This window comes from Manis pentadactyla, chromosome 14, assembly GCF_030020395.1.
Source record: "Manis pentadactyla isolate mManPen7 chromosome 14, mManPen7.hap1, whole genome shotgun sequence".
NCBI classification, from domain to species: domain Eukaryota; kingdom Metazoa; phylum Chordata; class Mammalia; order Pholidota; family Manidae; genus Manis; species Manis pentadactyla.
The window spans coordinates 38,555,093-38,627,181 of NC_080032.1; positions in this window are offsets into that span (position 1 = coordinate 38,555,093).

Sequence of the window (72,089 nt, forward strand, 5' to 3'; positions counted from 1 at the left end):
AGTTCTAGAGGCCTCAAGTCCAAAATCAAGGTGTCGACAGTGCTGGGCTCCCTCTGAGCCCCAGGAGGGAGTCCCTTCTGGCCTCCTCTAGCTTCTGGTGAGTCCGGGCGTTCCTCCGCTTATGGCTGCATGACTCCAGACTCTGCCTCTGTCTTCACATTCCTTTTCTCTCTCTGTCTGTTTCTTCTCTACTTCTTGCTCTTCTTAGGACACTTTAAAGTGGATTGGGGACCTACATGGTAATCTAGGATAACTTCATCTCAAAATCATTAATTATACCTGCAAAAAAAAGATTATTTTCCCAAATAAGGTCACATTCATAGGTTCCAGGGGTTAGAACGGGGGCATATCTTTTGGGGGGCTACCATGCAACCCTTTACATTAGGTAAAGAACCTAAAAGTGGATTTGACTTCCTCAAAAACAAAATAAACTGGCTAACTCTTTCATTGCATCAAATAGATAAGATGCTCTGAACAGAAAACTCCTAATTTTCTCATAACAAATATAGATAATCTTTTACCTTACCCCTCTGATGATCTTTTTTAGGGGATATTATCAAAATCCAGACTATATCTTAAATATTTTCTGGGGCAATTCATAAGGGAGAACCTCAAGTCTCCATAAGCCCTGTCAGCAATAATAAGCTATTTAAAGAATACAGAGGATTCATTCACTAAAATGAATGCGATTACAGTGCAAGAAACAGGACTGTTTTTCTCTTTTCCAAACTCCATTAGGCGGGCAGCATATTTTGAGCCGTAGGAAGGGGGGAAAATCTTTACACTGCAGTGAACCACAGCTCGTATTCTTGCTCTGCCATTTACTCAATGTGGACCTGCAAAGCAAGTTATTTAACCTCCTTGAATCTCAATTTCCTTGACAAGTCAAGTAATACTATTAATAGATAATATTTATAGAGTGCACACTATGTGCCAGACACTATTTTAAGTGATTTCACACGTGTTTGCTCTAAATCTCCATAACAGCATTATGTAGTGGGACTGACTTCTAGCTGCCCACCCAATATCTCTCCTCCCTTCTTCCCCAATAATAAAGTTTTAAATGGGCTTGTGGTCACCCAAACAGAGGCTACATTTAGCATCTTTTGCAGAAATAGGTGGCCACATGACTAAATTCCTTCCAAAGGAATGAGAGTAGATGTAACATGGGTAAAGTCCACGTCATTTCCCGAAGTTAATTTCTTGCTTTGGACTTTTGGCCAACGTATCAGTGATCCAACTTCCACCACGTGGATACGGACAATACTCAGCAAGGTGGCAGAATAACAAGGTGAGAGGAACTTGTGCCACGGATGCATAGGCGGGGCATGATTAGTGGACTGCCCGCGTCAAGAGGCTATGAGTGGTATATGATTGCCTATCTTGTTTAAGTCATAATTTAGAATTCAAACCATAGATGACTAAGAGACAGATCCATTCTCAAGGAAGTTTGCACTAGGGGTTCTGGACATGTGACAATTAAATGGCAATATAACATGTCATAGGCAACACGTATCAGGCACTTCTACAGAGCAAGGGATGAACTTTAATAGTTGGGAAAGAATGATTAAAACAAATTTTCCAGGTAGATATGAACAAGAAAGGGGCATTTTAGGTAGAAATGAACAACTCATGCAAAATACGGAAGCATGAAGCAGCCTGGGGAGATGAAATACGGAAGTAACTTAGGGTGTGATGCATAAAGTGTGTATGTGTAAATTTGTGAGAGTGTGTACTAGAGAGAGTTAGGGGATGAAGCTGGAGATGTAGGACTGTGAAGGGCTTTGTCTGCCACACTAAGTGATTTGGGCCATGTGTGTGATAAAGGCCCACTGAGAGTTCAGGTGAAGGAGACAGCTTGTCAGACTTTTGCTGCACAGTCCTTGTGCAGCTCAGAAGATGGCTTGGAGAAAGATGCACCCAGAGGCAAAGAGCTTCTTAAGAAAACTCCAAGTTAGTCCAGAATGATGAGAAGCTATTCAAAGGCAGTACTGGCAAGAGAAAAAGGTGAGGTGTTGAAATTGATTGGACCAGGAATTGGGAAAATTTGTAGCTTACTTGGCTTGAGAGGATATAAGTGAGAACAGAGTACAACTTTGAGATTCCTGACTTGAGTGACTGGGTGGATAATGGCGCTACCAATTAAGATCAGGAAAACAAAAGAAAAAGCAGGTTTGGACTTCTGAGATGGAAGAAAGATTCAAGAATCAAGAGATTGTAGGTGGTAGGTAAAGCCACAGCAGTGAATAGGGGAGCGTGTCTGGTTGAAAGAGAAAGGCCTAAAGGAAGAAAACTAGAAAGAATGTTTTAGGAAGGAAGGGCCTCCATGGACAAGAGAGAGAAAGAATGGTAAGAGTTACTGAAAAAAATCCACAGACAATATATGCCATGAAATCAATAGTCAGAGTTTCCAAGTAGTTCATGGAAGTTGTCGATAGCACTAAAGGTCACAGAGAGTTCAAATAAGATAAAAAATGAGAAATATTTTTAATCAGAAGAATTCAATACAAATCAGATTTGGCAAGCAACACTGTTTTGGTGAGTCTTGAGGAGCAAGTGAACCTTATTTAACCTGGGAAAAGCCAGGTTGCTTTATATCCTGTGATCCCATTAGTGGAAAAACATGTTTGCTCATAGAGTTTGTGTCCTCAGGCATGTGACAGAAAATAATCTTGGTATGTGGCTACAACATCAACTCCTAAACTAGATCACACGATTGCATTCTTACTTTTCAATTCATCAGATTCAGAGCACTGTCCCATCCATCCGGATAATGCTTCCAAATTCTTTTCTGTCTTCTTAGTGACAAACCTGGAAAAGTTACAAGCTCAACATTGACTATTTATCTTAAACCTACTCAGATTTTTTTCCCCAGTATCCAGAGAAATAAAAATATGTATGTATAACTGCCCAGGTATTCATGAAATAAATATCTGCTTGGGAAGAGAAAATAGATCATCTCAATTTTATTTTATATACATAACGTCCATTATTTTATCTCTCTACCATTCAAGTGGATGAATATATTTAACAGTGTTTGCTATAAGTATTTCCTTTTGTATGATCTGATTGTACTTCATAATAACTGCTGCCAGTGGGATACTTAATCTGTAATATAATAACAAAGTCATGAAGTGAGGATTCAGTTTGAAAATGGCTACTCTCACCTAAGCAAATGGAATACACCCTTGCCTTTCAGCTGGTAGTAAAGAATTGACCAAGACAAACTGTACAGAGATCAAATGAGATAGAGAAGAGTTATTCTCTGAATAATAAGTGATAGTGATGGACATTTGCCAGAATATGTAGGAAAGGAAAAGAAAACCTGTGAAGATATCAATTTAGAGCAGTCCTATTACAGTGAACTTTCAGCAATATATGTCAATTCAAATAATTTAGGTATAATTCCTTTATTTAATAAATATTTGTTGAACACTTACTATGGGCAAGTTGTCTATTGGTGAAATATATAAAGCCCTCTATCTCATGAAACTTAAATTGGTTACCTATCACATTGCAAAGATATTTAATACCCTGGTGAGTGGGAATGAAAACGATCATATGCATCGAAGGCTGGTAGAAGGGATACATGACAGAAAATTTCTGGGGGCAAGTTTGGCAAGAGCATTTCTATGCATAGGTTGTAAAATGCCTGCAAGTGACTTGACTATTCCACATCTTTAATGTTACCTTAAGGAAACAGATGAAATCAAGATTTACATGAGTGTAGTTTATTGTAGTTATTTTATAAAATGAAGAGAGAAACAGTGTTTCAAATGTCTAAAATTGAGTGCTTGTACACATAAAGTAGGCCACAAAAGATGGCAGCCCATTTTTTGAAATTCATTCTTAAAAGCTTATTTAATTGTGTCGGAAAATAATCATTAATTGTTAAGTAAAAAAATTAAGAAGCAGATTATCCTGTGCATTATAAGTTTTTTTAAGTTTGTTGTGAAATATCAACCACCTACTAAAAAGTAAACAAAGCACAAATGAACAGTTCAACAAATTTTTTAATTGAATGCCCATGTCACCGTGCAACAGAATATTCTCTGCATGACTATACAACAAACCTCCGTCCCCTTCTCCTTGAAGTAACACCATCTCCAAGTGCACATTAATTACTTCCTTGCTTTTCACTATAATTTGCAACTTGAACTGTATCCCCAAATGACACAGTTTAATTTTGTCTATTTTTCACTTTATATGAATCTAATCATACTGTAAGTGTTCTTTTGTGCCTTGGTTCTTTTGCTCCACATTATGTTTGTAAGACTCATCCATGTTTGTTCATATCCAAGACTATAAACACAATACTATAGTACATTGTGTAAAAAGACCACAGTTACTGTGCCTCTTTTACTGTTGATGGGTATTTGGCTTGTTTCTTGATCGGGGCTATTGCAAACGATATTGTCATGAACATGCTTGTGCATAGATTCTATTGCATATGTGCATGATCATCAAATTTGCTAAGTCTTGGAAATCCTTTTTTCCGAAGTGGTTCAACCAATTTTCACTCTCACTAGCAGTGTATGAAGGTACCTATTAAATGATATATAGTATGACCACACACACATAAATCACTAGGGATTTTGATTGGATTGCATCAAATTTATATATTAATTTGTGGATATTATGTTGTGGAGAACTTTGTCTTGTGTTATATTAGCATTTATATATTTATATAGTATATATGTGTATAGTACGGGTACTTTTATTTCTGTTGTTGAAATGAATTTGAAGGAAGAAAGGAAAATAAGAAGTACAGTACTTGACCAGGAAGAAAGCAGCAAGTTTTGATGAAGGCAGTGGAGAGGTTGAGCCCCATGAAGCATACAAATGCTGCTAAGGCAGGAGAATAAAGGGAAGAGATGAAAGAACCCCCAGAAAATCTGAAGATGAAAGTTTAAAGGGAGCAGGGAGAAGAGGGAAGGATCCAAACTGCTCCCCAAGCAAAGGGACCATGGGAGAATGAAAATGGACTAAAGTGGATACAGAAGTCCTAAGGTGCAGGGCCAGTGTCTGCAGTCTCAAATGGAACAGACATGAGTCTTTCCCTGAAAGCTAGTCAAAGACAAGCACATGTAGCATGTGGGAGAGAGCCACAGACCATGAAAGCACGAGGGGGCCTCAGAGAACCTTCGCTATTGGTTCCACCGTACATGGACCTTTGCACAACACCCCAAACCTTCTGCCTGACTTCCTAGTTCTTTGCAATGTAAAAGCAACATGAAATCCAATCCCTTGTGTGTTTACCCTTGCTGTAGGAGGAAGTCTTTGGGTTGCTCAAAGTTTAATGTGCCCAAACCGTAAGTTCCAATTGACAACCAAAGCCTTAGTTTTGGCATAAAGCAGAAACTTTATGATTGTAATTGTGCCAAAGGACAGTAACTTGTTTCATGATTCTTACAAAGTATTAACATTTTGGACCCTTCAAAAAAAAAGTTTAACAGTTTTGTGGCGATATACTTGATGCAATAAACTGCACAAATGTAAAGTGTGCAACTTGACAAGTTCTACCATACAGACACGTCAAGGAAACCATCAACACAACTGAAACACAGTGTGATTTTCCTCATGCCCTTAATCCATCCCTCTGGCCCTCTTTGTCCCTTTGCCATCCCTGGGCAACCAGTGGTTACTTATAGCAACCATTTCTGTTAACAGAGATTAGTTGGCATTTCTTAGAATTTTTTATCAGTGGGACCCTGCAGTATGTACTCTTATTTGCCTATTTTCACTCGATATAATTAAAGATTAATCCTTGTTATTGAGTATCAATACTTCCTTTTTGCTGATTAATTCTAATCTATAGTGCAGATAGGCCACAATTTGTTTCTTTACTCACCTATTGATGGATAATTATGCAGTTTCCAAATTGGGGCTATCATAAATAAAGCTACTGATGAACATTTGTGTACAAGTGTAGGCTTTCATTTTTCATGAAGAAATACCTGTAAGTGAAATGGCTGAATTATATATAGGTTTATGTTTTACTTTTTAAGTTCCAAACTATTTACCAAAACCATTCTATCATTTTACATTCCTTCTGTGTATGAGAGTTCCAGTTGTCTTACATCCTTACTAACACTTGTTATTTTTGAGGGATATTATATTCTGGATACAAGTCCATTGTTAAATATGTGATTTGTGAATATACTCTCTTCATATGTGATTTCTCTTTCATTACCATAATGGTGTCTTTGAAGAGTACAAATTTTAATTTTGATGAAGTCAAATTTAACTTAAAATTTTTTTAATGGATCATGCTTTGGTTGTTATTATGCCTAAGAAATCTTTGCCTAACTTAAGGTCACAAAGTCTTTCTCCTGTATTTTCTTCTGGAACTTTTACTGTTTAAGTTTTACATCTGTCACTATGATCCATGTTGAGTTAATTCTGTATATGGTCCAAGGTATCAATCAAGGGTTTATTTGTTTTCATATGGATATCCAATTATTCCAGTGCCATTTGTTGAAAGCACTACTCCTTCTCCACTGAAATTCCTTTGTAACTTTGATGAAAATCAATAGATAAGACACATATAATTTTATTTCTGGACTCCATAGTCTGTTCCATTCATTTATTTGTCCTTGTTGACTAAATATGACATTGGGCTGATTACTATATCTGTACATATGAAATAAGTCTTAGAGAATCTTGATACGTAAGCTGTCCAAATTTGTTTTTCTTTTTCAAGGTTATTATTATTATTTTGCTATTCTAGATTCTTTACATTTTCATGTGATTTTTAGAACCAGTTTGTCAATTTCTACAAAAGATGATTTTATGATTTTTATTGGGAATGTATTGGATATATAAATTTGGAAGACTGACATCTTAAAAATAGTCTTCTGATCCATGAACATAGTGTATCTATTTATTGCAATCTTCCTTAATTTCTCTCAGTAATTTTTCTTAGTTTTCATTGTATACATGTTACACACTTTTGTCAAACTTATTCTCAATTTAATATTTTGATATTATAGTGGTAATTTTTAAAATTTCAGTATCCAATTGTTTGTTGTTAAGGAAATGCAGTTGATTATTTATCCTGATATTGTACCTGCAACCTTGCTGAACCCATTTACTAGTTTTCACAGCAAGTTTGTGAATTCCACTAAATTTACTATGTAGATGGTCATGCTAGCTTACAAATAAGAGTTTATTTCTTTCTTTCCAGTCTGGGTGCCTTTACTTTCTCCTTTTCCTTCTCCTTCTCCTGTTCCTCTTCCTCCTTCTCTTTCTTCCCTTATTCCCTTGGCTAGAGCTGCCAGTATAATGTTGAAGAGAAGTGATGAGTACATGAATCCTTTCCTTGTTTCTGATTTTAAAAGGAAAACATTCTGTTTTACTATTAAAAATGATGTTACCTAGTAGATTTTTGTTTGATAGATTTTATCAGGCTGAGGAAGGTCACTTTTATAACTTGTTTGCTCTGCTTTTTTAACTTTCAATAATGGAATTTGGATTTTGTTAAATACTTTTTCTGCATCCACTGAGGTAATCATATACTTTTCTTCTGTAGTCTGATAATACGGGAATTACATTCAAGTGTTAAATCAACTTTGCATTCCTAGCATTAACCACATTTAGTGATTGTAAAGTCACCAAACTGTCCACAAGACATCAATTGTAAGTTTGGAGGTCCCCAAGTCCATCTTCAGTTTTAATAACTGGCTAGAAGCACTGATGAAACTCACTAAAAGCTGTTACACTCGTGGTTATGGTTCACTACAAAGAAAGGATGTGGATTAGAAGCAGCCAAGGTAAGAGACTCATAGGGCAGAGTCGAGAAAATTTTCAAGTATGGAGCTTCCAGCTGTCCACCAGTAGAGTCATGGAAAGCAGTAGCCCCCAGCAACAATACGTGGCAGTATGCGTGGAGTGTTGCTGAACAGGGAAACTCAACCTGACCTTCATGTCCAGAGTCTTTACTGGGGCTCTGTCACATAGATATGGTCAGCTGCCCACACGACTGACCTTAGCCTCCTGCCTCTCCACAGGGTGAACTAATACCACATAACCAAAAGCTTCCAACCAAAATTTTATTGTCAGATTGCCTGGCATGGCCCAGGGTCCTCAGGTAAACAAAGACGCTTTAATCTGGCAGCACATTCCAAGGGTTTAGAGGTCACCTCCAAGGAATCAAGGGTAAAGGCCAGCCCCCTCTCTTTGGGCAAGGCTAAATTCTTCCCTACACAATCATGATATGCTACACTTTTTATATTGCTAAATTTGATTTGCTAAATTGTTGTTATGATCTTTGCATTTATGATAAGAAGTATTACATCTTTCTCTTTTTTCATAATATTTTTGTCTAGTTTGGATCTCAGAGTCATATTGCTAGCCTCACAAAATTAGTTGGAAAGAATTCTCAACTCCTCTATCTTTTTGAGACATTTGTGTACAATTTATATTATTTCTTCCTTAAATATTTGGAAGAATTCTCCAGTAAAGCTATCTGGGCCTAAGTTTTCTTGGTGGGAAGATTTTTAAATACAAATTGAATTCTTTAATAGATAAAGGGCTATTCATGTAACTCATTTCTTCTTATATGAGCTTTGTGGTGTGTGTCTTTCAAGGAATTCATCCATTTCATCTGTGCTGTTGAGTGTATTGGGATAAGTTTGCTCATAATACTCCTTATATTACCTTTTTAAAAAATAGTTGTAGAATCTATATAGTAATTTTACTTTGCTCATTCCTGACACGGTGCCCCTTTTCACTTTGGTGCAGCTCAGCAACAAAGAAGCATTGTGCTGGGTCCTGGGGATTTAAAGGTACTTAAGTGATTGTTGCTGCCTTTTGCAAGCTCCATGTTCCAGTGGTCTGATGTATTATCAAGTCTGAACTTTGAAATTTACCACCACAAGGGAACATTCACAATTAGGTTACTGTTCTAGTTCCCTAATTATCAGACCAAGGATGTAGTCCAGCCTTTCTATAGACAATGTCAATACTCAAAGCCTGATAACTCTTTAGAGGTTGAAGGGCTAAAAAATCAGAAAATAAACAGATAATGGGAACCAATCATTTTAAGATAAAGAAAGATAGATTAAAATTTTTTTTCCAAGTAAGAACTCTCACAGAGGAGAATTAGCTACTTTATAAAACAAAGAGCTTTCCATGTCTGAAAGTATTTAAACCAGAGTTGAGTGGGTATAAGCATATATTACTATAAACATTCTTGAATGTTCAGTAGGACTAAGTAACCATTTTATTTTAATTTTCCAACAAAGAGTTTGCACCACTCAGGATTCATCCTAAGTGTTTTGGATACGAAGAGATTTACTACAGGGAAAATGTACACAATTATTAGAAAGCTGGATGAACAAAGGTCAATACAGGAAATCCAGAAGTTCAGGAATTTCAGCAAAGTCACCACCAAGTACTCAGTTGCCTATGGCACTAATATGGATAATTCCTTGCAAGTTGTCTGAAAACACCGTGTTGGCTGTCTGCCAACACTCACTTAGACCTACCTATGGCTGCCACCAGAGAAAAATCTCTTCTCTTTCACTTTTGTTTTCAAATCTCATGTAAGTGGAATCTAATCAGACTTGCTGTCAAGGGGCTTGTGAGATAGGTAGTTTCCAGTCTTTATACCCATATACAACAGGGGACAGCTCAGAAAAACAATGATGGCTTTAAGTATCCACAAACAGTATCCACCTCCAAGTCCACAGATTTAAATGCCAAATGTAATGGATGCTCATGGGAGAAAGACTAGGATCTCAGATTTATCCATATGTCCATCATTCCAGTAGCTTATCCATTAGCCCATCCACCCATGTACCCAGCCATCCAATGTTTACTCATCCCAGAAACTTGTAATAAGAATTAGGTGGTTGTCCAATCCTGGTGTACAATACACAAGCAGTGAGTGCATGCAATAATGTATTCACACTTCCTTTAAAAAGCAACATACATGAAATCAATATGATGATGCAGATGATGTCATCTGTTATACTGGGTGACTAAAGCACTGGGAAGAGCTCAAAGAGCACATATTACATACAACATGTTTCACCACTGATTTTGGTGTACCAGACAATCTCTACATTACAGTGGACTTCAGTGTAGAGCACACAAAACTCTCCTCTGCTCTCCAGCTGTTTGTATACCTAGGATGCAGAAGAGACAGACAATGGGTGAGATTACTGTGGACACCATTCATGGCTAACCTCTGCATCTCTAGTGTTTAGGTCCATGGTAGAGTCATGCTTTATCTTCAGTAAACATTTGTGGAACAGTGCATGATAAGAATTTGAGTGGCTAAAAAGATTCTCTCAAGATCTTTGTATTAGGAAACTCATGGTCTATGTAAGGAAGACTAATATGCTAGTGGAGTCACAATACAATGAGCTTCATATTATAATACACGTAAGTAATAAGGAAACGGAGTACAAGCACACAGGGCAGAGCATCTCCCTGAGTGAAAACTTGAGAGGAGGCTCCTTTGGGGCAGTGATAATGGACAGGCGCCGCAAAGGAGGAAGAGGGATTTCCCAGTGATGCGAGCCAAGGACAAGATGGGATGCAGGAAACAACTATAAATGCAGACTGAGATGCTGAAGTCAGACAAGTGTGTGGCAAAAGGGAACTGAATTTTTAGGAAACTGGAGTCTATTGAGCCAGGAAAGATGGATGGACAGGAAATTTGAGCCAAATTGCAAAGTCCTCTCTGTCTTGTGAAGAAGCTTGGAGTATGTTCCTGCACAATGGTTTCAAGCAGGGAGATGACATGATTCAATTTTCATTTTAGATAGCTAAAGCTGGTGATAGGGGGGAAAATGGGTTTGAAGGGAAGGAGATTAGGTAGGAGGCAGTTGCTGTGTAATATGTTACTTGTGCTAAAGAGCAATAGTGGGAATGGTGAGGGAAGGGCAGATTCAGAGACATTTTGGAAGTGGTACCATCAAACTAGAAGGTACCAGTCTTCTAGTTTGGGGATCCACACATGTTTCCAATATCAGGCCCTTAAGACCACTCTTAGGCACCAAGGAAGCATTCAGCTGGTCCAATGTGAAATAGTATGCCTTCCTTTCCTTCCTAAAGCCTCCACTACTCATCACCAGGTACCCTCAAAACTGACTAGGAAGCAAGACTTAGTCTATTTCCTTGTTGCTCTCAGGAGGAGAGTATAAGCATTATTTTTCTTTAAGGGATGTGCTGTTAGTCAACAATATTCTAAAATAAAATGTAGAGATACATGTCCTTAATTTTGAAAAGCTGTGAAGTTCTGAAAGTTATTGTTCCTGGTAGATGTTTCCTGACTTCTGTCTAAGATGGTGCTTATGAGCTCTACTGGGCACTTGTGGTTTTCTGTGACAAGGGCACATTCACTCACTCACTCACCTTTTCCCACATTCACATACTTTGTGCTATGATGACTCACTTCTCAGTTTCCATCCCCTCTGGGTGAGCCTGACCGTCGATCAGGAGAGGAGTGCCGGCCAGGAGTTGTCTATTCATTAGCTCATGGTTGTCTTAAGTGCATAACTAACATTTCAGGGAACCATGACTTAGAAGTTAAACGTCTCAAGGGAACCACAGCCCCTTATTGGGTTCAATGAACTAGGTGGGGGGAAAAGTGAATCAATTGCTGAGAAGGATGAGGAAGGAGAAGAAAGGAAATCATTCTTTGGCAAGTTTTGATTCCATAAGCATCGTAACAGTTAGTGAATGTTTTTGATAGGCAGCTAGAATTAGGGCTTGTTACTAAAATTGCTTCCTGAAAACACAAATTTAAATAAGTATTATTAGGAGAAATGTCTCTGATTCCTAATAGCCTTCTATTAAAAATGGAGAATATAAAGATCTCTTAAAATAAATTTTCTTAAAGAAAGTAATCCAGAAAGAACCTTGGACTCAACATCTGAAGAAGCGAGTTCTAGCACTGCCCCCCACCTCCGGAGCTCTGTGGCTCTGGAATATTTAATATCCTAGGTCTTGATTTTTTCATCTCAAAATTAAAGAGGTTATGCTATTATTTAAAGATTTATCCAGTTCTGAAAGCCTATCATTCTAACCATTTCTCACTAGTGCTTCATTAAATATAAAGTGAATGAAAACCAACAGTTACCACGTGGCCATCCAGAATTAAGTTGTACTGTCCATTTCCTGGGGAGGCGTTTTTTCCTTTTCAACTCTAAGAGGCTTTAACTTGGATTTGACCTTCACATACCTGCTCCCTTGTTTTTTGTTTTGTTTTGAGGTAAACTGTTTCTCCTCTTTGAGTTTGACTTTGTGGTGATTATTAACAGTAGCCAACAGGTGGCGCTGCAGGTCTGCACAACTTTACAGTTGCTGACTTCTGGCTTTCTTAAGGTAATGAAATATCTGCACCAGTGCAGTTTTTCAATTCAAAACGTAAAGGGCCCAGTGAAATGGCCTAATAGGCTTCAACTCAGTATAAACCCCAAAGATCAACAGTATGTGTTAGCTGCTTGAATCTGACTGTGCTAGAGAAGACATTCCTCATTCTCCCAGACCCACAAGAACACATCACCAGCAAAGTTTGACTCATATGTTGCTCATGTGAACTGAAAGTGGGAAATCTGTGTACATGAAAAGGCAACACTCCAGCCCAGGAACATAGCGCATTTCATGATGGAGACCTGGAAGGGCGCTACAACTATTTAGGTATTACCATTCAAATTTACAAAACTACCATTTTTAACCAAAGAATTGTAGTATTCAGATCTGATAGTGTCCTTGGTGATAACTGAGTCCAAGTGAGCTCACATTACAAGTTGGGTAAGACATGTTATGTGACCTCCAGAAACCTTAACTATCTAACAGCAGATTCCAAATTTTAATTGTGATAGAGCCCAAGGTCACTTGGCCTCTGGAGAACAAGAGTTCATTCAGGGTAAATTTTGGACTCAGGCAATTTCCCCATTAATGAAACCTCTCTGTCTCTGTCTCTCTGTCTCTCTCTCAATCATCTATATCTCTACCTACCTACCTTTGTTATATACCTACCTTGCATTTCACAAGGACAGATTACAAGCATTGGAAACTCTTAATCTTTGGTTGTCGGAATAAGAAATCAACTTGGTTTATAATTCAGCAAAACAATCTGGCAGACACCTTTTTATGACACTTTATTCCTCTTGGACAAATTGTACCAAATAAAGAACTTGCCTAGAATTCCTTTGTTCAAGATCAGTAAACTTAACAGTGCAGCTGGTTAATCCTTAACCCTGCCCAAGAGCAGAGGAGCTAGCAGTGCAGCGGGGGCTGAGCACACATCTGCTTTTCCTCTCTGTGTCATTAAGAACAGAGCCTCTTCAGGGAACTCCCTGGCTCTTACCTGCTACCATGGGTCTTCAGCTCAACTTCCAAAAGGGAGTGGTTCTGACCTCCCCTCCACCTCTGACTTTAAGCCTTGTCAATCCCTTGAGCTCTGGAAAAGCGGGTAACAAAGATCATCTTCACTCGGATGAATCTGTTTTCTAAATCGTTCTTGTTCAAAATGGCTTAAGCAGCTGCTCAGGAATGTTGAGGCTTACCGACTGACGATCTGGAATAACAATGCAGTTGATCATCCTTCTGTTGTCTCATCCCAGAAAAAAAGTGACCCTGTGGGAAGTTCCTGCAAAATGTAATATAGAAAGAGGATATTTAACTGCCAAGTGCTAATTACTAATGATAAAAGCTGACATAATATATCAGGTGTATTTCTTCACTTCTTACCACAGCTTTGATGACAGGTATGAGTAATTTCTTTTCCAGCTGAGGACACTGAAATTCAGACAGAATAAATTTCTTGTCCAAAGTTATAATCTTAATAAGAAGCCATGTACTAGGTGCAAATCCTCATACCAAACTAGGATTCAATTTCAAGTTTTAGTCCAAAGCTAATATTCTTTGCTTGTGAGTTGACCCATATATGTAACCATAGCCTGGAAGCATAATGTTCTAGAAGAATATGAAACTTTTAAATGCTAAGCCCAACCATCTTAGGCTAAACCACAACCCCTTAGGATGCATTATTCATTAGCATATTTAGTTTTTGGTAAATATGTTGTGTCCTTAATGAAGACATTTAATAATTTAAATACATAAAAGAAATACAGTGCATAGACCCACGGTTGTGATATAAAGCAGCTTTTCAAAAATCAGACATCTGGGCCCATGAAACCTGAGTGGGGAGTCCAGCTTCAAGGAGTGGGGTACTGGGCACAGAGGAATGTCAGACACTTGAAATTTGAATCCCAGCTTTTTCTTCTCTATGGAGAATAATTTTTTTTTCTCTCTTTGCTCCTGCTCTCTGCAGTAAAAAAACAGAGCAGCCTTACTTTCCACCTTCCCCTGTCTGTGCACCTGGAGAAAGCATCATGCAGATGCAGATGGTAAATGTTTATATTGCAAAAAGAAAAATGGTGATTATTTTTCAGCTCAGATGTGAATTTCCATTTGGGTGATTTGATTCAAGATTTTTCTGTTTCCTTACCAGGGAAATTCTGTAGCAGTTAAGAATGTTCATGGCTCATTTAATTGAAAACTCTTACAAGCTCAAGCTAGGAGGGCTTTCTTTTTGTCACGTGGTAGTAAATAAGATTAGAAAGTCGGCAGTTGCTGCTATTGGTTCAGTGTCTTGAAGGTGTCGGTGCTGATATTGGGGACTGTCTCAGCCTTACCTTCAGATTTGGCCATAAGACAATGTCTGCACCCACAGCAAGAAGGAGAGGGAGGGGTACCAAGACTTACATCTGTCCTTTTATTTAGTGGAGTAAAACGTTTCAGAAACATGACAGCAGACTTCCGCTTATCTGTCATTGGCCATAACGGAGTCATGTGGTCACCCTTAGGGCCCAGGTGGGCTGAGACAGTGATATTTTAGCTTTTGTGGCAGCTAAGTGAAAGGTGGCAGGGAAAAAAAGACATTGTTAGAAAGTCTGCACATGTTCCAGCATGTGAGTGGGGAGCCAGGTGGCATGTGTCTGCAAATATGAGCAGGAGCCTGTGAGTTCTAATTCAGTAGTTTTTAAAGAATGGGCAATTGTGTAGATTGTTTATGCATTGAACTCAACAAATACTTATTAAGCACCATGCTCTTCCCTGAAAACTATGCATAGAGTCTGCTGGTGTAAAAGTGAGCCTGACCTCCTGGCCAGCTGGTATTATGATATCAGTAGCCAGGGGCTGATCAGGTAAAGGTGGCACAGGGAAGAGTGGAGTGTGTGTAGTGATTCCAGAGGCACACCCAGTTACTCTCTCACTCACAGATCTCCTTCTGCCTTTCCAAGCAAATGCCTGCAACTCTGATCAGGAGAAGAGAAACTTCAAACCCCTTCTCCTGCTCCATAACTCACTTCCTTCCTAGTTCTTCCAACTGGAAAAAAAATTACTAGAATAATTATTCAGAGCCTGGAATGTTAAGAGGTCATGATTTTTAGCAGGAAAAGAAAATATATCTTAATCGGTCTTGCAAATGAAGTTCAGATTCCTTTTTTTCTGCCCAGTTGGTGCATATGGCTGTGTGGGGCTTTTTCAGCCAGATATTTAGTGTAGACATAGCCATGTTGTTCTCACCATATAGTTAATGTCCTTTCTCTGTCTGACCGTCCAAATAGGACGAAGATTGAGAAAGAGATAAAACTTCAACCTGAATGGATATGCCAGTCCAGCTTTTAATGTAGATCATTCCACCAGCAGTATTCGTGTCTTACCCAGCTATTGATCAGGGAAGCCTGCTTCCTTTGTTTGTTTTATTCATTGTGGATTCAGCTCCTTTGCAAATCCCAGGGAGGGGAAGCTGATACATAGAGCAGGATGAGGGATTCCTAGGTCCCCTGGAAGTGTCATTAAAATAGCCCCAAATCCATATCTTCACCCAAAGTAGTGTATACAGAGGGAAAGAGGAGCATGTCGGAGCCAGGAAACTTACCAGTATTCTTTCCTGTGTCATGCCGCTGCCTACCACTTTCTTAACTCTTTCCCAAAGTGTGAAAAGTTCATCTGGTTGAAAAGAGTTTGATTGATGCAGAGTTTTTCTTAATTGTACCATGAGAGTCATCCCCTCTCTGCTCCAACATGCCGTTCTCTCCTTGTAATCTGAGGTGTGTTTGAAAGCATACCAATGATAGAATACACTGAACTTAGAGGTTTCCAGGAAACCCTCATGACAAATATGAAATAGACATATAGTATCATCTTAATTATGCATGCAAAACCCCTGACAATCTGGCTTTAATTTACTCACCAAAACTATAAAACATTATACCCTCATGTATAGACCTTCTTCTCTTTGTGGTTCTTCATAAATGTCACCTTTCATACCTCCACTCAAACTCCTTTTTTTCTAATTGCTTTCTTGCTCTTTTCTATTCTTCTGTATCCAGCTTGTTTTTCAAGGTATCATTCTCTGATACCCCATCACACAGAGATATTTCTTGGAATTCCTGAGGCATTTGAGTATATAACTTGCAATGAATATCTTTCATTTAGTGTGAGCCCAAGGGGAATCTAAGTGGGTGAAGTCTGAGAACTTCTGTGTCAATATGACTTGACTAAGATTTGTGATCACCCATGTCAACATGACTTAGTGGTTTTTTCCAGAAAAACTTTCCCAGGAAAGATAAAACTTAAACTCGTAAATAACTTCACTGTTTGCTTGAGGAAATTCCTACAGAGACAATTTATCAGAAACAACAGTCTTTTCACCTCAACAAACAGCTTGCCTAGCAAACAAAATGTGTATATCAACACATTCTTCAAGAGTCTTGCCTGACTGACAACCAATTCTGAACTATTATTGCATGAAATTTTCCCAGTTCTAGTCAGCCACCCACCTCAAAAGATCGACTATGGGCTACACAAACCCAAACCTCAAAGTGCCATAAATATCCTACTTCTGATTCCCCTCTTGAGTTGCTTCTGAAGTCCAACCAAGGTGGAGTTCTCCCCAACTGCAGTGAATTCAACTATGCTTATTTTACTTTGAGAACAGGTTTCTGATGCTATTTTGAGGACGTCAGTACTGGAGCTGCATGTATTGAGTGTACATGACCACCAGGAAAGTGGTATTACAAGCCTGTGAGAAGCAAGAAACTACTTCTTAGCACTGGTGATAAGAGAAGAAGGACATAGTCCCAAAGCCTTCCTCAGAGGAGTAATGCCGACACTCCAGTTAGAATTCCTGAGCCTTGGACAACCCATTCCTCAGACTCTGTCCTTGGAGAGAATGGTCCTTGCAGATATTTGGGGATTTGAGAGCACTCTGCCAGAGATCCATTCATATCCCCACATAAGCTTGGAAATAGGAATCGAAAAATATTTCCTTGACAGATCTCAGTTGGGATGGAAACGTAAACATACTGAGACAGCGAGCCTCAGAAGCGAGAAAAGAGAAAAAGAATGTGTTCCATGGCACAAGACATGGTACTGATCATGGCCGTCCTGAAGGAGTTCTGTGGAACATGCAGCGGGGAGCAGAGGGAGCTGCCTGGGCTGATGGCGGGCATCCCTGTGGGAAACGGCAGTGGGTGTCAGCATAGCTGGCAAAGCAAATACTAGACTCCCTCTTCTCAAAACTGTTACTGCCATGCACACATATACCATGTGGAAATTAGATGTAAATTCTAAGTTTAAAAAAAGGGAGGAGGAGGTGAGCCAAACAGTTAATTACATTAACTGTAAATGCACTGAATTAACTAAGTTTAGGTTTCTGCCACTAGGTGAAATGTGAGCTCAATTAGACACTGATTTCATCTGTAGAGTATTAAACAGGAACATCACCTTGAATTTCTTGTAAACTTAAATTTACATGTCTCTTTTCATACAATGTTATGTATTGATTCATTTATATCAAGTATAGCAATAGCTTCTTTATTTCCACTGTTTATAATATTCCATGCATATTTATTATTCATACTAAAGTCCTTACAAATTTAGGTTGGTCCCATGGTTTTTGTCATAAAAAAATGCTACTAGGCATATTTTTACATGTTTCTTTGTAAAGCATGCCAAAGTTATCTCTAAAAAGAGAATTGCTGGGACTACAGGGTCTGCAGATGTTCAAATTTACTAGATTATGTTAAATAATTTTCCAAAGTGATTTCCTCATTGACATTCCTACTATCAGTGTACAATATTCCTGTTGACCCACTGTCTCATCAACACTTCATATAATCAGACTTTCCCCTTTGCCAATCCAACAGTTTAACTTGATGTATTGTTTTGATTTTATTTTTGCATGTTTTGATTACAAATAAAATTTAGCATCTATTTATTTGTATTCATCATTTTTGTTATCTTTGCCTTAAAATGTTTATTGCTATCTTCTGCACATTTTATAGAAAGTTGTTTGTCTCTTTCTTATTGACTTAAGGGTAGTTAATATATTTTTGACTATGAAGCCCTGTCACTTATACTTGCTGTAAATATCTCCTCCCATCTTGGTGCTTTTATTTTTAAGATGTCATTTTTAATGTCGTTGAATTTTATCAGTCTTTTCCCTTAAATTCGATGCATTTTCCATCCTTTTATGAAATCCTTCTCCACTCAGAGGTCATATACTTTTTCATTTATATTCTTGTCTATTAGCTTACAGTTTGCCTTTCACTTTTAAGTAGTTAATCTATTTGGAATTAATTTTTGAGTATTCATTAATTGTATGAGATGTGAAGCTGATTTCTTTTCTGCTGGTTTGTTTTGAATGATCCATTGTCTCCACATAACTAATTCACATTTATCCTTTCCTCAGTCATCTACAGGGGTAGCTCTGTCATGTACTCATTTTACTTATATGAATTAGTCTACTTGGGGGCCCTCTCTTTGCCCATCCTTACACCAATGTCAGGTTATCTTAATTTAGATTAATATCTTTTACTTCTGGTTGGACCTGTTACCCCACATTTTTTCTCCTTCCTTCCTATTCTTCATTCAGCCTGTTTCTATCTTTTGAAATAAGTCTTGCTTCAAGAAACTTTATTTCTCAAGAAAACTGTCACCAATTTATATCCCTGTTTCCCGAGAAGAGGGATTATTTCTAAGCTCTGAGAGGCCACAGTCTTAGAAGAAATTATTTTATATTATTGTGAGTTATTTCACCAGTTCTGATAAATCTTAAGTACTGCTTTCATCTATAAGATTGCAGTTTGCTCCCAAGAGTAATTAACTCATTGTAGACCACATCTAAGAATTCATAAATCAAAAACACTTGGACTATAGTTCCTTGGTGAGTTTATATGACACATATCCTGCTTTAATGGAGGACAGCCAAAATAAAGAATGGTGCTTCTTCTGACAAAAATGTGCCTGATTCTGAAGAGACTTGGCTGGTTCACAAACAGAATGAGGGTCTGGAAAATAGTGTTTATAGCTCTATATCCCAGGATGGCCTTTAAGGGTACGTCAAAGATACTTACTTTTTCACTTCTTCACCCATACATAGTGATTCATTAGCTATGAAATTATGTGAAGAAAAGGAGATAATGAAATTTGAGATTTAAGTAGTTTATTAAAGTCATATATCAGAGAAGAGATTATTTCACTACCAAGGACTGAAAGGGTAGGACCCTTCAGAGTCATGAATTTGCCATAGTTAGTCTTGGTTCTTTTGGACTTAGAAGTCCAATATGCTCAACAATAGGCAGTAGATTGATGTTTGAGGAGCTGAGTCACATTTAACTTTTTCACAAAGCCTGATGTATAATACAAGATTTCAAGTTATGCATTGAAAATTGTTACAGTGTCTGTAATATTTGCCAAAACAGATCTGGAACTTCTCTGTGAGCATGGGATAGATTCAATCAATTACTAAATAAATAATTATTGAAAATCTATTGTGACCCAAGTATGATCAGAAGAGGTTTAGCTGTAAATTCAAACACTTAATGATGCCAGGTGTATTAGTCATCTTCTACTAAGTAATGAAGCACCCCAAACTTAGATGGTTTAAAACATCAATAATCACTTATTTTGCTCTTTAAACCTGTAATTTGGGAAGGATGGGGCATGGACTGCATGTTTGTATTCTGCATGGTCTCAGTTGGAACAGCCTGAATGCGGGAGGGGATCTGATGCCTGGGGCTGGAATCATCTGCAGGCTCACTCACCCACATAGCTGACGGCTGAAGCTGGCTGTCTATCATGACAGCAGCTGGGGCTTTTGGCTGGGGCACCTGTAGATGATCCCTTCACGTGGCTGCTTGGCTTTCTCATAGTATGATGGCTCTGTTCCAAGAAAGGATGTCCCAGAATAAAAAGGCAGAAATGCCTGGCATTTTTATGAAGTCACTTGAAAGTCACACACATCACTTACATTGTGCTTTTTGGGCAAGGCTGTTGAAGTCTTTCCAGGTTCATGGAGAGGGGATATTATAGGCCTCATCACTCTTTGGGATCAGTGTCACAGTCACATTGTAAAAAGGACATGTAGGATGGGATATTTTGGTGGCAGTCATCTTTGGGAAATACAATCTGCTACATCAAACTGTCAGAATCTAATGTGTCCATCTTTCCACCTTGACGTATAACTGCTATTCAGTGAACAGAAGACATTCTTTGCCTTATTTAAGGAAAAACCCAAAAGAGTCATTGATTTTTCAATGGCTTACTTTGACATTACTGAAATGAGTCTTTGGCTATGACTCACATTTGAAAAATACTTAGATTTGTGGAATGGGTAGCAGGTAAATAGCTAAGAAACATGAGTATCAGCCCCAATTCTGCCATTGTCAGTGAGACCTGGGACAACATCAGCCTCTCTGAACCACAGTTTGATAGTAAGTTTTCTTTTGCTATAAAATCATGTGACTCACACATAGCTGTTGATGACTGAGTATCTTATTCATTTGATATATTTTCCTTTCTACTTTCTTTTAAGGAAATATTTATTCAGGGCAACGTTGTCTAGAAGGATGGTGTCAGAAGTCCTGGAAGTTTTAAAATCTGCACTCCACTGCAGGTCTGAGAGCCCTCCAATGGTGGTACAATGTCTTTGCACTGGTGTTTGGAGAAGAAACTGATTTCTCATTAGTTAACTGAAGAATAGATTTAAAGAAATCTGAATCACCCTGCCTTCACTACTATAAACATCTCTTAGAGCAAAAGGCAGAATATGAAGATAATTTAATGAAATCAGTGGTGCCCCTTAGGAAGCGCTCTAAAGAGAAATGTACTCACCCTCTTTTCACCTACTGGGAGCTCCGAATTTCAGTTCTGTACATCTTAGAGACAGGCCCCAGGCAAAAAGACACAGCCACCTTCCTTTAGGGCAGGTTTTCTCAGCCTCAGGACTGTTGGCAATTTGGGCTGGATAATTCTTTGTTGCAGGAGGCTGTCCTGCTTATTGTGGGCTGCTTAGCATCTGTGCCCTCTGCCCACTAGATACCAATAGCATCCTTTCCCCTCTTCTGATAACCAAAAATGTCTGAAGACATTACCAAATTCACAAAAGCACCCCTGGAAGAAAACTGCTGCTTTAGTCTGTCATGCTGGGAGTTTGCAGATATGCTCTGCTTATTCCTCTCAACGGGTAACCCAGCGTTTGAAAATGCCATCCTGTGCACTATGACTGTTGAAGTGGTTTTCAGGAATCATAGACTCAGTCGCCAAGATTCTGACTTAATTGATCTGAGATGACACTGAGACAGGGTTTTATTGTTCTGGTTGCTATTATGGATTGGCTTGTTTTTAAGCTTGCAAGGTGATCCTAATAGTCCACCAAGGATGAGAAACACTGTTTTAGAGAGAAGCAAGCATCTCACTCTGAGCCCACCTCCATGTGCATGCAGATGACTCTGAGCAAGGGCAAGCGTTCAGAGTCCCAGGCTTTACAGACCAGCAATAATCACTCCTGGCCAGTCTCAGGAGTTACTGGTCAATGTCCCCAAAGAGGTAGAGTATAATTAGAAATAATTATCTTTGGAAATAGATCTTTATATTTAATCTGACAGGGAAAGAAAAGCTACAGGAGGAATAGAAATGCATAACAAATGAACAACGAAGATAAATGCGACGGTTGTTCTTTGTGTGAGATGACGCTATTACTGACCATGATACTGAAATCTATTGTTATGGGCAAAGTTAAGAAGACAGGTGAGATGTGGGCTGAGTGACAGGGATTATAGTCAATGTTGCCATTAATAACACTGCACATTTCTAAGATGGATTTGATAAGTAATGGCCTGCAAAAACCTCAACCTTTCCTGGTGTTTAAACTTTCAAAACAAGCATTTTATTTATCATAGACACTTGTAAGAATTCTTCAGGTGCAAATCGACAAAGGGATGTGTTTTCACCATGACATAAGTGGACTTAAGCCAGTTCTCCAGCCAGGTGGAAATCTCTAAGAACCAACTGGATTCTGACTCCCAAGGACACTGAGAAGGGGAAATTTAGGACATTTAGAATTCCAGAAATCTTTTAGTTAAGAAGGGATATGCTGAACAAAGGTTATGGAGGTAAATGGATCCCAGCAGCACGAACATTTCAGCAGCATCTCAGAGGAAGAAAGGGGCAAGGGCTTTCTTGAGAATTATAACTGTTGTTTTCTATTTGTGCTTAGGCTGTGTGAAGTTCAAGGGGATCTGTCTGTCCTAAGTAGGTAATTCCACATTCTTCTCAAGACCCTGTCTACCCTTTTAAGGCATCAGTCCCTGCACAGGAATAGCAGCACCAGATATATTCAGAAAAGCCCCCAAATAATAAATTCCTCAAAGAAACAGAATTAGTGTGATAATGAAACCCTTCACCCTTCCCTAAAGGCTAAACGTGACTCAAGTCCCATCATTCTGACAAGAACAAATAAGTGACTATGTATGTACTTCACTGGGGAAGAAGGAATAAGCCAGAAGAAGATGATCCCCAAGGGAGCATTCTATTTCAATTATTGTAAATAGCTTCCTTTAATTATTGCTAGGTAGTTATCAAAGATTTTATGGCATGAAAGAACAGAGACAGAAGTTGTATCAAGTTCAAGGTTCTCCTTTAAAAATTGCAAAGTCACAATTTTTGTGTCTAAATCGAGGGGTGCTCTACCTGTTGGTGAAAGAAATACCACAGACCTGAAGCTCTTGTCTATGAGAAGGAGGGTCTCTACTGCGCATCATCTTGTTTTTGCTGTTTCGCTCTTCTCACTGTCCCGGGATGGAGAAAAGTGTGTGATCCTTCAACTCTGTGATCTGGAAAGCAAACACCATCCTTGTCCCTCCTTCCTTCTGGTTGTCTGTGTGCCAGCATCCAATGAGCTTTATCTTGATGCCCTTTGGCTACTGAACTGGGATCGGCAAGACCCTCACTGATGTGCTCTTATGAAGGGTACCACATTCCAGGCACTGACGGGTGTGTTTTTAAATGCAAAGGGCTGTGCAGCCAGGTTGTAATGGGAGTTTAAAATCCTGATTACTGTAAATCTGTTCCCAGGATTTTTGTTATAGTATGTGTGATTCCAGTATCCTAATCAGAGTACTAAAAGATGCTTTAGACGGCAGCCAGCACCATTTCTGATTGGGCATTTAATAATAATTACTAAGATTTAGCTGGTTATTTCTTCACACAAAGTATTTTTAGAGATATATGATCCTTGCAGTCACACGTAAGAAGGCAAGAACAGATTTTCTGGTAAGTGACATCTGTGGCTTTTGTCCACTGGGGACCCCTTCCTAAGAATAACATGGGGAATTAGAACCAAGACATGAAGAGATTGATACTATTTATTTACCCATATCCAGCTCTACTTAGGGGTCTGTTTACTTTGCTACTCTTTAAATTAGATGAGACTAAAAAGTTCTTTTCTGCTTAATCTAAATTAACTGAGATTTCTGTGCCTGGAAACCCCAAATGTCATAACCAATACATTATCATCACTACCTAAACTATAAAGAGGGAACAGGAGGTCAGAAAAGTGGAGTAAATAAAGCAATGCCACAAAGAGAGAGGAAGAGGCTAGGCTTGATTCTCTGACTCTTGTGTTCTTTTTTGCGTGTCCCCAACGAGCTCATAATACCTGATAATGTCTGATAGACATGTAACACATCCTTTCAGGAAGTTCCTCCATTAATCAACCACCACGTGTTTCCTGAGCTTCCTCCCGAGATAACAATAAACATTTTTGCTAAATTCAAGTGAGGCTACCTGCTCTCAAGTCGCACAAGTCAGTCAGGGAACAAAACCTATGTAGAAGAAGGCACTAACCTGCAGGGCAATCGCACAGGTATCAGAGGTAACTGATGGTATAGGCCATATAGAAAATTAGCGGGTCCCAGGGAAGGGCCTGGTGGATGCCAGGACTCTTGTTTGCAAGTGCCAAACACTCGACCCTAATTAGCATAAGGAAAAGAGTTTCTTGAGTTAAACTGCTAGAAAGGTCAGAGTAAAGTTGGCCCCAGGAGTGAATCTTACTTAGCTTCTCTCCTCTCGCTGCTTCTCGGTTCCATTCTGCCTACTGCGGGATGACGTTCTCTATGAAGCCGACCGACTTTCTCCAGCTTGTCTCTGGCAAATAGAAGGGACTTAGCTGTATAACTTGTGACCAGGAAGGAAAAGGTTCATCACAGCAGGTCCAGCTCACAATTCTTAGGGAAGAGACTGGCAGTAAGCTAGTGACTGTGATGAGGAGCATGTGGAAGTATTCTGTTTCCAGCTGAATCAAGTGTCATTTACTGTGTTCGTGGATTTGGGATATTATTAGTTCTCGCTGATAACAGTGTGGTAGGAGGCAGGAGTGGGGAAAACAAGGGGCTCCCCAAAAGGAGGAGAATGTTGTTCCCATAAAAAAAGAGTGGTGGGTTGATAGAATATAATCGTCCACCACAACTACAGAGATGGGATGCTTGGGGGAGGACCAAGGGGGCTTAAGAGGGTGCAGAGAATCTGACATGTAGAAAAGAGGGACTTCCTGGCAGCTTTATAATCAATGTTCTGTGACTTAGGAGAATAAGAGATCCTGACCAAAAGTGAAGGAAGGATGGAACCTGGGGAAAGGGGCTCAAGGAGAGCAAACACTCCCCAGAGAGGGGGGGGCCACTTAGTACTAGTTACCAACTCCTCTGTGTAAGAACAACCCCACATGCTCCCTGACAGAGGGTGGGGCAAGTTCACATACACAGTTCTTTATTTCTTAATTATACAGTAAATGAATAGATTTAAATGGTACCTTCTTTTCTGCAGCCAAAAAGTTATAGAAAATTGTTTCTACTTATGCATTTTAGTGAGATATCAAGTTATCCTTGCCTTATCCCACCTGAACTCAGGTCACATCCAGTTTTTCACCTCACTGCTTCCATGAGGATTATGACTGCTGTGGGTAAAGTGAAGGTTCCCACAGCCAGATTCTCACCTGGCCCTGGTCAGTTAGCTCACTACATATGGGTGGGCAATACATCGTTATTAACTCTATAAAGAGCTCTACCCAGTGCTCTGGGCGACATGGTGGCATGGCTGTAAGGCTGCAGGAGAGCAGAGGCTGGAGTGGTGGCAGCGCCGAGGACAGAGACTGAGACGGCTGAGGTGGGCACAGAGGCCCAGAGGCAGAGAACGGCTTGCTGCGTGCAGACTCCCTCTGAGTGGACGGGATTCTAGTGACTGACCTGCCACCTTGGGAATAAAGCTGGGTATAACCCTTTCACCCCAAGAACATTTTACTGCCATTTCTCTGGTCTCATTGAATCCATAGTGAACTTGTCTAGGGCTGAAACCCATTGTCAAGACAACCACCTAGATGGCGTTGACCAGGAGCGAGTAATATGTGCTTTGCAGTTAACCTTTTTAGTTAGAAAATTTAGGATTTATTCACAACGTTACTTTTAATCTAATACCCCAGCCTCCAAGCAGTAATCCTAGTAAGGAAGAAATACACTGAGCCACCCAAGTTGGCATTTACTCACCAAGGGAGTCAGGGGCGATATGTTGAGGATATTACATGAGTACTATTGACACATTATATTAATTTGCTTCTTGCAGGCTGGTTTTGGCATCTCTGCACCTTGTAGAATACTGTTTCTGTAAGAAAATGACATTTGAGTTGGCTGTTGGCTGAACCACAGTTCTGTAAGTAGGGGACTCTCTGTAGTAGGTGATTGGGTTGCCCCCAGGGGGGCTGTTTATGAAGCAGAGGAGTTTGATGCAGGAAGCGTCCGGTGGTGGAAATGACAGAATGAGATCGGTGTCATGGGTCTCTCGGACAGGTCTAGCCGTGGAGGCAGCAGGATAGAAAGGCTGTTGTCAGAATCAGAAGCACCCAAACCAAGCCATTAATCTGGCTGCTTTTTTAGGGGAAGGAAGAAAGATAAATGCACAGGAATTCCTTAACATTCTTCACAAAGGCTATTTGAGGTCTCTTTGAGGAGACAAAAGGCCCTTTATTTCTCTATGGTATGATAAAATCATGTTCTCTTTAGCTTATGGGAAGTAACTCTGTTCTTGACAACAGACAGTCTTCCCCTTAAAGAGGGGGAAACAAGCATAAACAGAAGGACTCTGCTGGGGTCATGCTTCAGTCAAAAGCTTAAAAAACCCAGTGGGCACTTGGTCAGGCAGAAATGGAAAGAGTGGTGACTTAAGGAGAAGCATATCTGTTCAAAGCAGTCAGCAGGAAGTGGTTATTAATAATTCCTGTGTCCCTTAAAATTGTTTTCTACCCATTTCTGAGAAATAATAGAGGCACCTGAAGAAAAAGAGGTCCTTATCCCTTTAAAAAAGTGTTTTGTTTCATAATTAAAGTTGAGGTTCTCCTTCCTATGACTTCTGAGGGGCACTGGGTTTTCTGTTTACCTCAGAGTCCCATGCATTTGCATTAGTTTCCTATTGCTATTGTAATAAAATACTACAAAATTAGTTACTTAAAGCAGCACCAGTTTCTTTTCTTACAGTTCAGGAGGCCAGAGTTCTGACATGTGTCTACATCCTTCTAGGGGCTCTACACAAACATCCATTTCCTTATTTTTTCTAGCTTCTAGAGGCTGTCTGCATTCCGTGGTTCATGGGCTCCTGCTCCACTTACAAAACCAGCAGTGTGACATCTTGAAGTCTCTCTCTCTGACTTCTGCTGCTCTGGCTGCATCTTCTTCTCTGCCTCTGGTCCTCTTTCTCTTCTCTGGGTGTCTGCTGCCCTGTTTTCCTTATGGGCCCCCTTGTAATTACATTGGACCCAAATGGATAATCCAGAATCATCAGCCCCTATCAAGATCTTTAACTTAGTAACATCTGTAAAGTCCCTTTTACTGCCTAGGTAAAATATTCACAGGTTGTGAAGATTAGGATATGTAGATTGTTGGGGGGTGTGGGCACCACCCATTTTTTTAAGTATTCTGGTGAAAGATACTGCCTAAGAAGTATCTAAGTTTTCTTTAGTAAAACAGTCCACACGATTAAAGAAAATGTATTGTGATTCTGGGAGGGGTCAGGGACACAGCTTCCCAGGAGCAATTGGTTTGGGGTCATGATTTTAAGGACAAGGTGGAGTGGGAGGCAGATGTCTAGAGGCATTGGTTCTATTGTGCTGGCTTTTCCTAGCTCAGAATTAATAAGGAAAGAGACTCCTTTGTCTTCCTTCTGCCTTGGTGGGGCCCTGGCATGCCCCTCTTGCCTTTCTTCATCTCCATGTGTGGATAAAGTGAAGGTTCCTGTGGCCAGAATTCTCACCTGGCCCTGGTCCACTAGCTCACTACACACGTGTAGGCAATACATTATTATTGACTCTGTATAAAGAGCTCCATCCAGTGCTCTGAGCGACATGGTGGCACAGCTGCAAGGTGGCAGGAGAGCAGAGCAGAGGCTGGAGTGGTGGTAGCACTGAGGACAGAGACTGAGATAGCTGCTGCAGGTAGACAGGCGCAGAGGCAAAGACCGGCTTGCTGCATGCAGACTCGCTCTGAGTAGACAGGACTCTAGTGACTGACCTGCCACCATGGAAATAAAGTTGGGTATAAACCCTTTCATCTAAAGAATGTTTGATTGGCATTTCTTTGGTCACATTGAGTCCATAGTGAACTTGTCCAGAGCTGAAACCCATTGGCAAGACACCATGCAATACAGTTGAACATTTAGAGCTTTTTCTTTGGATATTTTCAGTCAGCTCTTAAAATTCACTAGGGTAGGTATCAGTTGGGTTTCCACTTTTATGACTGAATGTGCTGAATTTTTTAGGAGACACAGACTTGGCAGTTTCTAAGCCAGTATAATTCCACAGTGAAAGAACGCAATGTATTAACCAAGAGAAGCAGGGAAAAAATTCCCACACCTCTGTGCACACCAGTGTTTGACGATCTGTGGGAGACAGATTACTCCAGGTTGGAAATTCACAGCCAGGGTCAATGGTGGGCCTCAGCAGTGCCCACCACATGGTTCCCTGCTTCAGGTTCCACACAGTCAGGATTGAACTGTGGTGACTGTTGTTTAATATTTCTTGCCTAAGCAACATTAAAAAGACACAGTCCTTGTGTTAACAGGAGCTCAGTTACTGCCTCTGTAGATGCTTGAGCAAGAAACTGCAAATGTGTATCTGTTCTGTTTGCAGAAAAGGTCAGTGCCCACTGACAGTGCCTCTGGAGTCCCTGTGTGAGGAAAAGGGAAGTTTCTTGGGCCAGGATCCTCACCTGACCCTAAACTACTTGATGATGTAACTAGCCTGCTGCTAGGATTCTGCTTCCACACCCATAAGCGATAAGCTATTAGTGACTGAGTCACTGTATAAACAGCTCTGTCCAATGCTCTGGGCCGAGGCAGAGATGGAGGTAGACTGCAGACCTGCAGACTGCTGGATGCAGATGTGATTCTAGTGCTTGACCTCTCACCATGAGAATAAGCTGGGTATAAACCCTTTTACCCCAAGAATGTTCCACTGCCATTCCTCAGTCTCATTGAATCCACAGTGAACTTGCCTGAGGGCTGAAACCCATTGGCAAGACATCCTGATATCCTTACACTTAAATTACCAGTATTTTTTAAGCTATAACAATAAATAGAATCATCTTAAAGCCCCAAAGTCCTATGTCAGGTGTTATAAAAACAAGTACTAGCAGGTTGTTATAGTTACTTTTCACTGCATACATAGATGGATAAATTTTTTTTTTAAGTTTCATTATTAGTTGGTGAAACCCAGGAGCTCTGAAAGTGGGGTAAAGATAAGAAAGCCATCACTCATCAGCACTAGAGGATTTAAACCCAACTGATGAAGGTATATGGGTAATTATTGCAGGTAGAGGTCAGATCAGAGACTGCTCCACCCAAAATTTTCTAATGAACAAAAGTAAATTAATTTTGAAGACAGAAAAAAATGGCAAAAAATCAACCATGGTCACAGCCTAATATTGTAAGTATCAAAAGTTTTGGCAAGGAAAGAATGGTAAGATTCTGCAATGGTTCAGCAGTTTTCCTATCTTCCTCTTGAAACAGTACTAGTCAGCCAGACATACCTCAAAAGTTTCACTACTGCCCAAAAGTTGCAAGTGAAGAGGATATATGACAGTATCCATATATTTTCCCTATTATGATATTAGGTAAGTCAGAAGAAGTTGCAATGTCTACTGGATAAAGATGGTATAAAATTAGAAAACAGTCACAGTGGACACTGATGTAGTACAGGTTCTGGAATTCTATGATCAATTTGTAGAATAATATGAATCTTCAGACAACTATTAGTATTCGAAATAAGAGACTTTTTACTGCCACCATCACTGTACTAGGATGAAAATTAGTAACTTTTCAATAAGGAGACTAGTTCCACCTGATCTTACTTCCACATCTTCAGTTTATAAAAATGAATCAAACCTAAAACCCAGCCCTCAAACTGTAGATGAGAGTGAAATGCAAACATGTCTTGGGTAAGGTGAGGGGAAAGGAAGTCCAAGAAAATTCAAGCACTCTATATAAAAACAAAACAGCTGGATTGTAGAGCCTGCATTAAACAGGAGCAAAATGAAAAGTAGCCTTATAGCAACTGTGGATAAAATGAGAGTTCCTGTGGCCAGGATTCTCACCCAGCCTTGGTTGACTAACTCACTGCACACCTGTGGGCAATACATGGCTGTTGACTCTATATAAAGAGCTCCACCCAGTGCTCTGGGCATGACACGGTGGCAGGGCTGCAAGGCTGCAGGAGAGCAGAGCAGAGGACAGAGACCCAGAGGACAGCTGTGCGGGACAACTGTGCAGAGAGAGGCCCAGAGGCTGACTGTGTGGGATGACTGTGCAGGCAGAGGCCTGGAGGACAGCTGGGCAGACAGGGGCCTGAGGATGGCTGTGCAGACAGAGGGGCCCAGAGTCAGAGACCGGCTTGCTGCATGCAGACTCGCTCTGAGTGAACGGGATTTTAGTGACTGACCTGCCACCTGGAAATTAAGTTGGGCATAACCCTTTCACCCCAAGAATGTTTTGCTGTTGATTTCGTTGGTCACACTGAATCCATAGCAAACTTACCTGGGGCTGAAACCCATTGGCAAGACAGCAACTGTATAAGTATTTAGCCAAAAAAAAAGAGGAAAAAACAGAGGAAAAGCAAAAACAAATGGATAAAGAAATCATTCCAGATGAAAAAAATCCAAAAAAACAGAAGCAGTTTTCCAGGAATGTTTGGTGGTTTAGAATAGAAAGAACATGAATTTAACAAATACCTATAAGACAAAACAACGGAACAAAATAAAAACAAAAATTGCACAACTGAGGTAACAAATTGAGAAGAAAAATTATTCTATTATAAATATAATAACTTAATTGAAAATGACATGAAAGACACAACATATGATTGATAGTAGAATTACTGACTTAAGGAAAGCCTTGAGAGGGTCACAAAGGAGAAATGAAAGAATGATTAAACCAATTCTAGAACAAAATATTGTGGAAGATGGAGAAACTGATTCAACATGAGAAAAATTGCTACCCTTGAATGTTCCTGAGAAGGTAAGGAACATAGTAAATGAAACAGAAAAGAATTCCAAGAAATACCTTGAAAACAGAGGAGAACTTGATCTGTGTGTTAAAAAAAAAAACACAATTTGTTTTAGAAGAAAAAATAGATTCCCAGTGACTGACACTTGGACAGACCTGGCTACGCTTTCAGAATTTATTGAAAAAGAGAAGATTTTAAGGCTTCTAGGTGGAAAAGGGGGGATATTAGTCTGGCTTTAAACTTTTTGACAGCATTCAAAGCTGGGATACAGGGACAAAATCAACACAATTCCTAGAGAAAACAAAAAGAAACTGTGAGCCATGAAAACTATGCTCAATCAAGTTGCCAGTACAGAATAAAGACCATAAATTTTTTAACATGCAAGAACTGGAGCCATATACTACTCACAAATTCTTTATGGAATGAAAGTACTCCAATGAGCTCCCAATAACTAAGAAAATTTTTTTAAATCAACTTGGAAATGCAGAAGGTGAAGTAAAATGGCAGCTGTTGAATATTAAATCAATAGAGAAATGGAAGAAACAGTGGAAATTATGATCACAGAGTAGGATATAAATGTAATACCTACTGGGAGAATGTGGGCACATATATAAGCACATACAAAAGCTAAGTACTCAGAAGAGGAATTAGGAGGAATTATAAGATCCCATTCCCATCATAATTTATAGCATGGAATTTAAAATAGAAACACACATTTAAAAAATACAGAAATGATACCAAAGTCTTAATTGTTTTCACAGTCTTTTTTCATAAAGTTTAAGAAATCTTTTAGGAAATAATATGTATTGAGTTTAAGAAATATTGACCTCTCTTGCCAATGGTTTCAGCCCCAGACAAGTTCACTATGGATTCAGTGAGTCTGAAAAAATGACAGTGAAATGTTCTTGGGGTGGAAGGGTTTAATCCCATGGTGGCAGGTCAATCACTAGAATCCCATCCACTCACAGCAAGTCTGCATGCAGCAAGCCGGTCTCTGCCCCTGTAGTTTCTCAGTCTCTGTCCTTGGCGTTACCACCACTCCAGTCTCAGCTCTCCTGCAGCCCTGCAGTCATGCCACTGTGTTGCCCTGAGTACTGGGTGGAGCTTTTTATATAAAGCCAGTAACAACATATTGCCCACACGTGTGTAGTGAGCAAGCCGACCAGGGCCAGGTGAGAATCCTGGCCATAGGAACTTTCGCTTTATTCACACACCACCCCTCTAGGATTCTTGCCTCTCAATCCATGTTCCCTCAGACTTCTGCAATGGTCCCTGTGTGAGAAAGCTGGAACATTGTAACCAAATTCCACAATAACAACAGAAGTTTGAAAAATATACAAATAACGGAAATCATACTAACCCTTAAGCCTGAGGAGATCCATTGCCACCAAGTGGTCATCCCAACTATATTCAAACCAGTTCTACTCAAATGAGATAACCAAAAGGACCATGGGTGGGCCTTATAATACCCACCTTCTCCAGCCTCTCCAGCAGAAAGTCTTGTAGACACACAGGCCGATCTTGTTGCTTTGTATCTGGATTCTGCCTTTTTGTTCTCAGTGGCTGGAGCCACTGCTCTGGTCTCAATTGTTGCCACAGCTCCAGTAAGATTCTATATGACTTTCCATCCAATGTCTGTCTGTCTGCTCCTGTCTTTATCAAACCAACCCCCATCTGGGTCCTTATGACCTTCATGGGGATCTTTAAATTCTTCCTTCAAGTAGCAGACCGTTTTTCCTTTTGTGCTTTCATTGCTTGAGCCTCAGTATAGAAACAGAGCATAGAGTGCTCCATGACCTGAGGAGGTGCTGCACCTCTCCTGGAGGAAACTGCAGTTGCCGAGTATTTTCTTTCGGGCTCTTCACCAGCTTTCATCCAGGTGGGGTTTCAACCAAGGAGGGTCTGATGCCTCTGGCACCCACAGGGCCTCCACCCCCACCTATTCATCAGACCTTGGCTCCTTCATTTCTGGGGCTGATGGCTCCACTACATCCTTCACCTGCCCCATGGCACCCCACAGCCTGCACTCTCAGGCCACTACTTCTCATGTTACCATTACACCTGTTACCATTTTCACAACCGCTCATAGCTCACATCTCTCACTGCCTCTTCTTGTGCTTTTTGCAGGGGTATGTCCTTCTCCTTCATGGCCTTTGCCTCTTCTACAGTACCTCACAGCAACACCATTTCATTTTTAACAAATCTTTTACTTCCTGCACCACACCTCACAGCCAGCATCCTTGTGCTGCCTTCTCTTGTATCAATGCCATTTCATTCTTCAGTGAATCCACAGCAATTCACAGCTCATGCTCTTGTGCTGCCATTTCTTGTATCTCTTTCAGGAGCATGTTCTTCTCATCAGTAGATTTTTTTTAATACTGTGAGAAGCCGCCAACCCACAGTTCCCACCACCTCATGAGCACTCTGTTCCTCAAAGGACCTCCTTATTATACCAAGGGCCACTCCTACTGCCTCAGGTGTCACCTCCACCTGCCTCCAGTCCTGGGGTGGGGCCCAGCCCTCTAGGAGGCAAGCCACTTCAGACCACATGCCCACTGGGGGACAATGCACTGTTTTCCCATTCATAGGCACAGTCTGCTGAAGCACCCCTCCCTTAAGGGCCACATGTTCTGTCCTCCTGTGAATAAAAAATCCTGCCAATGTCGCCAATTGTCTTGCCAATGGGTTTCAGCTCAAGGCAAGTACACTACGGATTCAGTGAGACTGAAAAAATGATAGTGGAATGTTCTTGGATAAAAGGGTTTATACACAACTTTACTCCCATGGTGGCAGGTCAGTCATTGGAATCTCGTCCACTCAGAGCGAGTCTGCATGCAGCAAGCCAGTCTCTGCCTCTGGGCCTCTCTGCCTCCTGCAACTATCTCAGTTTCTGTCCTCAGTGCTGCCACCACTCCAGTCTCTGCTCTCCTGCAGCCTTGCAGCAGCCTAGAGCACTGGGCAGAGCTCTTTATATAGAGTCATTAATGTATTGCTGACACATGGGTAGTGAACTAGCCAACCAGGGTCAGGTGAGAATCCTGCCCATAGGAACCTTCACTTTCTCTACATTATCCTAAGTTTTAAATGAGTTTTATTGTACTTAAGTTTTTTCCGGCTACATTAAGGACAGTATAATTACATCATTTAATTTATAGATGATTACAGATCTTAACATCTTTGTAAAGTCCCATGCCATTCGACCACCTCCTAGGGGCATAAGAGTAGCAATTATTCAATGAGACTCCAGCACAAAATGCCAAATTGGGAAGAGGGGTAGCCATTCTTTTCCATAACTTAAAAAAAGCAGAAATTTTTTTGCTCTAATTAAGTTAGATTTAGATTTTAAAGCAACATACATTTATTGAGGGTCCATTATGAACAACTATTGTGATTCTATGCCAGATGCTGTCATATATTGTCTGGTTTAATAATTAAAACAATAAACCAACTTATAAACTTCCAAAGACTATATTGAAACACACAGAAAGAACCCTTGGAAGCAAATAAGAGGATTTCATAATTTTCTACCCTTTCTTTTACATCTTGTGCATGATTTAAATGACTAGACATACATACAGATCTTCCTTATATATTTTTCCTTTAGCCTAGCTTAAAAATGTCCACAAAAATTAGTGAACAGCATTTATACATGAAAATTAGTATACTGTATGAGTGCTTTAAAAATTAGGAAAAATAGTAACTTTATGTACTGGTTTCAGAATCAATGCAAGGTAAAATATCACACCACCAAAAATTCAAGTTACTTAATTAAAAAGTAATTTATACACAATGAATTCATTTACACAGATTAGGATCTATTCACCATGTTTGCAATCTATTGAACTAGTGATTCATCCAAATGGTTGGAGAGATGTGTGGAATGACCTTCATCTGGTGTTATTTCTGAATGGTGGGAATTTAAATGATTTTTAAAATTTTACTCTTTTTCATGGTTTGACATTTTGTTAGAATGTTCTTGAATTGTGTCCTCCCAAAATTCCTATGTTGAAGCCCTAACCCCATTGCGACTGGATTTGAAGACAGAGCCTTTATTGAAGTAGTTAGATTTAAAAAAGCCATACGAATGGGCTCTAACCTAGTAAGACTGGCACCCAAAACAAGAGGAAGAGATGTCAGGAGTGTGTGTGCTCAGAGGAAAGACCACACAGTGAAGTGAGAAGGCAGCCGTCTGCAAGTCAAGGAGGGAGGCCTCAGGAGAAACCAATCCTCCTGGCACCTTGATCCTGGGCTTCCAGACTCCAGCACTGTGAGGAAATAAACGTCTGCTGCTTAAGCCACCCAGGCTGTGGAAATTTGTTCTGGCAGCCCATGTGGACTGAGATACAATGAGTCATAAGAAATACATATTTGGTCATTCATACAACCAAATATATATTTCTCAGGTATATTTGGTTTTCATCCACTGTTCCTGAAAGAACTGCAGTCTTAAAGGTTATATGGGTGTTTTGTCATGTTGATGAGAGACTTTTGGACCCCACCCAAAGGTGGGGGCTGGAGGTTGAATCAGCCAATGGCCAATAATTCAGTCAATCATGACCATGCAATGAAGTCCTCACAAAAAGGCCTGAGAAGAGCTTATTCCTCTCTACTCCGTTGAATATTGCTTCCTGGTTGGAGAGATCTTCCAGGCTTGGGGAAATGGAATGCCTCCACATGCCACCGAGCCAGGCCCCAAGCTCCACAATGATAGAAGCTCCTTTATTTGAGATCTTGCCCTATGTATCTCTTCATCTGGCTGTTAACTTGTATCCTTTATTAAATTAGTAAATGTAAATGTTTTCCTGAGTTCTGTGAACCACTCTAGCAAATTAATTGAACCCAAGGAGGGGGGATCATTGGAACCTCCAATCTGTAGCCGGTTGGTCAGAAGCACAGGGAAGAACTGCCTGGGGCTCAAGACTAGCATCTGGAGTGGGGGAGGAGGGCAGTCTTGTAGGACAGAGCCCTTAACCTGGGGAATCTGGGGCTGTCTCCAGGCAGATAACATCAAAATTGAGTTTAGTTCTCCAACACCCTGCTGGCGTTCAAGAATTGCTTGATGTTATGTGTGGGAAGCCCTCTCCCACATACTTACACACCTTGGAATCAGGTCCAGGAACCCGAATGGAGCTACACTACTATTATTGCTGTGTATAATATTGTTATCATTTCATATATGTATATATGTGTGTGTGGGTAGGAAAAGAACACAGCATCATGTGGACTAATACAAAAATCTCATTTTACAAAAGCCCATTCTCTCTCCTTCTCTCTTTCTCTTTCTTTCTCTCTCATAGTTGATAAAATTCCTGAAGGCCTTTTGAGAAATAAACGTTCTGTAAATGTAAAGATATAATCATGATAAAACCACGAGGAGTCTGAAAGTGACTTGACTTTATCCACATTTACCAAGATTGTGAAATTGCTCTCCAAGTTTCCTCAAAACAGGCGAAGAGCATTCCGAGCTGTCAACGTCATCATGTCAGAGATCACTCAAAGAGCTACTCCCCTTAAATAGGCTGATGCTTTTGCATTTGGTCCTCTAGGACCAGAGAGTGCACTGACTTATTCCTTATTTTCCAAGCTTAAAAATGTTTTGGGCTGTGCGAGAGTGATGGGTCAATATGAACCTGCTTTCTCCCAGAACCTTCCAAAAACAAACCCTAAGCTAGACTATTTCTCCAGCTGGCTAGTCTACCATGGGGAAGAGACACAATGCACAGTGTTTAACTTTTTCATGTATCTGATAATATCCAGAGGATGTTTCTACTGGCTGTTCACAAATACATGGTTTTATAGGCAAATGCATTTGAACAATATTGTCTGTCACTCTTTTCAAATGTATTTCTCAAGATCCTTCAACAAAATCTCAGAACTGTGGCAGTTTGCTGTAAGACTTTTTTTAGTTTTACGTTTTCATGTTTTGATTTTAACAATAAAAAAATGCCCATTTTGTGGATTGTGTATATGACCTCTTTATAATGAAGCTTTGTAACAAGATTTCAGGGTCAATGTTTCCACTGACGTTTATTAATTCCACTTGTGCCAAGATGGCATAGTACTCTGGGATGGAAACAAATTAAATTTTAGTAGCATTTTCAAAACAGAAAAATGATCAGAGAATTGAGACACATGGTAGTAGGTGATGATAACCTCAGAAGAATCTACTATGTGGCAAAATGTACAGTACACACCCTGAGAAGAGATTTGGTAGGAGCTTCTCATTTCCGTGTGCCATCTTTGAACAGTTTACTAGCAATTTAATCATTGCTTTGTTAATATTAAATATGCTACATAGTAATAGTATTAAATTCACCGGGAAGAGTTGTATCCTGATTCCAGCAATAATTGGGTTGGATACCCAGAAAATAAATAAGCAACTGAGGAGTTGCTTTTGAGAATTACATTGTCAATTTTCCCCTAAAATATCATTTCCCTTTTAAGACATCTGTTATTTCTTCGGCTCACACGTGTCCTCATTTGCTCATGCAATCTTCTTTCATTTATTTTTTTATTTTCTGGACATTATAAACATTGAAAAAGAACTGTGGAAATGTGATAGACCTGCAGCTATCTTTGAAACTTAAGACCTTTGTGCTCCAGAAGAGGAAAGGTGACTTTTTAGAGAGGACACTATCTGGCAGTGGTTTCCTGATTCTGCTGCTGATGGCTGCTCAGTTACTTGCATGATATGAAGAAGCTCAAAAGCTAACAATGAAATTGTAGGCAGGGAGACCATTTGTACCCATCCAGGGTTGGCTTAGTTCCTCTTCAATATCTCTTTCCATTGATAACTTCTTTTTAGTAACCATCTAGGGAAAATATAATGATTTTCTTCTGCTGGGATAAATGGTCTGCCACATTTCTTGGAATTCCAGCATCGATACGTGGATCAACAAAAGGTCTTTTAGCCATCTTTCTTGGTGTTCCTACAGTGTTCTAAGGTATTCTTTCCCAAAATGGCTTCTCATCTTTGCAAAAGTCCTGTTTTCTTTCACTGAAATGATGGGACCCAGTCTTCCATTTATTTATGGCCCTCTGCCCTTTTAAGCTAGGGATTGACAAACTTTTTCTATAAGTAGCCAGATAGTAAATATTTTCAACTTTGTGGGTCATATGGCCTTAGTCACAGCTTTGTTGTTGTACCATAAAAGCAGACATGGATAATATGTGAATGAATGGGCCTGGCTGTGTTTCAGTAAAATTTAGTTTACAAAAATAGCTGGGAGGAGATTGGGCCAAAGGCCATAGTTTTTTTTATTGTTTGTTTGATGTTTTTTATTTTGTTATCATTAATCTACAATTACATGAGCAATATTAGGGTTACTAGACTCCCCCCATCATCAAGTACCCACCACATACCCCATTACAATCACTGTCCATCAGCATACTAAGGTGCTATAAATTCACTACTTGTCTTGTCTGTGCTATACTGTCTTCCCCATGCACCCCCTAAGTTATGTGTGCTAATTGTAATGCCCCTTATTCCCTTTCTCCCTCCCTTCCCACCCACCCTCCCCAGTCCCTCTCCCTTTGGTAACTGTTAGTCTATTCTTGGGTTCCGTGAGTCTGCTGCTGTTTTGTTCCTTCAGTTTTTGCTTTGTTCTTATGCTCCACAGATGAATGGAATCATTTGGTACTTTTCTTTCTCCACCTGGCTTATTTCACTGAGCATAATACCCTCTAGTTCCACCCATGTTATTGCAAATGGTAGGATTTGTTTACTTCTTATTGTCCAGTTATTCTTTTTTTCTTTTTCTAATGTGCTTTTTCTTTTTTATTAAATTTTGGTATCATTAATACACAATTACAGAGGCAACATTATGGTTACTAGACTCCCCCCCATTATCCAGTCCCCATCGCATACCCCATTACAGTCACTGTCCATCAGCGTAGTAAGATGCTATAGAATCACTACTTATCTTCTCTGTGTTGTACAGCCTTCTCCGTGTCCCCACCACCACATTATGTATGCTAATTGTAATGTGGCTTTTTCCCCTTATCCATCCCTTCCCACCCATCCTCCCCAGTCCCTTTCCCTTTGGTAACTGTTAGTCCATTCTTGGGTTCTGTGCATCTGCTGCTGTTTTGTTCCTTCAGTTTTTTTCTTGTTCTTATACTCCACAGATGAGTGAAATCATTTGATACTTGGCTTTCTCCTGGCTTATTTCACTGAGTATAATGCCCTCTAGCTCCATCCATGTTGTTGCAAATGGTAAGATTTGTTTTTTTCTTATGGATGAATAATATTCCATTGTGTATATGTACCACATCTACTTTATCCATTCATCTACTGATGGACACTTAGGTTGTTTCTATTTCTTGGCTATTGTAAATAGTGCTACGATAAACATAGGGGTGCATATGTCTTTTTCAAACTGGGCTCCTGCATTCTTAGGGTAAATTCCTAGGAGTGGAATTCCTGGGTCAAATGGTATTTTTATTTTGAAATTTTTGAGGAACCTCCATACTGCTTTCCACAATGGTTGAACTAATTTACATTCCTAGCAACAGTATAGGAGGGTTCCCCTTTCTCCACATCCTCACCAACATTTGTTGTTGTTTGTCTTTCGGATGTTGGCCATCCTAATTGGTATGAGGTGATATCTCATTGTGGTTTTAATTTGCATTTCTCTGATGATTAGCAATGTGGAGCATCTTTTCATGTGCCTGTTGGCCATCTGAATTTCTTCTTGCAAAAGTGCCTGTTCAGATCCTCTGCCCATTTTTTAATTGGATTATTTGCTTTTTGTTTATTAAGGTGCATGAGCTCTTTATATATTTTGGATGTCAACCCTTTATCGGATCTGTCATTTATGAATATATTCTCCCATACTGTAGGGTACCTTTTTGTCCTATTGATGGTGTCCTTTGCTGTACAGAAGGTATTCAGCTTGATATAGTCCTACTTGTTCATTTTTGTTTTTTTTCCCCTTGCCCAGGGAGATAAGTTCATGAAGAAGTTGCTCATGTTTATGTCCAAGAGACTTTTGCCTATTTTTTTTCTAAGAGTTTTATGGTTTCATGATTTACATTCAGGACTTTGATCTATTTTGAGTTTACTTTTGTGTATGGGCTTAGACAATGATCCAGTTTCATTCTCTTACATGTAGCTGTCCAGTTTTGCCAACATCAGCTGTTGTAGAGGCTGTCATTTCCCCATTGTATATCCATGGCTCCTTTATCATATATTAATTGACCACATATGTTTGGGTTAATATCTGGACTCTCTGTTCTGTTCCACTGGTCTGTGGCTCTGTTCCTGTGCCAGGACCAAATTGTCTTGATTACTGTGGCTTTGTAGTAGAGCTTCAAGTTGGGAAGCGAGATGCCCCTGCTTTACTCTTCCTTCTCAGGATTGCTTTGGCTATTTGGGGTCTTTTGTGGTTCCATGTGAGTTTTAAAACTATTTGTTCCAGTTTGTTGAAGAATGCTGTTGGTACTTTGATAGGGATTGCACTGAATCTGCAGATTGCTTTAGGCAGGGTGGCCATTTTGACAATATTAATTCTTCCCAGCCAGGAGCATGGGATGAGTTTCCATTTGTTAGTGTCCTCTTTAATTTCTCTTAAGACTGTCTTGTAGTTTTCAGGGTATAGGTCTTTCACTTCCTTGGTTAGGTTTATTTCTAGGTATTTTATTCTTTTTGATGCAATTGTGCATGGAATTGTTTTCCTGATTTCTCTTTCTGCTAGTTCATTGTTAGGGTATAGGAAAGCAACAGATTTCTGTGTATTAATTTTGTATACTGCAACTTTGCTGAATTCAGATACTAGTTCTAGTAGTTTTGGGGTGGAGTCTTTTGGGTTTTTTATGTACAATATCACGTCATCTGCAAATAGTGACAGTTTGACTTCTTCCTTGCCAATCTGGATGCCTTTTATTTATTTGTTTCTTCTGATTGCTGTGGCTAGGACCTCCAGTACTATGTTGAATAAAAGTGGGGAGAGTGGGCATCCCTTCCTTGTTCCAGTTCTCAGGTGAAAAGCTTTCAGCTTCTCGCTGTTAAGTATGATGTTGGCTGTGGGTTTGTCATATATGGCCTTTATTATGTTGAGGTACTTGCCCTCTATGCCCATTTTGTTGAGAGCTTTACTCATGAATGGATGTTGAATTTTATCAAATGTTTTTTCAGCATCTATGGAGATGATCATGTAGTTTTTGCTCTTCTTTTTGTTGATGTGGTGGATGATGTTGATGGATTTTCGAATGTTGTACCATCCTTGCATCCCTGAGATGAATCCCACTTAATCATGGTGTCTGATCCTCTTGATGTATTTTTGAATTCTGTTTGCTAATATTTTGTTGAGTATTTTTGCATCTATATTCATCAGGGATATTGGTCTGTAATTTTCTTTTTTTGTGGGGTCTTTGACTGGTTTTGGTATTAAAGTGATGCTGTTAATTTTTTACTTTTTAAAGTGAATACTTCAAGGGTAGCTTTGGAAGTATTCCCTCCTCTTCCAGTTTTTGGAAAACTTTAAGGAGAATGGGTATTATGTCTTCTCTAAATGTCTGATAAAACTCAGTGGTGAATCCATCTTGCACAGGGGTTTTGCTCTTGGGTAGTTTTTTGATTACCAATTCAATTTTGTTGCTGGTAATGTGTCTGTTTAGATTTTCTCTTTCTTCCTTGGTCAGTCTTAGAATGTTGTATTTTCCTATAAAGTTGTCCGTTTCTTCTAGGTTATCCAGTTTGTTAGCATATAGATTTCCATAGTATTCTCTCATAATTCTTTGCATTTCTGTGGGTTCCATCATAATTTTTCCTTTCTCATTTCTGATTCTGTTTATGTATGTAGAGCCCCTTTTTCTTTTAATAAGTCTGGCTAGGGGTTTATCTATTTTGATTATTTTCTTAAAGAACCAGCTCTTAGTTTCACTGATTTTTTCTATTGCTTTATTCTTCTCAATTTTATTTATTTATTATCTGATCTTTATTATGTCCCTCCTTCTGCTGACTTTGGGCCTCATTTGTTCTTCTTTTTCTAGTTTCAATAATTGTGACTTTAGACTATTCATTTGGGAATGTTCTTCCTTCTTTAAACAGCCCTGGATTGCTATATACTTTTTTCTTAGAACTGCCTTTGCTGCATCCCACAGAAGTTGAGGCTTTGTCCTGTCGCTGTGATTTGTCTCTATATATTGCTTGATCTCTGTTTTAATTTGGTTATTGATCCATTGATTATTTAGGAGCATGTTGTTAAGCCTCCATGTGTTTGTGAGCCTTTTTGTTTTCTTTGTACAATTTATTTCTAGTTTTATACCTTTGTGATCTGAGAAGTTTATTGGTAGAATTTTAATCTTTTTGAATTTACTGAGGCTCTTTTTGTGGCCTAATATGTGATCTCTTCTGGAAAATGTTCCATGTGCGCTTGAGAAGAATGTGTATCCTGCTGCTTTTGGGTGTAGAATTCTGTAGATGTCTGTTAGGTCCATCTGTTCTAGTGTGTTGTTCAGTGACTCTGTGTCATTACTTATTTTCTGTCTTGTTGATCTGCCCTTTAGAGTGAGTGGTATGTCAAAATCTCCTAAAATAAATGCATTGCATTCTATTTCCTCTGTTAATTCTGTTAGTATTTGTTTCACATATGTTGGCGCTCCTGTGTTGGGTGCATAGATATTTTTAATGGTTATATCTTCTTGTTGGACTGACCCCTTTATCATTATGTATGTCCTTCTTTATCTCTTTTTACTTTCTTTGTTTTGAAGTCTGTTTTGTCTGATACAAGTACTGCAACACCTGCTTTTTTCTCCCTATTGTTTGCATGAAATATATTTTTCCATCCCTTCACTTTTAGTCTGTATATGTCTTTGGGTTTGAGGTGAGCCTCTTGTAAGCAGCATATAGATGGGTCTTGCTTTTTTATCCATTCTATTACTCGGTGTCTTTTAATTGGTGCATTCAGTCCTTTTACATTTAGGGTGATTATCGATAGATATGTACTTACTGTCATTGCAGGCTTTGGATTCGTGGTTACCAAAGGTTCAAGGGTAGCTTCTTTACTATCTAACCATCTAACTTTAACTCAATTATTATGCTATTATAAACACAGTTTGATGATTCTTTATTTATCTCCCTTCTTATTCTTCCTTCTCCACTCTTTATATGTTAGGTGTTTTATTCTGTACTCTGTGTTTCCCTTTACTGCTTTTGTGATAGCTGATTTTATTTTTTGTCTTTAGTTAGTATTTGGTTGATCTGCTTTCTTTGCTTTGATTTTATTTTCTGTGGTGACATCTATATAGCCTTAGGAGTGCTTCCATTCTAGAGGAGTCCCTTCAAAATACCATGTAGAGGTGGCTTGTGGGAGGAGAACTCCCTCAACTTTTGCTTATCTGGAAATTGTTTAATCCCTCCTTCAAATCTAAATGATAATCTTGCTGGATACAATATTCTTTGTTTGAGGCCCTGCTGTTTCATTGCATTAAATATATCATACCATTCTCTTCTTGCCTGTAAGGTTTCTATTGAGAAGTCTGATGATAGCCTGATTGGTTTTCCTTTGTAGGTGATCTTTTTTCTCTCTCTGGCTACCTTTAATATCCTGCCCTTGTCTTTGATCTTTGCCATTTCAATTATTATATGTCTTGGTGTTGTCCTCCTTGGGTCCCTTGTGTTGGGAGATCTGTGGACTTCCATGGTCTGAGAGACTATTTCCTTCCCCAACTTGGGGAAGTTTTCAGCAATTACTTTCTCAAAGACACTTTCTATCCCTTTTTTTCTCTCTCTTTTTATTCTGGTACCCCTATTATTCAAACATTGTTCCATTTGGATTGGTCACACAGTTCTCTTAATATTCTTTCATTCCTAGAGATCCTTTTATCTCTCTCTGTCTCGCTTCTCTGTATTCCTGTTCTCTGATTTCTATTCCATTAACAGTCTCTTGCACCTCATCCAGTCTGCTCTTAAGTCCTTCTATTGATTGTTTCATTTCTGTTATCTCTCTCCTGACTTCATCCCTTAGCTCTTGCATATTTCTGTGCAGGTCCATCAGCATGGTTATGACTTTTATTTTGAGTTCTTTGTCAGGAATATTGGTTATATCTATCTCACCAGGCCCTCTCTCTGGGATTGTTTGAGTGAGTTTTGACTGAACCAGGTTCTTTTTCCTTTTCATGGTGATGGAAGTGATCACAGGCTGGTGGCATGTGTGTCAGCTCGGAGAACAAAGTCCCTTCCTGCTTGCTGGTCACCTTGCCCTTCTCCACTGCCTGTGCCAGTTACCCGCACACAGGGAGCAGTCTTTGGGTTAATCCCTTTAGCTGCCATTGGCAGGGTGGCCTCGGTATAGCCTAGGGCACTGCGGGGGGCTGCAGATGTGTTGAGTGTGTTCTCCTGTGAGAACGATGCCCCTTCATGCCTTCCGGACCTTGCTCCAGCTTCCTTTGCCTGTGATGGACAGCTGCACATAGGTAGCTGCCTCTGGGTCTTTTCTGGTTAGCTGCACACTGGAAGGGGATTCTGTGTGGTTGCTGTGGGGGGGTTTCTGCTCTCCAGGTGGTCTGCAGCAGTGGTGGGCCAGCCAGTTTGCTTGCAGCACCAGCAGTGGGGAATGAATGGCAGGCTGCTTATCACCATGAGGGGCTTCGGAGCTGCATTGCCACCCAGGGGGTTAGGGCACCTGAAGTTCCTTAAGATTCCCAGCCTGATGGACTGAGTGTGCTGGGATAATTTTGTCTACCTGTTAAACCCCTGTCCCTTTTAGACTTTTAAAGTGCTGGCTTTTCTTTTGTCCCAGGGGAACTGGCTGTGGGGACCTGCTCACAGTCTCTGTCTTGGATTTTACTTTTACATTTCTGTAATATCTAGTGCACCATGCAATGTGTGTCTGTGCTCCCCGTGCAGATTACTAGGGCTGGTTATTTAGCAGTCCTGTGCTTCTACTCCCTCCCACTCTGACTCCTTTCCTCCCACCAGTGAGCTGGGTTGGGGGAGCACTCAGGTCCTGCTGGGTCATGGCATGTATCTTACCCTTTTCATGAGATGCTGAGTTCTCACAATGTAGATGTAGCCTGGTTATTGTACTGTATCTTCTGGTCTCTCTTTTAGGAATAGTTGTATTTGCTGTATTTTCAAAAATATATATGATTTTGGGAGGAGATTTCTGCCATCTACTCATGCTGCCATCTTGAGCACCTCCTCTGATCCGAAGCCCATAGTTTTTAATCTCTGTTCTAAGGTTAAGAAAGGAATGAAGAAAGTATTAACAATGCATACTGGACATCACTGGATATTGTGTCTGTAGTTGTCACATTATCAATAATACAGAAACTGAGTAAATGTTCTTTCAGTATTTGAAATCTAGTAACCAATTTGGCAAAGAAGTCCCTCACATTATTAATGAACAAATGAAGTTCATATCATTTTTCTCATTTCTCTTCCATCTCAGTGGTGAATAGAAGTGAAAAATATCAACCAACATTCAGGTCAGAACTACTCTCACAACTGTAGACTGGTTATGAATACAGGAGTTTGACAAAATCAAAGAAAGCAATCTATGGGAATCAATCAGTTGTGTAGAGTTTACAATAAAGAGTACTATGTATTTATTATTTGATAATTGTATTCTACTCTTTCTTTTTATCAGTAAAATTCATAAGGAATGTATGTGTGTGCATATAGATTCAATATAGATATGCATATATTCTCTTTTTTTGAGGAGCCATAATAGTCACATGAGGTCCACCTGTTCCAGAAACCTATAGCAATGCAGTGGTTGATCTCATATAACTACTGTGCTCAGGATTTTGGTCAATGGGCTGGAAATATGTTGGTAAAACTCATCCATGACAGAGTTCTCTGGGGGTAACATTATGAGGTGGCTAAGTTTATGGCTCTAATGAGGAAGATTAATCTGATACACCTGATAGCTGTATAATTCAGCATAATTAATTTTATCCATTTTTGCCTATAGTTTCCCATTTATCAAAATCAGGATAATGATAATATCTAACTTAGAGCTGTTTAGGAAGATTAAATTAGAAAATCGACACAAAGGATTTGGCAAAGTACCTGACAAAGTCAGCCTAGTGATGTTAGTGATGAAATTATAACAAGTAAAATTGTCTAGATGTTTCAGAAAGGGCTGGTTGACCTCAGTGTCCAGTCCTTATTTCTTCATTAGTAATAAAGTACCCCAAATTTAGCTGGGTACCTCATTTACAGGAATAAAGATTATGTTTCCAGCCTCTCCTATAGGTTGGTATGGCCACATGTCAGAAGTGATGTATACAACTTTAGGAAGAGTTGATAAAGGAGAAGAATTCTCCTCATTTTTCATCTCTTCTTCCTTTCTGTTGATTGTAGTGTAGCTGTTATGACTGGAGCTTAAGCAGCCATCTTGATCCAGAAAGTGATAGCAACATTGTGAGGATTATGCAATTGAGCACAAGTTATTCAGGTCCCTGATGATCAAAGAGCTGCCATTCAAGTCCTGAGTTACTCACTTCATGTATTTGTTAATGTGAGAGAGAAATCAACTTGTGTTTAAGTCCCTGTCTTGCTATGTTTTCTGTCACCCACAGTGGAACTTAATCCTCACTGACATACTAGACATTTTACATTTTTCTTTAGCCAAACTCACCAACTGGACTTTGACCACAGTGGCTTTTCAAAATGTTTCTACTTGATCTCATCTCTAAATTGAACTTTCTGTCTTCATTTTCTAGTTTCTGACCTGTCGTTCTCATGTCTTTGCTCTAGCCATTGTACGTATTGGTGATCAACTATCCTGATTTGCACAGGACTGAAAGATTTCCTAGAATATGGGATATTCAGTGCTAAAACCAAGAAAAGATGGGGAAACCAGGATGAGTTGATCATACTAGCATATACTGAATAGGCCAGCAAATCCTCATTTCTTTCTCTGTAGTTTCATAAGTCTGGAATCTAGATTTTTCTCACTATTAGTGCTAGCCCATCTGAAATAACTAAGAGCATCTTCCTCTAGAACAGGGTGGTAAAGTTTTTTGAAAAGGGTCAGATATATAAATATTTCAAACTTTTTGGACCATATGGTCTCTGTAGCAACTACTGAACTTTGCTGTAAAACTAGAAAGCAGCCATAGACAATATGTACATTATAGGGAATGCCTATGTTACAATAAAACTTTATTTACGAAAATAGGCAATGGGTCAGATTAGCCACAGGCCTTACTTTGTTGATCTCTGTTCTAGAAACTTCTGGGCAGTGTTAATTGCAGCAGTTCTAGAATTAACTCTTTAGTGTTGGGCAATCAGCTTCAAATAATTAAAACTAATTCATCACAGTGGACCAAAATCTGCTCCTTACAGTTTCTACTTGTGGAAATCAGCTTTTAGCCTCTGTAACAATACAAATATCTGTTGTCTCCTCGCTGTTAAATATTTCACATATTTAGATTTGGTTGCCATAATTCTGGGGGCTTCATGTGTTATGGTTTCAGACTTCTCCATTCTTAGTGTCTCTTTGTGAAGCATATCTTGAATCAAAGTAAATTCTTGATTTGACCCTTTTGAAACTAGAGAGGGTGAAAGTCAAGTGGTTCAACTGATATAAGTATTCTTAAAAGGCAATAAGCAGAAATAAGCTTGATATTTCCCAAATGATCTGACCCATCTCCAAGAGAAATATTTACTATTCAACCGTTTAAAAAATAAAATAAAGAGGGAAAGTAAGAGTTGTCACTGATTTTATTTTAGGTCTGCTTTATGTGTTTCAAGACAGGAAAACACTAGAGATTGATTTTCATTCTGAGAGAAAGTAAATAATGGAAGAAAGAAGTCCTAGCAATGGCAGAAGGCAGATAATTCAAAAGAGGTAAGTGGGATTTGATGCAGGACTTTTCAAGGATATTAGGACATAGATGAAGCAGCAGTCTGAGACCGCATGGCTTTCTTGTCTTTATGATTATGGTGGAGAGCAGTTTGAAGTGTCAGGACAATCCTCAAACTCAACAGAGGCCTCTATAAACTTGCTTCACCTTTTCTCCAATACAACACTTTTATTGGCTTCATAACGTATTCAGGAGTTTCAGGGAAATATTGCTCATAAGAATGGATTGTTATATGTGAAAACTATTAGATTTGACCATATGAAATATCTTTTTTTATAGGTCAAAACATTTTTAGTGGAAATTTAGCAACTTTACATGGCCTAATGTACTGTAAGTTAGGGAATTCTTTTTACTACTCATAATTCACATCAGTTTATAACTTGGACTGTCTAAGACAGTGACAAGAAAGAGTTTTAGCTAATAAGTGTAAGCTTTAATTTGGGGGCTAAGCTAGCTCCTAAAGGAAAAAAAATATATGTATATATGGGTAAAATTGTAACATTTCCAGAATATCTCACCTGGATTTAGTACATCTGCATATCAATAGGTGTTCAGAGGTGGAAAGAACTTTAGTGCATTTGCGTCATTCCTCAGGGGTGGAAAGAAGTTCATCTCCATATCAATGGGTAATTACCTGGGCAAGGAGGGCTTATCTGTACCTGAGAAGTAAGGAGGAGGGCTGGTTTTACTTCTGCTGGAGCAGGAGAGAGAGATGGGCCAAACTTCAGTTTTATAAGCAATAAACAGGTTTCAAACTTTATTTCTCCCTTTGACTGATTTCGGTTTTTAGAGGTATTTTGCCTGGGATTTCCTTTCCCTGTATTTACAATGTTTTGCAATATTAAAAGCCCAGAATGTTTATTCACTTTGATTTTAATAAGTCACAGGGAAGAAAACAACTGGAGGAACTCAAGATTTTTAAAACTCAAAACCAATACAATAGCAAAGAGTATTTTCAGGATAAAGACAATTCTCAAAAGGGGTGTGAGAAAAACACATGATTGTGTTATGCAAAATGTTATTATTAAAATCTGAACATATCACGTTCACATGGACCCACAGTCAAAACACAAAACAAAAGAAAAATGTGGTTTCAAGGTTGCAGGGCTGTGAAAAGTCTGTTAGTGGGAGTTTTAGTCAGTCTGGACTGTTGTAACAGGTAACATACACTGGCGGGCTTAAACAATAGAAATTCTTTCCTCACAGTTCTGGAGGCTGAAGCCTCACATCAGGGTGCCAGGATGGCCGCGTCTGATAAAAGCCTACTTCCTGGTTTGCAAAGGGACCTCGATTTTGTTGAGTCCTCACGTGGTCAAGAGGGTGAGGGCTGGTCTCTCCATCCCTTTATTAGCACACCAATCCCAACATGACCTCATCTACACCTAATTACTTCTAGAAGGTCCAACCTCCAAATGGTGTCACACTGGGATCAGGGTTTCAACAGATGGATTTTGGGGGGACACAAATGTCGGGGTAGCATTGTGTATTTTTCTTGATTCTTGTTCCCACTGCAACAAAGAATTGAAGGGCAGAGACACAGTTATGAAGCAGAGTAAAATTTTATTTAAAGTTACTTAAAGAGAGAAAAAGTACAGATGACCTCAGGAAGGAGAGGCACCCGGAAAGGTTTAAGCTTTATTTAAAGAGAGCAAGTGCACACTTGGAGAAAGGGGAGTGTGAGCTACTTCATGGAAGAGGCACATGGAAAGGTTGAAATAAATTTTTAAGACTACGCATTAGAAATTGTGGGTGGCCTTGGTGAGAGAAGTGCACTGGAAGGTTTAGGGTTCCCCCTTTTAAGGATTTTTCAGGAATGTGACAAAGGGCTCGGGGTGCAGACTTGTGAAGACTTAACATAAGAAATTTACTGCTCTGATTCCTCTTTGAGATACCAGAATCTTGGTCTAGGAGTTTTCAAACAAGACTGCCTGCCCTGCCCCTAGATGAGTATGTTAAGAAACTTACTTTTCAACTAATTGGGTTTTAAAATGCAATCTTATCTTCAAGGTATGATCCTTCCTCTTTTTACTAAGTTGTTTATGACTGGGATTGCTTGCCATATCAATTGCCCAGGTGGCAAATCACTTGATTAAAGCAGCATCTGGGGAAAGTTAAAAAAATAAGCTGGGCCCTTTAGCAGGCTAAAGTAAATCTTACAATGGCATGATCTAATTGACACAGTGAAGACTTAGGCTATGTTGAGATATTTTTCCTTGTCTGGGGAGTATTCAAACTTCTAGGCCAAGTTGCTCCTGGCTTTTTGATCTTTAAATGATTAACTCACAAACTCTGGGTCTTTTTTAGTGGGCATTCCTGGCCTTATCCTCCTTCTGCCCCACTCATATCTATTTTCCTGCCTAACACAAACATTCAGTTCATAGCAATGAGTATCTTTGGTTTCATATATAAAGGGACTAAAGGCCACAGTGGAATATCCTTGTACTTTGAATAAGGCGTCACTCAATCTCTGTAACTTTTAAGGAAAATGGTGACTATTACATGCAGTGACAGGTGGACAGCAGTGTTAATGCATTCTAAAAACACAGAGATACCAAAGAAAGAAAGATCATCATCTTAGAATCAAACATTAATATCCAATCTTCTGGATCAGAGTAGAAGTGTATAAAGATTTCTTCAAGAAGTAAAATAGTCCCCAGCCTTGAAGAACTCTAAGGAAAGGCATTATATCATCAGAGAAGAAAGACATGTGTTATAAAAAGAGGTTCCCTTAGCCCGATGCCCATAAAAGATGTGTTGATATTCATGCTTGCAATATCCACACAAGAGAAAAGATGTCCTGGCACAGAGCTCTTACAATAGCAAGCCTGAAGCTGTCCACCGTTCAAGTTCTTGGATCCTAGGGCTGGCCTGCCTTGCTCTAATTACTTGCTCAAGCAGCTGCCATTCCTTGATTGTTACTTTAGCTCCTGGGATGGTGTGAGGTCAGGCCAAAGAAGTCTGGAACTTAATTATCCCATCCTTTCCATGGCTAAACTCCAAATGTTAATTGAATCAATTGATATTTTTATTTGATACACTATGTTAGGTTTTATATGTTCATCTCGGTTAATGTGAGTCTACCCCAAGTGAGCAAATCTACACTTGGTGTACTGAAAAAAAAACAATTCTGGTTTCTAAAGTTATAAGATTTGGAGCTAGACTCTGAAGTATGGGAATGTTAACATGGCTTTGCTTTCTGATGTTTTCTAGAATGATTTCCAGGCTTGCCTTTCTTAAGAAAGCTAATCTCTACGAAAGCAAAAAAGAAATCAAGTGAGCAATTAAGGAACAGACAGAAGCTGTCTTCCTCTTGGTAGAAACATCAAGGACAGAAGAATATGAAAACATCTATGTCTTCCATTGCACACAGGCAAAAATTCATATTAGCATGAAAAACAGTATGACATAATCTTGGAATAAAGGAAAGCCTCTCTCAGGAAAAGAGTATTGGTTACCTTATACCTTCATATAAAAAAAAAACAGAAACAAAGATGTTAATAAAAATTGGAGCTAAAACAATTTCAACAGAAAATTTTATTTTATGAAAGGCATTATATAGAAACCTTTTCTGAAACAAAGACATTGATTCATATGTTCTTATTTGACTGTATAAAATAGAATTTGACTATCCAATTTATTCATATGCTTTATTTTGACTACAATCACTACCAAAAATCCAGCTTTGCAAATTGTAAATTGACAAATTCAAAACAACATATCCAGCACAAGTTCACTCAGTTTGGCAAATTCTAGGTGAAGTAAAAGAAACTGGAAAATAAGTGATTCCTAGGCATCTAGCCCTCCCTTGAGCCATTTCCATAGCTTTGGATTGAAGCCACCCTGGGGGAGGGCTTCCTCTCCTTACCAAGATGACCTGTGCTGAGATCACATAGATGGAGTCAGGAGAAAGGGGGAGTTCCTAGAAAAATATGACCAGTAGGCAGGCAAACCAACATGTCCATGAAGAAAATTTTCCAGCGTTTGGAAATAAAACACAAAGGTTATTGTGACTATGAAGTCATGCAAAGGCATCAAACTTGCCTGAGGATCCTCTGATTCTCTGGAAGAATGCAGCTTGCTACTACTATTAATTAGGGCAAATACATATTGTAACTCTGAAAATTACAGTTCTGTAAAGATGTTAATTTTAAAAAATGGAAGCAAATTATTTTTATCTCATAGGTATGCAAAGTAGAGCACTTTTAAAAAAAATTTCTGGATAGCAATGAAAATGACTTCTATTAGAGAAGATAACCACAGAGGCTGTTTTATTGTGTTGTGAGACATTAATCAGTTTTGTATTTAGCATATAAATATTACTTAAGCATTTTTTTTTCATTCTGCACATTTCTTTTCTCTTTTGAAGTAACACATGAATATACATTAACTTCCTTTCATCTGCCTTTGAACTGCCTTTGTCATCTTGCTGGTTCCCTCATTAAAACTTTGACATATGCTCCCTACCGTTTGCATAATTGTATGGATTTTTTTAAAAAAAACCATTTCACAAATCATATATCTTTTTGAGAGTCCACAAAAGGCATGCTCCTCTTTTTATGACTGCCCACCCCAGGGCAGTGAAGGGTGGGGCCTGAGCACCCTGCACAGGAAACACATGCCTTGGTCTAAGCAGGATGACATAAATTAATAAAAAGTCATCTTGGCATGGATTGGGAACTATTCTCCCAGGAGACAGCTTGCACCCATAGGAACCACTATTTACGTTTTTAATTTTTGCAGTAACCCAGATACCTAATTTTGAGTTGTTTTTACCTCCTCCCTCTCCCTGTTACCTCACAGTCGAGTTAGTACACTCTGTCCTCTTAAGTTTATTTTTCTCCAATCTGTTCCTTTCCATTTTCCTTGCAATTGCTTTCTGCTTAGACTTCCTTCTCCTTACTTCTTTCCAACTTCAATTTATTTTCAAAAACTACTCCCAAGATCCATCTTTCTAAAACACACCTGGAATTACATCACTATTCTATGAAAGAAAAAAAAAAGCAGAAAGGAAAGAAAAAAAAGTTTGGTGAATCATCCACTACCTATAAAATAAAGCATGTGGTTCTCAGATAAATCACATCCATCTTTCCAGATGATCTTCCTCATCATTCTCATGGTCTAACATTGAACCAAATCAAGCTTCTTACTTTTCTCAAGCGTATCGTGGACTTCCATACCTCTGGGCACGCAGGGAGATATGAGAACATAGAGAAGAGAGAATTGAATCCAATGAGGAAGGGTCTTATTATGAAACTGATCCAACCCTACTTGGTTAGTCACAATTATTAAGTTCTTTTGGTAAATATTTGTAACCTCTAGAATAGGTAAAGACTGTAGGCTTCTTTGCAGGCAATCTCACTTTCAAGTGGTGTGTTAAAAATAGCAAATCTGAGACTTAATTCTGGCAAACATTTAATCATTTAATAAAAATGTGGTCATACAGATGACTTACAAGCTCTGTGGAGTCCCCCATTCTCCATCCTTTCAGTCCCTCCAACGAGCACCTCCGAGTGAAGGAATTACTGAACCACATTGTAATAGTGGGATTCAGCTAACCTTGGTCTTTCAGGCACCAGACTTCCCCCAAAATGGTGGGCCACGCCTGCAGGCCTTGTAGAGTACAATTTGCTAGATACATGCAAGGTCAGAGTTGTCAATATAATATTTCTAGTCAGTCCACATATCTGGAACACCATTTGTTTTTCACTGGTGAAAAATAATTTCTAACATGCATTAAGCAAATTAACAATCCAATCTCTGTAGTACTGATCCAAGATAAATCATTGATAACAGCAGTCCTTGAAAAGTGGGTTTCTGAACAGAGCCTTTAAATGTTAGCCACCCACCTCTCAAGGCCTCAAGTCTGCTTTTCTGATGAGAGCACTTCAAGTGATAAATAACCACACCTAGTTGGATTAAAGTGACCAACAAGTAAGTATTGCCCCAGGTTTGATTAAGTATTTAAAATAAGACAAGGACAATATAACAAAGCTGGAGGACAAAAAAGTTGGGAACCAGTGCATTTTAGGAGGAGGCTTCACTTTAACTGAGTTAACTACTAAGAGATCACTCTGAAGTCTTATTGTGGTATCTGGACGCGAAAAGGTATCAAGATGAATGATATATTTCTCATTGTCTGTTAAAATCAATTATACCATTTTTCAGAAAATAGTATGAATGTCTGGTCTAAATCCTAGAGTACTTGGACCTTTGGGAAAGGATGCTTAATAAATGTTGCTTTCTTTCCATTTCTTCTTTGTTCTTATCTGTTCTTCAGTCCAAAACATCCTTTCTGCCTCTGCTGTTCCAAATCCTATCCATCTCTGAAAGCTCAGCACAAATGCCCTTCCCATAAGCATCCATCCATCTAACTTAACTTAAATGCTCTACCTTCCTGCTCCTCTCCAGGATTGACTGTGTCCCCAGAGACCAGGTCTTCCCGAGGCCCTTCATACTGGAGTTGTTGCCCAGGCTCTCATCAGAGGAGGACCTTATGTCTTATTTCCCAGGGCCTCCCATGTGGTGGACACTCCATAATGCTTGAAGATTGAACAAATAGAAGTATGATGAATTGTAACCCTGATGCACCTTCTTCTCCTTCAGCATCTATCCCTGTGTCTTTCAAACTTTCCGACCAAATCCTTTTAAAGGCAGTGTAGAGAATCAAAGAAATTCGGAAGCACACCTGAAAATAGCCTCCCACACATGGAGGCAGTTTTTACAGGTTCTTTTACCTGAAAAAGTCAATGCTACTTTTGCATTCTGCTTAATATTTTAAAATAAAATTTCTTAAGGGTACCAAGTTGAACTGCTTTAAGAGAAGAAAAATGGAGTAGGGCTCCATGTTCATTCTGTAGTTGTGTGTTTGTGGGAAAACAAGAGCTTAGGGTTGTGTTCCTGTTTAAATATTGTGGCTCACATGATATCACATTTTAATAACAGTTGAGGAACCTGTCTAAAATTAAAGTTCTGGGCAGGGCCCTGCCTTTAAAATTCTAACTCAGGATGTCAGGAGGGAACCCTCCCAATTAGCACCTTTAATAAACAGTTAAGGTGTGTTAAGTCTGGGGAGAGAAAATCCCAGGGCAAAATACCTCTAAAACCAAAATCAGTCAAAGGGAGAAATAAAGTTTAAAACCCATTTATTGCTTACAAACTGCAGTCCTGGGCCATTTCTCTCTCCTGCTCCAGCAGAACCAACCAACCCTCCCCTTAACCTCTCGGGTTCAGATAAACCCTCCATTGCCCAGGTAATTAACCATTGATATGGAGATGACCTACTCTACACCACCTGAGGAATGCCTATTGATATGCAGATACATTAAAGCCATACTTCTCTCCACCCCTGAGGATGCACTAACGCCAGGCAAGATACTCTGGAAATATTACAATTTTACCCACAAAGGATTGTGCTGTAGGTTTTACCTATGTCTCTCTGCAAAGGGAGACTTCTGGTTGATTCACACACACGTCACCAGACATAGGTAGACTGACATTTTCCTACCTGTGGAGATTACAAATCTTATGGGTCAAATTTCTCTACAAATTCTTAACAATCATATATTTAAGTTACATCCTTCTTACTTTTTATGATGAAAAAATTTATTCCAAGTTGTGACACCTGCCCAGGGTTACACCATGGGTTAGGGGAGAGTCTGAATAGATCAGAGAACTAATTATATTCATCCAGGAGCTCCCTCACTACCTTCTCACCAAAGGATTGTCATTTATACCATTTCAATGACTCACCAACCTAGAAGCTATTCCTATGTGGCCAGTCAAGCTCCTGTATGCCTGCCCTCCATTCAACCTTGGTTTTGACACAGTAAATCCTCCAGGATCCTAGTGGAACTGTGGCGAGCTTTGTACTTATAATGACCCTAAGACTACCGCTCATTTCCTAACTGTCAGCAGCTGAAGAGCTGTCATTTCTTTGGCGCAGGTGTGAAACTGCAAGTGAGCTGAAGTTGCTCCTTCCCCTGCTTACAACAAATCTCCTAAACCACTCGGCAGGCAGGCAAAGCCACTGCAAGGAATCAAGGAGAGTCTTTTGTTCCATTTATAGAACAATATGGGCTTCCTCTAGGGCCAAAGTCGCATCTGTGTATTCACTTAATGCAAATGGTTTATAACCAAAGAGCCAGTTGTGCCCTCAAAATGCATTGTAATTTTGCATGTTTTTTCCATTATGTTGAAAAGTAAGTAGAAAGAGACATAATTAGCATTATAAAATGATTAACAAATGAAGGCTCGGAGAGATCAAGAGATTTTCAAAGGCCACATAATACATTCCAAGGAAATAATTAGAGTGTAAATATTCTATCTCACCATCCACTATTCTTTTCATTATTTATGATCTTTTTCCTTCTGGATCTCTGCCTGTTTTCAAAAGGTATTTATGAATCTTTCAATGAAAGCATGAAGAGAGTAAAACAGATACATGGGAAGATTTAAAAAGAGTTTATAATCCCGCAGAGTGAGGAGAAACATACGAAGACCCTGAAATACTGTGGTTGTCTCCAGTGAGCAATACAATTGCCTCCGAGCTTCCTGGTTACCAACATGAAAAGGACTCAGGGTGAATTCTTTATTCCTAATTGTCTGATAAAACCAATTATACTGTTTTTCAGAAAAAAGTATGAATGTCTGGCCTGATTTCTAATAAAAATTTATAGTGAGGATCCTCATGATTGGAACACACTAAGTAAAAAAAAAAGTCTTCAACAGTGATAATGTAGGAAAAGAAAAAATAATCTTTATAATTTTTAGAATTCCTTTCTACCATTCTTAAAGAAACATAGGGGCATACTATGGAATCATGATTTAGCGAAGAGCTTTCTGTATGATTGGATTCCTGTTCCAACACTTCATTTCCACATTTGCCATACAATTCTTCCCACTAGAGCTGTTTCCTCCCTGAGCCCTTGAATCTGGGCTAAGTCCCATGTATTCCTTTTGCCAAAGTGGTTTTAGCAGATAGAATGCAAGCAAATACTTGAAATATTTTTCTGTAGTAGTCAGACTTGCTCTGTTGTGCCTCTACTATGAGCAGGAGAAGACCATGCCCCAGCTATTCTGCAAGTTCAAAGAGGATGAGAGACTCGTAGTTTTGCCCAGGTTTGTTGTGCTTTTTGCAGAGATGTGTTGTTTTATTTTTCAAATAGAGACCCAGTTTTATTAATTACTGATTAAATTATTAATTAAGATTTATTATTAATCTTTATTAAGTTCTAATGCCCAGATAATACAACTCACTCTTTTTAGGTATACCATTCTATGAATTCTGAAAAATGCATGCAGGCATGAAACCACCACCACAATCCAAACATATTTTCATCACCCCAGAAAGTTCCTAAATTCCTCTCGGCAGTCACCCCTCTCCCCAACTCCCAGCCCCTGTCAATCACTGATCTCTTCTGTTTCTACCCTCTTACCTTTTCCAGATTGTCATATAAATACAATCGTAGAATATGTAGTATTTTGTGTCTACCTCTACTGAGCATAGAGTTGTTGCATGTTTCAGTGATTTGTCCTCCTTATTAACAAGGAGCATTTGAGTATGTGGTTGCACCATGGTTTGTGTATCCATTCCACAGCTAATCGGCATGGGGTTGTTTCTGGTTTTGGTGATTATGAATAAGGGGGCTACAAGCATTCATATGCAAGTTTTGATATGGTGTGGGTAAAATTGCAGTATTTGCAGAATCTCTCACCATATCAATAGGTGTTTCCAAGGGATAGAGATAAGCAGTCCATCTCTATATCAATAGGTAATTACAAGGGGGAGAAAGAGGGTATCTGGACTGATAGTTTGGGTAGGGTCCTTTTTTGCAACGGAGTCATGAGAGACATGGGCGAGCAGAAGTGGATGACTGCTTGTATGTAGTAAATGGGTTTCTCACACTTTATTTCTCCCTTTGACTGATTTCAGTTTCAATGGTAATTTGCCCCAGTGTGGGAGACAGATTCCCCTTCCCCTCCCCCCCTCCCCTGAGTTACATATGGACATATGTTTTCACTTGGAGTAAGTCCCTAGGAGTGGGATCACTGGGTCACATGCAAGTATGTGTATGAGAAATGGCCAAACTCTTCCCAAACCGTCTATGCCATTTTGCACTACCAAGTGTGCATGAGAGCTCCACTTGTTCCATATCCTCACCAGGATTTGCTATTGTCAGATTTTATGATGCTAGCTATTTAAAAAGATATGCAGTGTTATCTAATTGTAATTTGAGCAACACTGTGTGGCAATGCTTAAGTGATACAAAAGAATTAAGCCAAAATGATCCAGGTGCAATGTTTCATGGTGCTCTGAATTTCAGTGACTACCACTGTTTAAAAACAGAAAATGTTAACCTGTGCCCTCATTGTTTCTGATTCAGTCTTCCAGAAAGATTTGAAATCTATTAGGAGTTTCAGAATGCCCAGTAGTATTTCCTGGAGCCTCCAATAGTTATAGGGACGCTGTGTCAGTCCTTTGAAATGCGGTAACAGCTGTAGGTTATTGCCCTTTCTCCTTTTTTCTCATTTTGTTTCTATAGCTGTAACTAAGACTTGTGTTCCATTGACTGTATTTTTTTAAAGATCAGCTATAGTTGTTTCATTACTTCTGCTTTCTAAACAGGAATAAAATCCCAGCCAGAATCAAACCTAAGGACCAGATGCATGAAACCTAAGGTTTGGGAAGAAGAGACATCTTCCATGTTCTAGTGTTTAATTTCTCCACAGCTCCAGGGAAATGAGCTTTCAGAAATGTGTTTTTTTTCATTTAAACCTGTTATAAAGGTAAGGTAGTGTTTCAATAGACTTCCTGCAGCATATCTTGTTTTAAATGAAAACTCGAATTACCAACTACAGGATACCAATTAGCATAATATCTGTTCTATTTATTGTCAGTTCTAAAAGAAATCAACCCCTGAAAAAAATGAAATGGGATTTATGTTTTACCAACAAAATCTCTGATTTAGTAGTTGCAAAAGTCAGGTTACCAGTTCCTGGAATCACAGCAGTGCACTGACCTATTCTTCCTGCTGAAAAGCTGCCCCAGGTCTATGATCATTTATTTTTTTAACATGATAGAATCCAGTCTGCTTTGCCACATTCAGCATGGTTTTGATCTGACATTAAGCAAACATTCTTTCCTCTAACCCTGTTGACTTAAGTATCCTGAAGTTTATCTTTCAGTCTATTTAATGCAATGTTTCTGGTAAGGAAGCTTGTCCCAAGGAAGAGAAGAGTCATGAGGAAATAAAAACCATGTTCAAGTATTGTAATCCTCTCATGTGACTAGGAAGGAAACAATTCGTTTTCCAAAAGGAAGGGCTAGGAATGATGAGAGGCACTCTGCTAAGGAATAGCTGTCTTTATGCTTAGAGCTCTTGGACCATCTCAGAATAAATGGCTGCCTTGTATTCAGCAATGTCCAGGCAAAGTCAGAAATAATATCTGAATGAAACTTGGGAGGTAGTTCTCAGCTCTGGGACTCTGTGATTCACATGCTTTGGCTATAGAGATAACCCTAGAATTACGTCTCCTCAGGTATCTTTCTAAAATGACTCTCCACCTTCCCCATGCCCTTTGCTCTCTCTCTCTCTCTCTCTCTCTCTCTCTCTCTCTCTCTCTCTCTCTCTCTCTCTCTCTCTCCCTCACTCTCTCTCTCTGGCACAAGCTGGAGATGGAGAGAGTAGAAGTACAAGGGGCTGTATTTTCCAGTAAATGTTGGTCTTTTTCCAGTAATTTTGTTTTTGTTGTTTTGTTGTGAGGGACAGAAACCTAATTTGAACCGATTATGCCCTTCTTCCTGTCCCAGAATAGAGGCAGTTTTCACGTAAACAATCACCGGAAAGGACATGGATGTGCTGGCTTAGACGCTGAGGAAATCAGGAACTAGAACTCTGTGCAGGACTCTCCATTTCTCATCTCGACTGTCCTCTGTGCTGAATTCAGGTCTCCTACTTATATAGTCAGCTTTCTCCACAGAGCAGGTCCCATGGCTTCTGCAAGCACTGAGATTTCTAACTCATAACCTTACCCTTAAGAGAGGGACTGACTGTCTTTCCTTTGTCCCCGTTCAAAAAATCCTAAGGAAAAGCTTGGATTAGGTAATGTACCCACTTCTGTGTCTTAAGAGGGCAAAAAACTTCCTATAATTGGCAACCCCATTGAACCACATGGAAGACAAAGCAATTCATGTCCAAAACTGCTTTGAGTTTCTTTATGTAAAAAAATAGTTACCTCACCTTTTCTATGGCAGGTACTGTTGTACAAGCTTTGCAAATTTTACTTCCTTTAATCCTTATGTCAATCCTATGATATCCTGTTATTATTTTCACTTTAGGAGTAAGGAAACAGAAGCACAGAGCATTTAAGGAATAGCACAGGGAAGGACCGCACAGAGTGGGCATGTATTTGCTTAGCAGAGCCTGCTTGGCATGTAGTCTGAGAAAGGACAAACCAGTGCTATTTTCCCAATCCTTTTCCCGGCTCCCCTCTCTTTTTGTTCACAGATGTGTATCCTCTCACTGGGTACTTTCCCATAGGAAGTCTAGCATGGCAGTCTTTTTTCCTGCTTCTCTGTCACTCTCCCCCAGTTGATAGGAATAATCTCCATCTGGCTGAGATGTCAAGTGCTGGAAAATATCAGCATTCCTTAAAGAATCACTTTGTTTTCTTGTTTCAAATGTATCACGTGTGGTTAAGTCGCACTGACATGGTCCCCCACTGACCAAATTGTACAGAAATGGCCTGTCAGAGGCTAGAGAACCTTTTGAGGAATGGGCATCTTCTCTATGGAAATATCCCAATTACCATTTCTTTTGGGAAACCCAGCCTCACCCCAGAGATCTGCAGCCATCAGGAAAAGTAACTCAGCTGAAGCGACATCCATCTCCCTTCCCAGCAGGGACACCACCATCTTCTCTAACTTGTTCATCTTGAGTGATAGAAAACTCTAACTAAATAAACAAAAAGGGATGGCGGAAAATAATCCACAGTGACTTATGCATCTTTCTCCATCCATAAATAACTTTATATTTCACTTCTGGCAGCAGGGCTGAGCCAGAAGGTAATGAGCCATTGTGGAAATCCCATCTGTTGCTCATAAGGGGAAAGGCCAGATTTATTGAGGAAGAATCTGGAGCGTAAGTCCTGTTATTGTTAATGGGAGCAGCACGTCTAATTGGTCGTGCTGAAAATATGCCCTATTATATTCTTTCACTGGCCAGATGGATGTGCTTGGCTGCAATGCTGGGAAGAAAAATATACCTAAGGAATTTGAGAGAGGAGTGGACACCATATCCAGCAGGGAACTGACAGTTCTAATGAGGATGGATAGTACTTGTCCATGGGCCTGATTTAAAGATGTTTTCAAAAGAACTTAAAAGGCCCAGTGCAGGTATTTCTAAGTGGGGTCAGAGAGTCCAGTCCCCTAGAGTGGATGCTGTTGAATAATTTCAACCAGGCTACAAGAGCCCCATATGTGAAACACCTCTACTTTCATTCCTCTGTCACTTGGCCCATTGGAACTTAATAACTGCTTTGAGACTTCCTCAAAAAGGTGCTGGATAATGGCGATTGAAAGCCATCCTTTCTAGCATCCTCTTTACCACAGTTGTGGGAAGAAAGCCTGAGAGATCAAAGGTGGGTTATGCCCCATGTTCTCAATTACCCCATTCATGTTTGAATTAGATGTGGGGCAATAAGTCTAATTGATGTATTGATAGAAAGGACACACTATAATTAACACAATTTCTGTGATGTTGAAGGTACTAATAATAAATGCTGAATGAAGGAGAATAAAGTAAACTAACAATGATTAATAAGATCTTAGCACATTGTGACTGACAGGGATCAAAGAGATTTTACTAGCCAGGATATGCTGACCAGTGTTGCTAACAATCCCCCTTCTCACTGATGTAATAAAGCTTCAGTACCTTCACGCTGTGGTCCATCATAGCGGATATGAAGGGGCATGTGGTGGTGGGGACAGCATGATGCTCCAAATGCTCATTCTCTCTCTTTAATACCATGGACTTCCACATGTGGCCTCCAAGGTCACCACCAAGGTCAAGGAGAAAGGGGGATGGAGTCCGACCAAGCCCTGGAGGCAGATGCATCCCTCCCAACCCTTCCACTGGCCCGACCTCGGTCACCTGGGCTGAAATAATAGAGCAGAGGCTGGAAAATGTAGTCTTCCCAGATGCCCTGAAGGAAACCAGATTTGGTGAACTCATGGAATTTTCGCTGTCTGGGAGACCCTTTAATCTGACCCTTCACCTTACAGAGGGAACACTGGAGGTCTGACTGAGTGCTTTGCAACAAGTCACATGGAAGTTTGGTGCCAGGACAAGAACTCTGATTTCCTTCTTTCTGAGAATCTTCTGTGGGGGAGAGAGGAGGGTGGGGAGAAGTAGGGGGACATCCTATAAAGAGCCCTAGAGAAGAGTCAACATCCAAATTCATGTTCCCAGCAAGTCGTCAGCTTGAATGGTGATGCGCCCTCCTCCTGGGCCCTTCCATGGAGTGAGAAGTTGGAAAGACGATTGGTGAAACCATTCCAAGTTCAGCAGACTCTATTTCCCTTGAGACACTAGAAAGAAGAAATAAAAATGGTAAGAAAGGAAAGGCTGTCAAAGACAGGAAGTCAGTGTGAGGTAGGGGTGGTAATAAAACAGAAGACAGGAGACACGATCTGCTGGGCCTCCAGCTCCTGAGTGGATGGCCACCAGCCTGCAGTGTCCTGAGCCCAGGGTATCTTCCTGAAGTGCATCCTCTCTCCCAGCCCACCTGCGGGCCGCCATCCCCTTGGAGAACCCGGTGTGGGCTCCTGGAGTCTGAGGTCACAGGCTCGCATGCAGCCTGACCCCAGGTGGCTGAACAACCACAGTATGCAGTGGGGCCACAGCCCCAGCCGTTCTCAGCAGCTCATCTCTTGTCGCCCACCTTCACGGGCACAAGCTGGAGCTCAAAGACGTTGCGTTCATTCACAGCTGGTGGCCAGCCTCGCCGGGACGTCCCCGTGCAGGGGGAGAGCAGGTCCCCAGAGCAGACCCCCCGCCACAGCCTCAAGCCCCCTCTCATGCGGTCCACCTGGGCTCGCTCCAAGTGTGAAGGGACACCATTTCTGAAATCACCTCGCCCTCAGACACGACCCAATGGCAGCCAAACCGTCAACAGAGAGAATCCTTCAAGGAGCCGCACCTCGGGCTTGCTGAGCGCTTTTGTCTCAGGATTCTAAAGGCCTTTCCAACCATTAATGGCTTTCCCTAAGCCCCTGCCCTCAGAACCAGGCGGAAGCCCTGGGGAGGCCGAGTGAGGCCCGGTGGGAGCAGGGTTCTGAAAGGCATCAGGGGGGCCCCATTGCATTTCCGTCTGCCACCAGGTTTCCATAATATCATGAGCAGCAATAAACTATTGCTTGAAATAATGGATATCATATTGAGATAGCATTTTTTTCAAACTTGGAGAGGAAACAATTATGAGCTAGGAAATCTAAATTATGGATTTCACTCACCTGGCTCCCACTGATGGTGGTGCTGGGGCTGGATCAATGGCTTTCTCTCTCCAGTGTCTGTCTTCACCTTTGACTGGGTTAACATGGCAACACTTTCTAAGCATTCTAAGAGACCTAGATATTATGACCTTGGTCTGAAAGCTTTCAGATGGGTTTATATTTGTGAAGGGTATAAATTTGCAGCTACACGGTCAGGTGTGGTAGAAATTGTTATGATTCTCAATTTTTTTAATGATCAACCTAAATCAGACTCCAGCCTTCCTCTCTCAGGCTGATGGAAGATTTGTTCTCAAATCTTCAAGATTTTCTGCCCCCCATCAGAGTTCAGGAATTCCCAAGGTCTTTTGCAGAGCTGAAGGGACCTGCCTGTTACTGTCCTTGTCCCCTGGTTCTCTCTGGCTCACAGCAAAATGCTCATTGGTGGAGCTTGCTCGGTTCCTCCACGACTGCTGACTGCTGCTTCTGCTCATGGTATTATGAGCTGGTATTGGAAAGCCAGGGTCCTCAATCCTCTGTGTCCACCAGGAAGTTCCCTAGGAGGTCTCATTGTCTCCCCAGCTCCTCCCAGCAAAGAAGGAGGCGTGTCCTCGCTCGCAAGAAGGATGCCTTCTAACCCCTTCCTGGACAGGGAGAAGTCATTCATCTGTCTGTTATTACCTTCAGTTTCACCCCACATTTTCCCTTCCTCCTTCACATTACCTTTTGCTCAGCAAAAGTCTAAGGAAAAGAAATGCAAAGTCCCCAACTCCTGGTTTGAAAAGGAAAGAAGGAAAATTATAGAATGAACAGAACGTATTAAAATTATTTTAATAAATCATCATCCTAGATGCTGTCACTAAGGAAATCAACTCAGACCACCACCACCTCAAATTGCAGAGGAAACAAGGCTTGGCCAAAAATATGGCTAGAAACCTACCAGTGAGGAAGACCCGTATGTCTGTGATGCATCTTCCTGTCATTGCTGTAAACAAGGTTGAAGGTCCCTAATCCTGAGATTTAGTAAAATGTTTCTGAGGGAACTTTCTGAAAGAATGCGCATGTTTTCGTGGTCCCACAATAGTGGAAGGATGAAGGGTCAAATAGTTCACTGAGCCCCTCCCTCAGCTGAAATACTTAGTCAACTTCCACCACCAACCAGCACTTTCTCTTGAGGAAGCTCATTCAGATAATGGTTTTTGGATCAAATTTAAACTTCCCCTGGTTGATCACAGTTCCATCCTCTAGTCCACAGTCACAGAGGTTGTTAAGAAGGAAACTAACTTCTGCAAGGTTTCCATTATGTGTCAGACATTTTTAGGACACTTTTTACATGGGCTTCATACAAATTCTGAATGGTAGCAATTATTTTCTCTATCACAGAAAGACAGAAAGAGATTCAAGGTGGTTAAGTGATCTGTCAAAAGTCAGTTATAAAAAGAAACAGCAGTGCCTTGGTTCTGAAGCACTGTCCTTCCCACTACACCATAGTGTCTGCTGTCTTACACATGGCCTCCTACAGGAATGCCATGTCTCCACTGAATTCTCCATGTTAATCATTTTCTCACCATTGTTCTGTCAATAAGAGCAGCCAACATTTATTAGGGGATGTATTATCTTCAAGACCTCTGGTCAGCACTTTTCACAGGTCATCTCATTTAAATGGTTCAAGAACCCTATGAGGAAGACATGCCTGTCCCCCTTTTACAGTCATAGGGCATGTCAGGAGGGCATGTGGCCTGGTGTTTGTAAAGGCTGGCTCTGGAGTCAGACCACTTAAAATTCAAAGCCAGCTCCTCCAGCTCTGTGATCTTTGGCAAGTTAGTCTCTTTAAGACTCAGTCTCCCAAAGACAGCTTTAGTCTCACTTTCTTGTGCTTGAAAATATAGGCATGATAATATGAACCACCCCAGGGTTATTCAGAGGCATTATTTAAATGCCATCATCCATGGAGAAGGTCTGGCATATTATTAGTGCATAATAAATGTTAGTGACCATTACTGGGCATCTCAAGGAGTCTCACTATATTGTTTGACAACTCATAAAGCTATGCAATTTTGTTTATAACTGTCTTACAATAAGGCACCAAAAATTATACATGGTATACCAGGGGTAGTTTGACCAACGTACAAAAGAAAAATTCAATCCATTCCTTGCCTTCTAGCTCTTCCTAGTAAGCCAGCTTAGTAAACTCTACCTGTTCAGAACATCACATCATGCTTTAGATACATACAGACACCACAATAAGTGGGCATTTCCTTGCAAAGAAGAATTTAGGAATACAGGTGATGCCAGGGTTCTTGTTTGCAGAGTCGAAGAATGAACTTAGCAAACACCCAAGGTAGGAAACCCAGGGAGAGGCTTTTATTTAGAGGTAAAGTGAGAGGACACAGCTCCTGGCGTGAGCCAGGAGGGGACAAGAGAGCCTGTAATGGTACATTGTCAAGGGGATTCATAGGCAGCTGAGGAATTTTGGGGAACTGATAAAGGGCTTAGGGGTGTGTACTTGTTAAAAGTGGTCTTAGGATGCTTGTCCTTGATGAGACATTAAGTCCCTTTTAGCATGCTGAAGTGAATCTTACACATGATTACAAATGGTTAGCATAATAAATACATGGGCTTGCTGAGGTACTTTCCTTTACCTGGCGAACATTAACTGATCTCACTGAAGAATGACTCTAGAGCTTAATGCTTAACCCGGAATTCTGGTAGGGGGTTTCCTTGCATGTTGTTACACTGCTCTGACTATAATTACCCTGCCTTGCTTTTTCCAGAGGCCCTCACCCTATTCTGACTACACCCGAGGCACCTGCCTCCCAGGGAGATAGTGAAATGTGCTCAGAGCTACTAGGCCTGTGTCCTTGCCCAGTTTGTGATTAAACCACAGGTCTTGCTCACACCCCTTTGGCAGATGGTTGCCCACCTCTCCTGAGGCAGTCCACTTCCTGGAGGGATTGCCTTTGCAATTTCAATAGTCAGCACATTTTATTATGGTTTATTTCCCCTGTAGAGGCAACCTCAGCCCAGCATGTCACTACTTTCTGAGCAAGGAAGACGAAGTTTCCTCAGTTTTTACTGCAATGTGGTAGAACTTACTAATAACATCAATAAATGAAGGTTACCTTTCTGCATCATTATTTTTTTAAGAGGACCTGACATGTTTCATACTAGGAAGGAGCTTCCTTCATCATCCTTGGCCCCGAATCCCCAGCCCTAACAGAGATGATGAACCCAAACTAAGATACTGCAAGCAAATAAACATCTCTGGTGGCCCTTTTAATTTAAACTTTAGCTTTTACATTTCTAAGAGAGACTATATAACAGCATTAATCCTGTCTAACAATGGGAATTGTTCAACTGCAAAATTAGGACATCTGAGGGAAAAATCCTCTAAATGACTAATCCATTCCCCTTCCTGCGCCCTTGCCAAACTTCTGGCGGAATGCTAACTGTAATGCAGTACATTTCAGAAAGGTCTGTTTTTTTCTTCTTAATAAATTATTTCCTCAGTTGGAAGCAGAATGTCAGATGTCAGATGATAACCACAAACTTCTTTTTTTTTCCAGTGAAAGAAAAATTGCACAAATGGCAGTTAAAATCAAACAATCAGAATGAATAACTACACACAGGATAGATGAATCTCGTTAAATTGATGCTGAGCAAAAGCAATGAGACCCAGATGAGTACCCATGATTCCATCTGTACAGTGCTTAATCATAGAATGCTAATCTATGGTTAGTTTTAATCTATAGTTCATGATAACAGTTGTCTTTGAGGGGAGAGTGCCTAGAAATGTGCTGGTCATGTTGGGTCTTGATTGATCTAGGTCTTGGTTGCATGAGTGTGTGTAAAACACTTTGTGAAAAGCAAGCTAAAATGAGTTGCATACTTCTCTGTATGTTATACTTTAATGAAAACTTCACTTTGAGTCAAGAAATCAAAAACACTAGAACACAGAGATTCACACAAAGGTACCCAAGGAAGAGTTTGTTCAGCACTGTGGAAAATACCAGAAAAATTAGGTATATAGGGGGTGAGAATTTTAGTTAAGGAAAGCAATGTTTAACAGAGATGTCATATTCAGATGGAGAGTCATAGGATAAGGACATTTTTTTGCTATTTCCTTTTCTCCATCTTCAATTTTTGGAAAACAATATCTTCTTGAATTTAGCAGGAATTTATTGAATATCAATATGAAAGAGCATATACTCTTCACTTACTCCACAAGACAGGCCAAGTATCCCTCCCTATCTTAATGACAGCCAGGTCATGAAATCAATTTTGTGCTGGCTGAAACATTGTTCTCTGGGAAAAGGAAGCCGAAAGTGATCTTATATTTCCCTGTAACCAACCAGGGTTTCATTTTTAGGCCCATATAATGCTATCCTAAAAGCAGATGTCTTTGAAAATATTTTTCTCCATAGGAGTTTGGCATATTGGAGAGGTTAACAATTTCTCCTTCCCACATCCTGAAGCCTGGAGCCTAAACCATTCACTTAATTGTTCTTCTGGAAAATTGTTCTCATACCTTGAGGTCTGGGAGTAGAAGGCTCTCCTTTGAGCTGCCAGAGCGTCTTATGCCATCTGGATTGATCCCTGATTTAGCGTTTTCCAGCTCATCACCCAGGCAGGGCAGACTGAATGTGCGGGCGACTCACGACTTCACAACCAGCACCAACGAGGCTGGATATTGATGGATAAATGGTCCAATATCTGCTTATCTGCTGCCTAATAAGCCATCCCGGTTTACAGTCATACAGTAATGATCTTGTTGGAGTCAGGGCTTTCGGAAGAGCACAGTCAGGGCAGCTTGTCTTTGTTCTGTGATGTCTGGGTCTCATTCGGAAAGATGCAAAAGCTCCGAGTGACTTGGTGCCTGAGGGCGGCTTGCTTACTCCGGGGCCGCCAGTGCCCACTGCATCTGGGTCCCTGCCGGGTCTCATGGCTGGAATGCCTGCATGTGTCACCCCCACATGGTTTCTCTGTGAGGGCTAGTTTGGGCTTCCTTTCAACATGGGTGCTGAATTCTAAGCAGGAGCATCCTAAGAGAAACTGGAGAAGCTGTACTGCCCTTCATGTCCCAGCTTCTGAAGGCTGATGAGCTAACAGCACTGGTGGCACTTGGAATTTAGACTTCTGGGAAAACAGCACCACTTCCACCGAAGCCATTCCAGGGAGAGAATGTGAGCTCAAGGTCATGAATAAAAGATCCTCCAGTCACACTGCAAGACGAGCACCTGGGATGGGAGACATTATTAAGAGAACGTTTAGGAGGAATATTTGCCACCCCAGCTCCCTCATCCCTCACTGGGACAATCATGAAGCATGTTCTACATGATTCTTTCAAGTGTCCCCAGTTGGACTGTCTCAGTTGCCCTCAGCGATAAGCCACTCATAAACACACAGAGGGCTGGCTTGTCTAATGTGCTTCTCTCGCTTTCCCCCCTGTGGGGTCCTCTTCCAAAGAGTGCCTGCATCCAGTCTTTACCTTACGAACTGCTCTGGGAAAACTCAGATGAGAAGAACTGAGTCTTTACTATGTAGAGCCAGAGTCTGACACAATGGCTATGACACAGTGTTCAATAAAAGCAGACTAGATGGGTCAGTACTTTCACTTCATGCACTGGGGTAGAGATGTAAGGAAAACATTGGCAGGTCAGCTATTTGGAGAGCTCTAAGTAGAGTTTATATTGACACCTTTTGAGTATTTTCTTCTATCCCTAAGTCCAGAGTTAGTAAGTTCTTCAAGCACTGCTGAAGCACCTTCAGGTTTTCTGGGGTGTAACGGGTCCATGTAATTTGACGCCAACTCTGTTACCACCTTCTTCCAGCACAACCGTTACCAGCCCCTGTGCACGTGGGCATCCCCCTCACTCTGTCAGCTGGGACGCCCCTGTGGGACCACCCCCTCTCCTCACCGCATGGGCATGTCTCCTTACAATGCCTGGTTTTCTGCCCTGGGCTCCTGTGGCTCCTTCACAAAGGCGTGCACCTTGCTTATTTGCTCCAAGTGGCTTTTAGACTAAATGATTCAGGAAGGAGCAAAACAGGAAAGTAGAGGAAGAGGACTGGGAAGGATAAAGGGGAAAAGGGTTTATGTTATTAGATGTGATCAGACCTCAAGGAATTGACTTATGAAATAGGAGGTAGGAAACCATGTAGAGCTACAAATGTTGATTTATGAACTCAGAGTAAGAAGTATAACTCTTGAAGGGACCAGTAACATTTATTCTGGCATGACTGGTACATACCGTTTCTCTCGTCAGACTTCATGGGAAATCAAGTCATGACTGAACATCGCATTAATGATCTGTTTTGGGAAATATCAGCCACAGGCCTGGAAATACTTAAAATTCTTTTGGTCATTTCATTCTGCTGGTGTGGACAAAGCCTACATAGGAAAAAAAAAGGATGATAAGTGGGCACCAAATTAGAATAAGGGTGATTAGATCAGAGAATCTCAACCCTGGCTGCCTTCGGAATATTTTATAAAATACCAATCCCTTAACCTATGCCAGAAGAACCAGCTCAAATCTGCAGGGGGTGGGGTCCAGGAATATATATATATATATATATATATATATTTGAACTTCAAATGTGAGCCAAGGCTGAGAACTATTGAGTTAAATATCTCATGGGTTGAAATGCTGATTAGCATCAGTTTATGATACCTGAATGCACCCAACTCATTTTAGGGATCTGAGACACCTGAATTTGGGTAAGGCCTCCTTTCCCTTTCCACCATGCAAGGAAATTCATTGCCAATGTTTTTGCTGACGCTTTTATTCCTCTGTACTTCCATAGGAGATGAATGCCCTCTACGTGAGATAACCTGTTCCTTCGGTATGGCTGATTCATTCAGTCAGGTTATAGCGGGCCAGGCTTACTCAGAAAGGCTTCTCGTATCTGGCTCAGAATCAAGGCACTGATTTTAATATAAACAGTTACCATGTGGGTAGTTTCTATATTTCTGACATTATAAGATGTGCTTTTTATATTTATCTTATTTAAGAAACAGCTCTATAAAGTAAGTGAATCTGTCCCAGTGTGCAGATGATGCTGAAAGAAATTAAGTAGCTCGTCCAAGATTATTGAACAGCCACTTTTGGCTCTGAATCCTAATTTCCTGTGTGTCACTCTGCCTGTCGTATTTTGACTTTCAAAGGCCAATTACTTTTTTTCCCTCACTTTGTCTACTTTCTTGGAGAAATTTCCTGTAATTGTAGCATTTGAGTGTTAACAACAGTCACTGTAACATAGTTCACTAAAAACTGGAATTTAATATGAGCTGGGACAGTTCCAGATGCCAGACAAAGGGACTTACTAACAGCGATTGAATAGCCGCAGGGAGGCATTCATAAACACGATTAATGTGTGGACCCAGGTGGACCCTGCAAGAGTAGAGCACAATATGGTGAACTGGAAGGGAAAACAGAGGCCATCTTCTAGACGTGGTTTCCTTGCACTATAAATGCATTCTTGAACTGCTTGAGTACAAAGACTGAAAAGAAAATTGTTTGGCCTAGGACTTGGCATCATTTGAATTTTCCCCAAAGCCACATTCAGATATATGAAACTAATAAATTTAAACATTACTTGAAAATGTCTACTTATCTGATCCTGAGGTAGTTCTCAAGTTAAATGTTATTATTAATAACTTGCCAAGAGCCAGTGACTGATTTTACTTTATTTCTTCTATTAAAGTGAATTCCCTATAACCTGACATGTGTGATGAATAGGACAGAGAAGAAAGAAAGAAAAGGAGAATACAGATCTAGGAAGCAAGAAAGAAAACAGGAAACCGACCTTGGGCCTAGGTGGTCGAGTTAAAGTGACACTAATTACATAAAACATGTCTCAGAAAGGGGATATACCTTAGGCTGCATTTCCCCTTTCTATCTAAGAAGATAGAACATTTATTAAGTCATTAATGACCAGGCTGTTTGCATTTATTGTTTACCCAGAAAAAGATAGGGCAAGAAAAGGAATTTAAAATGGCTAGCTATGACTCCCTTTATCAGTTTAAGAAAGGATTTTGAAAAATTCTGAATTTTCTTTGTTCTTTATCACTTGATACTTTTCCAAGGATTGATTTGTGAATCCAGCTTATTTTGTGTTCTGGGGTCAGCTGGTAAAATAAAATAATAAACCAGTTGGGAATGGAATAGGCAAGGAGTTCCCTGGATGGCTCCGTGAGTATTGTAATTAATTCATGGATGCTGTAATTAGTCATCATGACCTTGGGATAACAGACTAACCTTGGAGGTCACTCCAGAAGTTTAGAATATTCTAAGATTTATTCTTCCCTCTTTTATTCCTCTCCAAGGACTTGCATGTCAGAGTTTCAATCTTCTAAGCAGGTGTCTCCAAAAAGTTGTGGTCATGTATTTCTGTCAATTAAAAAAAACTTGTGAATATATAATCAATAATAATAGAAATACACTAGTGTAGCAATATAATAAACACATTATAAAATATACGCTAATATTAAAAAGGTAAACTTATGAGGTAAAAAATTAATAAATGAAACTTCCTGGACTTTAATTGTATACTCCACTTTGGAGCCCATTTCTTACATTTTAATGTGCACACAAATCACTGGGGGGATATTGTTAAAATGCAGAATTTGCTCCAGTGGGCCAGGGGTGTGGCCTGAGAACTTGCATTTTTAACAAGCAAGTGATACTGATGTTGTTAATCCATAGACCACATTTTTAGTAGTAAGACTTAAAATTAAATATTATATTTCATAAATTATTTCCTCTGGTTTAGCACATTTCAGAAAGTTTAAAAACACATTCTTGGCCCAGGGAAAACCTACCAAATTACTCATACTGCTGTGGTTAGTCTGGCTTTGTTTGAAAAGATGTCCCAAAACAGGTCTGTGCTTTTCCTGACCTTCTGAAAGTGAGTCCAGCTCCCTCCAAAATCTGGGCT